At 36.4% G+C, this 51,440-nt stretch overlaps 2 protein-coding genes, 1 non-coding gene and 1 pseudogene across 3 annotated transcripts; 2 read left to right on the top strand and 2 right to left on the bottom strand.

Moving 5' to 3' along the window:
* The first annotated feature begins 13,214 nt into the window (after window positions 1-13,214).
* LOC127901585 (small nucleolar RNA R71) lies at window positions 13,215-13,317 on the top strand. The gene has a single exon (XR_008053829.1). It is a non-coding gene; the product is annotated as a small nucleolar RNA R71 (small nucleolar RNA).
* A 7,038-nt stretch (window positions 13,318-20,355) lies between these two features.
* On the top strand, window positions 20,356-24,640 carry LOC127900903 (putative disease resistance RPP13-like protein 1). The gene is made up of 2 exons (XM_052436257.1): window positions 20,356-24,235; window positions 24,379-24,640. Exon 1 carries the CDS (start codon window positions 20,584-20,586, stop codon window positions 24,202-24,204), a length of 3,621 nt encoding a protein of 1,206 aa, XP_052292217.1. The 5' UTR covers window positions 20,356-20,583; the 3' UTR covers window positions 24,205-24,235; window positions 24,379-24,640.
* A 5,196-nt stretch (window positions 24,641-29,836) lies between these two features.
* Window positions 29,837-31,063, bottom strand: LOC127900814 (uncharacterized). Its single transcript, XM_052436055.1, has one exon. It carries the CDS (start codon window positions 31,061-31,063, stop codon window positions 29,837-29,839), a length of 1,227 nt encoding a protein of 408 aa, XP_052292015.1.
* A 3,961-nt stretch (window positions 31,064-35,024) lies between these two features.
* LOC127900813 (pre-mRNA-splicing factor cwc22-like) lies at window positions 35,025-50,887 on the bottom strand (annotated as a pseudogene).
* Between the last annotated feature and the right edge of the window lie 553 nt (window positions 50,888-51,440).

Genomic DNA, 51,440 nt, shown 5'->3' with positions numbered 1-51,440 from the left:
CTTCGCGATGAATATTGCACTTTAGTTATCACAAAAGACCGCAATGTACTCCTAGATTACTCCCAAATCACCTAACCAACCTTTCAACCAGATAGCTTCCTTTACAGCTTCAGTTGCTGCCATGTATTCTGCTTCTGTAGTGGACAAAGCAATTGTCGATTGTAGAATCGACCTCCAGCTAATCGAACCTCCACCTAATGTGAATACATAGCCTGTTGTTGATCTTCGCTTATCTAGGTCTCCGGCGAAATCAGAATCACAATACCCCATACATTGTTGACCACAACCCTTCTTGAACAATAACCCAACATCAATTGTCCCATACAGATATCGGAGAATCCACTTTACTGCAAGCTAGTGATTTTTACCTAGATTGTGCATGTATCTACTAACTATGCTCACTGCTTAAGATATATCGGGCCTTGTACATACCATAACATACATAAGACTACCCACAGTACTAGCATATGGAACACGAGCCATGTAATCACGATCCTCTTGAGATTTAGGACATGAAAAATAGCTTAATTTGAAATGAGGAGCTAGATGTGTACATACCGGTTTAGTTTTGTCATCCATACCGAATCTTTCTAGCACTTTCTTCAAATAAGACTTTTAAGTCAAAAATACGCTCCCATTTTTCTTATCTTTACGAATCTCTATCCCAAGTATTCTCTGTGCATCACTCAAATCTTTCATCTCGAACTCAGAAGCCAGCTGCTTCTTTAATCTTTCGTTCTCATCTCTATTCTTTGAAGCTATAAGCATATCGTCGACATAGAGTAACAAATAGATGAAATCTCCATCTAGTAGTCTTCTAAAGTAAACACAATGATCGCGTTCACTTCTGGTAAATTTTTATAAATTGATCAAATCTTTTGTACCACTGCCTTGGCGATTGCTTCAGTCCGTACAAAGATTTAATCAACCTACATACATAATTCTCATTTTCAGCAACTTTGCAACTATAAGGCTAATCATATAGATTTTCTCTTCCAAATCTCCATGTAAGAACGCCGCCTTAACATCCAATTGAGCCAACTCTAACTCATATTCTGCAACCAAGGCAAGTAGGATACGAATGGAAGTACGTTTTACAACTGAAGAGAAAACTTCATTGTAGTCAATACCTTCCTTTTGAGCAAAACATTTTGCCATGAGCCTTGCCTTGTATCGAGGAGTTGTTTGATTCAGAGAACCTTGCTTTTTAGTGTAGACCCATTTATTGCTAATAGCCCATTTCCCTTTTGGTAACTTTACAAGTTCCCAAGTCTGGTTTTGGTGGAGAGATTTCATCTCTTCCTCCATGGCTAACTTCCACTGTTGTGTAATGCTTCACCGAAAGTGTTGGGGATGTCATTATCAATAACTGGAAGTGCATAGGCTACCACCATATCTTTAATAAGCCATCTGAGTTTCTTTATCTCTCTTCTTGGCCTCTTTATTGCTATAAAATCATCAACATCAATTGTTTCTTCATTTTGTGGGACATCAGAAGAAACAACCTCTTCTTCAACTCTAGGTGTCACCTTCATAGTTGAACCCTTTTTTGATGTATAACTAACTGGTACATATGGAGTTGCATCAAACTCCACCCGCTGCAATACCTCTTTGGTCTTGTTCTCTACCTGTTGAGAACTTAAAGCTTTTATCATTGAAGCTTCATTAAATGTCACATCTCTACTACACACAAACTTTTGTCTTTGAGATCCCAAAGCTTGAAGCCCTTTACTCCACCTTTGAATCTCACAAAGATAGATTTTCTAGCACGAGGATCCAGTTTACTATATTTGACATGATAATAAGCTGGACACCCGAATATACGAAAGGAATCATAGTCTTATGCATGCTTTCCAGACCACATTTCCACAGGAGTTTTACCTCCAATTGCAGCAGAAGGCAATTGGTTTATTAAGTGACTTGCGTAACTCACAGCTTCAGCCCAAAACTTTTTATCTAAACCAGCATTAGATAACATACATCATACCGTCTCTAGTAAAGTACGATTCATACGCTCAGCCACACCATTATGTTGCGGAGTATGTCTTACCGTGAAATGTCTTTTAATACTCTCGTTCTGGCATACTTGCAAGAATTGATCAAAAGTATATTCACCCCATTATCAGATCGTAATACTTTGATCTTTCTAACAGTTTGAGTCTCCACTAATTTCTTCCATTTCACGAAAATCTCTAAAACCTTATCCTTTGCTCGCATGGTGTACACCCACACACGTATAGAGAAATCATCAACAAATGTAACAAAATAATGGCTTCCACCAATTGATGCAGTCTTGGTTAGTCCTCATACATCACTGTGAATATATACAAGGATCTCACGAGTATCGTGATTAGCTGTACCAAACTTAACCCTTGTTTTCTTGCCTACTACACAATGCTCATAGAAATTTAATTTACAAGTTTTGGTACCTTTAAAGAGTCCATGCCTCATCAGAGTTTGCAAAGACTTCTCTCCAACATGTCCCAGTCATACATGCCGTAGCTTGGTGGTGTCACTGTGTGCCTCAACAACATTTGCTTCATCAGTTGTACCTCTCTTCAAATAGTACAAATATTGACGCCGAACCCCTTGCAGAATCACCATAGCCCCATGTGTAAATTTCATTGTGCCATCTTCAATGGTAACCTTGTAGCCTTTAGATTCCAAAGCACTCATAGAAATTAGATTTTTCTTTAAAGTTGGAACAAATTTAACCTCTTTGAGTTCTCTGATCATTTCATCAAACATTTTGAGCCGAATTGTTCCTATCCCCGTTGTGCGACAATGTTGATCATTCCCCATCATAACTGCACCGGATTCCAGATTATGAAAATTCGTAAACCATTCCTTAATAGGACACAAATGATAGGTTACTCCAGTATCAAGTATCCACTCGCTCGAACTAGCCACGTATGCTGCAGGAGTAATACTTAGTGAATAATCAGAGTCTTCATCTTTCCGTGCCATAGTTACTGCTGCTGGTTTCTTCCCATCTCTCTTTTGAGCATTTGGACAATCGTTCCTCCAATGACCTTTTTCATGACAAAAGGCACACTTGTTGTGCAAATTTTAATGTACTCGCAAGCGCACGAATCTATTGTAGTATAGATCAATGGTGACGAGTGTCGATCCCACGAGGAGGTGGAATTTAATTATGTGTAGAATTAATTTTGTAAATAGGTGGTTGGATTTATGGTGGAAATGGTTTGGAATATGCTAAAACTTAAATTAAAATGGCGAGAATAAATTCTAAAATTGGAATTGCAATGACGAGAATAAATTGAAGATAATTCTATTGAAATGACGTACTTGGGTATCTGGATCCGTATCAACATGCATCATGGGCTAAATAATTCGTATTAATGCCAATTAAATCATGAGGGGGGAATCCACACCTCATGAACCACGCTCTAATCAATATGGTGCTAAGGGCTTATCGTGCCAAATAATAATAATCTTGTACCAGAGGGCCGGTGAAACCAAGACGGTACTAGACAAGATTAGTATTATTTGTCGATGAAAAGTCAAAACATCCACAAAAACTAGAGGGGAGGAGAAAATAAATTTACCAAATAAAGCCCATGACACATGTTGAGACTTCACCTTCAACCCAAGCTTGAAAGAAAATTAGCCACTCATAATTGAACTAGAGGCAAAATGGGAATTTATTAAAATACAAAGAAAATACAAGATGGAGAGGGAATTACAGAAAACAGAGTCCAAAAATGGATTCAGAGATATCAAATTAGGGGGGGGAGGCCCCCTTTTTATAGATACATGGAGTAAATCATGGCCATCGGATTAAAAATAGTTTGGACGCTCAGGATTGCGCCACGTCATCAGTCAACAGTCCACGGTTTGACCACGCGGATGAACAGTAACACGGTTTGACCCGACTTTGAACAGTAACGCGGTTTGACCCGGATGAACAGTAACGCGGTTTGGTTGAAAATAATCCTGTGTGATGCATGCACCGTACGCGAGATTTTTCGTCCACTGATATGCTGCCACGTCACCATCAACAGTACATAAGAATTTTAGTCCAACAGGATCGTGACACCTCATCAGTCAATGCCACATCATCGGTCAATGCCACGTCATCATCCGTCTATGTGAACAGTGTCGTGAACAGTAACGTATACAGTATCGTACACGTGAATAGTACCGTACATGTGAATAGTGCCATTTTTCCTTTTATGCTCCTCCTAAGGTTTTCGACCGTCCTGAGTTCAAAAGTGATGTCCGTTTTGCCGTCTGATCTCTCCTTTATTGTGAAATGACTATAATGCCCCTAAAATACATAAATTACTTAATTAAAATAAAACACACGTAATTAAATCATAAGAATGTTAAATACATAAAAGTAAGGGTTGTTAGTAAGACTTGAAATGTAAAATGACGATTTTCTCCTTTATAAATATGCATTTTCTAACACTCAACACACCCCCCAACCAGCTTATTGCTAGTCCCTAGCAAATAAAGCGAAAACAAAATTCAAATTCAAAATAATTTTTTTTTTATTTTAATAGAAACACTCGTATTTATTCCATCAGATTAATGATAGCAATCAAATAAAAGTATAAGCATTATCTCCAGTCTAAAGCAACATCACACCCACATCAACCATCCACATGAATTAGCCCAGTAGACTTTGTTTTAGCTACTCTCAAGAATGACATGTCAAACCCCAAAATCTCACTGGAAGTAGTGACACTCTCACAAATAAATTAATCCCAATAAAAATAGTCATTCCAATGAATGGTAATTGAGAGAGAAAATAATAAAGAAGTGATATCACATGCTCTCACCAAGATGAAATAAATATGCCCTCAGCTTAGAAATAATACGATCTCAAGTCAAATAAAATGTTAGTCAACCCACTTTATTTATCTTTTTTTTTTTTTAATTATGCATCACTACATCTTTTTAGCCCATATAACTAGCTTCTACTTCAAACTATAGTTCCCTAAAATCAAGAAGGACTTTTATTAGGACGAAACGTAGGCTAGGGACATGGCTAACAAAGAAGGAAAATAAGGAAAACAAAGTGTATGTTTGAGAAAAATGCAGAGAATTTTTTTTTTTTTTTGGAAGTTGCAAGGTGGATTTCACCTATTTTTATTCTTTTGAAACAACAACTTTTGTTTTTGTTTTTGTTTTTTTTTGTTTTTTTTTGCTTTTATTTGGCATAACTTCACTGAACAAAATAATTATTTACATTTTCTCAAACATACATAGGTGATGGAACTTATAAGATATCAGGTAATACTCCAAATCGGAGTGGGTCAAGATGATAAGTTGACAAAGAAAATGTTTTTTTTTTTTTAAAGGCTCAAAAGGGTTAACTATGGATATTAAATAAAAGGGATGGCTTGAAAGGCTCAAACGGATCAAAGATGGCCTCTCCATCGTCTTTTAGGGCTCTAAATAATTTTCCATATCTACTAGTTAGATGGGCCTCCAAATTTAGCAACACACTCTTTTTTTTTCTTTTTTTTTCTTTTTTTTTACCATTTTTTTTAAAGGGTTAACTCAAAAGAAATGTAGAGATCGTGTATAAAATAATAAACTGCTAAGCTGTATAGAGAATGGGCAAAAGGGTTACTCTCCAAGAAAATGATAGGCTCAACAACTCACTTGGCACTTATTTATGACATGTTCATTCCTTCAAGCAATTCATATTTGTCTCCGACATCAACATGTAAAGTAGCAAACATAGCGTAACATCACTTAAGACCAAAGATAATACAAATAATAAAATTTGAAATTAATCATGTCATCCAATGTTAAAACAAATAACACAAATTTTTTTTTTTAACAACATTCTACCCCCCAACCTATTCTAAACATGAAAGAAAAATATGCATGCAGAAATGTGAAAATGATGTATAAAAACTAATTAGAAAAGTTACACGTAAAATGATAGAAAACGAAAATGATTTTTTTTTTTTAAAAGAAGATGCGTTTCTAGAGGAACTACACTCCATATTCAGCCATCTTCGACTCAAAAGTTGGAAAATGTATATTTATAGAGGAGAAATTAAAGAAGAAAAATAAACATAAACACATAATAAAGAAAAAGAAAATGTCTGAATTTTTTTTTTTTTGAATTTTTTTTTTCAAACAATGAAGATGCGTTTCTAGAGTAACTACACTCCATATTCAGCCATCTTCAACACAAAAAGTTAGCAACAGTTAGTTTCTACAACAAAAAATTAGTAAAAACTTAACCAAAATTCCACAATTGTCGACTATTCCCTCCCCCCAACCAGAACGAAACATTGTCCTCAATGTTTGAAATGAAAGAAGTAGAGTTTAGAAGACATCACCTGGGTGGTGCAACACAGAAGAAAATATTTACAGGCGGAGAGTTAAATCTAATTTGTACTTCTTACTGCGGCTACTGTTACCATCATTATTTGGACGCTCCAACACAAAGGTCCAGGGGTCTGGCTCCGGTCGATAAGCTTGTAACATATCAAGTAGCTCATTAGCAGTGTGAGCACAAATAAAGAGTTTTTTCGCATTAGAGGGAATGAAATAGTTTTTTATTGCATGGTTAAGAAATGCGATAAAGCCATCATAAAAGTTATTGACATTTAACAAACCGATGGGTTTCTGGTGGATGTGCAGATGGGCCCAAGATGCTAGTGTCATAAGTGCCTCTAGTGTTGCAAGATCTCCTGGAAGGAAAACAAAAGCATCAGCATGATTAAGCATTTCAGTTATTCTTTCTTGCATACCTGAGACGACTAACTCTTCTCCAGTTGATGAGTCAGACGAACTGCCCAATGGTTTTAGGACTCTTGGGATGATGCCTAACACTTGACTTCCTCTGATAAAAGCTGCTTCGGAGACCATTTTTGATAACCCTCGGTTACCTCCTCCATACACCAAATGTAAATTTCTCGCTGCTATGCTTCGACCAAGATCTATGGCTGCCTCAACGAACTCTTTATGTTTGCCATAGGTAAATCCAGAAAGCACACAAATGTTCTTGAATTGTCTATTGGGAGTAGCTGCCATTGGAATATTTCTCAAAAACAATTTGTGAGTGTTTGACAAAAGAAATCACATTTAAGAGTCTTGGTGATAGTGGGTCACAGCTGTGAATGAGGTAACATGTTAGTGTCAAATAACGCATGAAGCACATGGCTCGCGAGTCAAAAAGAAAACAGTAAAAAGGAAAAAGCAAACAGTAATAAAATTATTAAAGACAATAATGCAAACAATAAAACAACAGTGAAATGAAATAAAATAACAGTAAAGTAAAAGGATATTTACACGTAGTTGCGACTGTGGCTCACATCTTCCTCTGGTTTTACGTCCAGAAACGGCTTGAACGCCCTCTATGGGTCGAGGATAGGCTTCCCATCCAGTTTTCTTATAAACAGGCAAACAGGGTCGTTTATAGTCAGATTCCCGAGACTATATCGTGCATGCTCTTTCTGGAATAATGGCCATAACTGGAGAATCGCTCCTTGCACATATCCACTGGGATGCGTTTCAAGAGACAAAAGGATATCATCCAATGACTCCTTATTCAAGCCATCCCTAATGAATTGAATCTTATCTTCCCTGTTATCAGACATCATTCCTAAAGAACATGGGTTTTTATTGCAACTCATTCTGGCACACTTATGACAAGCAACAGAAATTCTTCGAGCTCGTCGTTTTCTTGCATAATTTCCTTTACCACAACCAGGCATGTATGCAATAAATTTTGGAGGTAACTCACCTGCCGATCGTACTTTAGCCTCGATTAACCAACGGATGTCAGCAGGTATGTTATTTCTCATGAGTAATCGCATGCGTTCGGACCGAGCTTTATAGATCGTAAGGAGGGCATTCTGAGGAAGTGAAGGGAATCGCTTGTGAAGCTTCGTTGGAATCTCGTTTCTGTCCATACCTTCGCCTCAGAATATCAGTTATTATGGGAAACTGAAGTAACCGACTTGATTGTCACGGAGTACCGTTATCCGCCACTTCACCGGGGTAACAAACTAAAGCACACAAACAGAAAAACAAATTAAAACACACAAAGAAAATTAAAATCGTCCTCTTATTGAATTTGCCTCAAGCTCCAACTGGATGTCGTAAACACTTCTCTCAATGTCTCTGAGTTGGCTTTCTAAACCCTCAACATAGGCTACTAACTCTGGTGGTTGTAGAGCCCAAATGCGTTGTGTTTTACAAAATTGAATCTGCCTTTTGAGATGAGTTTTGACACGTTGAAGTGGTTTAAGAATGTTCAGGAGGAACAGCCTAAGTATGAGACTCATGATTAACAATGATAAGAGAAAACTTAATGGTAAAATAAACACACTTATGCAAAAACAATTTCAATTAGCAAAAGAATAATATAAAGAAAGAAAACAAAATCAAATCAACGAAAAGAAAGAAAAAAAAAATCAATTCAAATCTGGTGGGTCACTCAAATTTATTTCGGTGTCTTCTCCACGTGGTTGGTATTCTAGATATGGCTTTAATCTTTGACCATTAACTTTAAACGTGACACCGTTCTTTGGGTCCTTAATTTCAATTGCCCCATGTGGAAAAACAGTATGAACAATAAAGGGACCAGACCAACGAGAGCGTAACTTACCTGGGAATAGGTGCAAGCGAGAATTGAATAAAAGCACTTTCTGACCTGGAGTGAACGATTTTCTCATAACGTGCTTGTCATGGAAGACTTTCATTCGTTGCTTGTAAATCTTGGCATTTTCGTATGCATCATTGCGAATTTCTTCAAGTTCTGCCAGTTGTAATCTTCTTTCTGAGTTGGCTTGCTGCATGTCAAAATTGAATTTCTTGATGGCCCAATACGCACGATGCTCGAGTTCCACAGGTAGGTGGCAAGCTTTTCCATACACTAGCCTGTAGGGTGACATCCCAATCGGGGTCTTGAAAGCCGTTCTATATGCCCATAATGCATCATCAAGTCTTAATGACCAATCTTTCCTGTCTGGCCTCACCGTCTTTTCTAATATGTGCTTTATTTCTCGATTGGAGATCTCAACTTGGCCACTGGTTTGCGGATGATACGGGGTCGCCACTTTGTGTGTGATTGAATACTTTGTCAAAAGTGCTTTGAATGCTTTGTTACAAAAGTGGGCACCACCATCACTGATTATTGCTCGAGGGAATCCAAAGCGTGAAACAATGTTGCTTTTCAAAAATGCTATCACCACCTTGTGATCATTGGTCCTACATGGAATTGCTTCTACCCATTTTGATACGTAGTCAACAGCAACCAATATGTATTGATGGCCAAAAGAAGGGGGAAAGGGTCCCATGAAGTCGATACCCCATACGTCAAAAATCTCAACCACTAAAATTGGATTTAGTGGCATCATGTTCCTTCGTGTAATGCTTCCCATTCGTTGACACCTATCACATGAAGAACAGAAAGTGTAAGCGTCTCGAAATATAGATGGCCAATAGAAACCACATTGTAAAACTTTAGTCGCTGTCTTCTTAGCACTGAAATGGCCTCCACAAGCTTGTTCATGGCAGAATGAAAGGATATTCTGAATTTCACTTTCTGGGACACATCGTCTAACAATTTGATCCGCACAATACTTGAACAAATACGGGTCATCCCAAAAGAAATTCTTTATCTCTGCAAAGAATTTAGCCTTGTCTTGCTTGGTCCAATGCTCTGGAAGTTTACCTGTAACAAGATAATTAACTATATCAGCATACCAAGGTAATACTTCCACACTCATTAATTGTTCATCTGGAAATGACTCATTTAATGGTAATTGTTCTATAATTGTGTCAAAATGGAGACGAGAGAGGTGGTCCGCCACAACATTTTCTGTCCCTTTTTTATCTTTGAATTCCAAGTCAAATTCCTGCAAAAGTAACACCCAACGAATTAGTCTAGCTTTTGCATCTTTCTTTGTGAGAAGATATTTAAGAGCAGCATGATCTGTGAATATAATTATTTTACAACCAATGAGATAAGATCGAAATTTTTCCAATGCAAACACTACTGCTAGCATTTCTTTTTCAGTAGTTGAATAGTTCAACTGTGCATCATTTAATGTCATACTAGCATAGTAAATAACATGGGGAATTCGATCAACTCTTTGTCCTAATACTGCTCCTACTGCATAATTAGATGCATCACACATGAGCTCAAATGGTAAGTTCCAGTTTGGGGCCTGAATGATGGGTGATGATGTCAACAACTGTTTTAATTTTTCAAACGCCATAAGACATGAATCATTAAAGATAAAAGGTACATCCTTAGCAAGTAAATTGCATAAGGGTCTAGAAACTTTGCTAAAATCTTTAATGAAACGTCTATAGAAACCAGCATGCCCAAGGAAAGATCTTACTTCTCTGACTGTTTTGGGTGGAGGAAGATTAGAAATGAGATCCACCTTGGCTTTGTCAACCTCAATACCTTTGCTCGAAATGATGTGACCGAGAACAATACCTTGTTTTACCATAAAATGTCATTTCTCCCAATTTAAGACCAAGTTCTTCTCGATACATCTCTGCAGAACTAGTGTTAGATGATGTAAACATTGATCAAACGAGTCACCAAAGACAGAAAAGTCATCCATAAAGACTTCAAGGAATCGTTCAACCATATCAGAAAAAAATGCTCAACATGCATCGTTGAAATGTAGCAGGTGCATTACATAATCCAAATGGCATTCTCCTAAATGCAAATGTGCCAAAAGGGCAAGTGAAAGTAGTTTTCTCCTGATCTTTTGGTGCTATGGGAATCTGATTATATCCTGAGTAGCCATCTAGAAAGCAATAAAATTCATGGCCTGCTAATCTATCAAGCATTTGATCAATAAATGGTAAAGGAAAATGGTCTTTACGTGTGACAGAATTCAACTTCCTATAATCAATACATACACGCCATCCTGTAGTTACTCTAGTGGGTATCAATTCATTATCAGCATTCGTAACTACTGTGATTCCTGACTTTTTGGGGACAACTTGCACAGGACTGACCCATGAACTATCAGAAATGGGGTAAATGATACCTGCATCTAATAGCTTAAGGACCTCAGTTCTAACAACTTCTTTCATGTTAGGATTTAACCGACGTTGCCTCTCCCTAGTAGTTTTAGCATTTTCATCAAGGTGAATGTAATGCATGCAATCTACTGGGTTTATACCTTTAATATCTGCTATGGTCCATCCTAATGCTTCTTTGTGCTCTTTTAAAACATCCAACAACTTACCTTTTTGTTCGTCATTTAGGGATGATGAGATGATTACCGGCAGAGTACTTTCTTCTCCCAAAAACGCATATTCCAAAGTGTTGGGCAATGGTTTAAGCTCGAGTTTCGGTGGTGATTCTGATGATGGAATGAGTTGCTTCTCTGATGGTGCTAGTTGCTCAACTCTTGACTTCCATTTATTAGTGTCCATAGATGGTGCTGAGTCAAGCAGGGCGTTGACCTCATCAACTGATCTGTCAATATCAAAATCAAAACCAAAGTGAGTTAAATATGTTTGTAAGGGATCATCACTAAGGTTTGAAAGAAAAGTGTCATCAACTAATGCTTCAATTAAATCCACATCAACAATTCCATCATCTGCACTGTGAGGTTGTTTGGCAATGTTGAAGATGTTCAGCTCCATAGTCATGTTGCCGAAGGACAACTGCATATTTCCAGTTCTACATTGAATGTGAGCATCCGCAGTTGCCAAGAAAGGTCGGCCTAGAATAATGGGGATGTGCTTCCTTGAATCCTGTATTGGTTGAGTGTCAATTACAATGAAGTCAACAGGAAAATAAAATTTGTCTACCTGGATAAGCACGTCCTCCACAATACCACGAGGTATTTTTGTGGACCGATCTGCAAGTTGTAACACCACTGGAGTTGGGTGTAATTCTCCCAGTCCAAGTTTCACAAACACTGAATAAGGTAACAGATTTACACTAGCTCCTAAATCCAACAAAGCATTCTCAATTGTGTGGTTCCCTATACTACATGAGATAGTGGGGGAGCCTGGGTCTTTGCATTTTAAAGGAATTTTATGTTGGAGTATAGAACTAACGTTTTCTGTTAAAAATGCCTTCTTTTGGACATGCATATTTCTCTTTTTAGTACAAAGGTCTTTAAGAAACTTGGCATAAGATGGAACTTGTTTAATAGCATCAAGCAAAGGGATGTTAACACTTACCTGTTTGAAGATTTCAAGAATCTCACCTGTGGATTTTCCCTTCTTTCCTTTCGCTAACCTCTGAGGAAATGGAGCTTTCGGAACATATTCTCGTGGGTTGGTTTCTTCTTTTTCCTCCGGTGATGAGTCCTCAACATTCACAGGTACAATTTGATTTTCTTTTGTCACTGGCATCTCCACCTTGTTGTCGACTTCTTTTCCTTTTCGCAAGGTCATTACTGCTTTGACCTCTCCATGCTGTTGTGGTGAACTGGTACTTGCTTCATGTACTCCTTTAGGATTAGGCACTGGTTGACTTGGAAACTTACCTTTCTCAACGGTCATTGCCAAGGTTTGAACTGAAGAAGCAAGTTGTCCCACCATCTTCTCGAGGCTTGAAACCGATTGAGCTTGTGAGTTGAAGCCTGCTCTCAACTCATTTCGTAGTCCATCAATGGTGCGGTTCTGTTGCTCAATCGTGGAGTGAGTAACATTCCTGAAATTCTGAAATGCATCCTCCCATGGTCTAGGTTGAGAGTGGTTCTGGTTCTGATTGTATGGTCTAAATGGTGGCTGAGAGACTTGAGGAATTTGTTGCATTGGTGGAGCTGGAGCTGTTGGTCCATTCTGTTGGAATCCTTGAGACCATGAAAAATTGGGGTGGTCTCTCCATCCAGGGTTATATGTGTTGGAGTATGGGTTGTAATTTGATGGCTTTCTCATTACACCTATGGCATTGGCTTGATCTGAGTATGAGTCATGGTCATGTGGTTCTGTTGATTTAGCAGTCGATAACGATGCTATTTGTCGAGCAAGACCTTCAACCATCTCCTTGACTTCTTTGATTCCCGAAGTTGACTCGCCAATTTGAACCTCATTTACTCCCTTAATTCGTCTAGTATTCCTGAGTGATCGACTCCGTTGTTGGGAATTATCCGCTTGTCGCTGGAAGAATTCCCAAATCTCTGATGCACTTTTTGACATTAGCTCTCCTCCACTCGTTGCCATTAGTCATTCTTGCACATTCGGCAATAATCCCTCCAAAAAGTATTGGCATTGGTGCCATTTCTCGTACCCATGATGTGGACACTTCAAGAGTAGCCCATTGAATCGCTCCCATGTTTCGAAAAATTGCTCGTCATCTTTCTGGGTAAACTCCGAGATTTCCCTACGAATAGCATTGGTTTTATGCACTGGGAAATATTTATTTAAAAATTTTGTAACCATTTGTTCCCATGATGCAATGCTATTAGCAGGCAATGTATTAAGCCATGAACGAGCTCTATCTTTTAAAGAAAATGGGAATAGTCTAAGTTTAACATCATCATCTGAAAAATTCTCATATTTGAATGTTTGACAAATGGCATGAAAATCATTCAAATGATTATATGGATCCTCATTTTCTAGGCCATAAAATGTAGGGAGACAATTTAACACACTAGGTTTTAATTCAAAACTCCTAGCAGCTACATTTGGGTATCTTATGCATGACGTGCTCAAATTAGCTAAGGGACTAAAATAGTCCTTAAATGGCCTCTCCTGTGGTGCTTGTAAATCCATTTTATTTTTAACGTGTTTGTGTGTGCGAAGTGTTTTTTCTAATTCAAGGTCTATAGGTTCAAGATTAGGTAATAATGACCTACGACCATGCATGCAAAATAAATAAAATAAAAATAAAGATGCAAACAAAACAAAAAATAAAGATGGGAACAAAACAAATAAAAATAAAGAAGAGGGAGAAATTACGATACTAACCTTATTGTGCTATTACAACCTTTCTATAAAAATACACAAAAATAAATACGTGAAAGAAATTAACTAAAAATTAAATTAATAAGATAAACAAAAAAAATTACAAAGAAAAATAAATGGAAAATTAAATTACAAAATTTTAAAGAAGAGAAAAAGAAAAGAAATACTAACCTTTAAATGTAGATTCACTTTTTTTTCTTTTTTTTTTAATAATAAAAAAAAAATACAAGAAAACAAATAAAAGAAATTATTCACAAAAATTAATTCTATGAATTAAAATTACTTACCTCCCCGGCAACGGCGCCAAAAACTTGTTGTGCAAATTTTAATGTACTCGCAAGCGCACGAATCTATTGTAGTATAGATCAATGGTGACGAGTGTCGATCCCACGAGGAGGTGGATTTTAATTATGTGTAGAATTAATTTTGTAAATGGGTGGTTGGATTTATGGTGGAAATGGTTTGGAATATGCTAAAACTTAAATTAAAATGGCGAGAATAAATTCTAAAATTGGAATTGCAATGACGAGAATAAATTGAAGATAATTCTATTGAAATGACGTACTTGGGTATCTGGATCCATATCAACATGCATCATGGGCTAAATAATTCGTATTAATGCCAATTAAATCATGAGGGGGGAATCCACACCTCATGAACCACGCTCTAATCAATATGGTGCTAAGGGCTTATCGTGCCAAATAATAATAATCTTGTACCAGAGGGCCGGTGAAACCAAGACGGTACTAGACAAGATTAGTATTATTTGTCGACGAAAAGTCAAAACATCCACAAAAACTAGAGGGGAGGAGAAAATAAATTTACCAAATAAAGCCCATGACACATGTTGAGACTTCACCTTCAACCCAAGCTTGAAAGAAAATTAGCCACTCATAATTGAACTAGAGGCAAAATGGGAATTTATTAAAATACGAAGAAAATACAAGATGGAGAGGGAATTACAGAAAACAGAGTCCAAAAATGGATTCAGAGATATCAAATTAGGGGGGGGAGGCCCCCTTTTTATAGATACATGGAGTAAATCATGGCCATCGGATTAAAAATAGTTTGGACGCTCAGGATTGCGCCACGTCATCAGTCAACAGTCCACGGTTTGACCACGCGGATGAACAGTAACACGGTTTGACCCGACTTTGAACAGTAACGCGGTTTGACCCGGATGAACAGTAACGCGGTTTGGTTGAAAATAATCCTGTGTGATGCATGCACCGTACGCGAGATTTTTCGTCCACTGATATGCTGCCACGTCACCATCAACAGTACATAAGAATTTTAGTCCAACAGGATCGTGACACCTCATCAGTCAATGCCACATCATCGGTCAATGCCACGTCATCATCCGTCTATGTGAACAGTGTCGTGAACAGTAACGTATACAGTATCGTACACGTGAATAGTACCGTACATGTGAATAGTGCCATTTTTCCTTTTATGCTCCTCCTAAGGTTTTCGACCGTCCTGAGTTCAAAAGTGATGTCCGTTTTGCCGTCTGATCTCTCCTTTATTGTGAAATGACTATAATGCCCCTAAAATACATAAATTACTTAATTAAAATAAAACACACGTAATTAAATCATAAGAATGTTAAATACATAAAAGTAAGGGTTGTTAGTAAGACTTGAAATGTAAAATGACGATTTTCTCCTTTATAAATATGCATTTTCTAACACTCAACAACACTCATCTCGATTCAAATCGAGAAGCATAAATATTGGAGGAACGATTGCCCAATCTCTACTCACCAAAGTTTCAGACGATGCTCGTTCTGAATTTTTATCATTATTCCAAATCTCGAAGTTAGTTAAAGTTGTGCAAACATCTTTGAAGATGATCACACTCTTCCCATATATCAAGGTAGTCACAAAATGGTTATATTCCTTTGGCAGTAAGTGTAACATAATCATAGCCTTGACTTCATCCTTAATAACTTCATCAAAATTCTTCAAATCAGCAAGTAATTTTTCAAATCTTGAGACATGATCGTGCATTGACACCCCATGCTTCATTCAAAAGCCATATACTTGACTCATTGTATGAAGACGATTTTCAAGACTTTTCAGCAGGTACTTCTCCTCCAATATACGCCACAAAGTCACCGCACACTCCTCATCTTTTACGAAGTATTTCACCTCCTTGGTCAAACAAGATCTGATCTGACCACAAGATTTCTCGTTCATACGATCCCAAATTTCTTCATCATACAAGTGTCTTTTATTTTTTCAGAATAACATTGAGATCGATTTGAATAAGGGCATCCATAATTTCACGCCTCCACATGCCGAAAATGATTTTCACATCAAACTTTTCAACATCGATCTTCTGGCCTCTTATAACAGGTCTTGAATAGCGATTTGACAAATCTCGCCTCCCACCTGAAGTGTCTCTTGAAATAGTCTCGGTAGATCTCTCCTTAATTCTAAAAGTTTCACCTTCTACCATTTTCTTAACGAACTATTTCCACTTGAAAAATAGCCTCTATGATGTTAATTTCGCGTGAATAAATGCACCAGGAAAGTTTCCAGGAGACTGGATGAGAACTCGGTCCCAATTAAAAACCAGAATCCTTAGACTTTTATCGCTTTGTTAACAGAACTTTTTTAGACATGCAAAAATACACACTACTTACAATAGACCGTCTCCCAAGTACAAATGGTTGTCTCCACCGAATTTGTGAACAGTACCGTATTCGAGAATAATACCGTATACGTGAACAGTACCGTATCCCCCAAGTATGAACCGTCGGCTCTGATACCACTTGTGCGCAGAATGCGGAATCAAGCGCACCAAATAATTATATAAAAATAAATGACACAAAATTTACGTGGTTCGGCAATATGCCTACGTCCACAGGAGCAAGAGAAAAATAATTATATTATTAACAATTATTTGAGTACAAATTTGAGTAAAGAAATCTCACTTTCATAGAACCCAAGTACATCCAGTACTCTCACACACACTCTCCAATTGCTCACACTGTCAGAACTCTCAAAAGCTTAGAAACTTATAAGTTTAACAAATTTTGGGATACAAATTTCTCTCTGAATGAAGCTCTATTTATAGTTGAGCTTCACTGCAAAAAGTTTTCAAGTAGTTGACAAAAGTCCTGCAATTTAGCACCGACTTGAAAAACAAAAGAAATGCATGTGGCTCCTCCATCAACTTGCCAATTAATTATCAAGGGTCGGTACCAACTTTGGCCAATTGTTTCAACACGTTTTGTATTTTCTCCAAAGCTTGCATGCTAGCTGTGTGTTTGTTGAAAAGTTGTCTTTGGTTGCTGACTTTTCAACATGCTTGTCATCGCCTAATATACTTATATGTTTGAAATTTCATCAATTATGTCAAGATGACAAGCCTTAAAATTGTTCAATATTTAGAACTTTGCCAAGTAATTACCTGAGGGACAAGTTTACATAAAATTATTCATTGTATCAATTTTCTTTTTCCTTCACTTCCTGGACCCATTCCTATAATGACAATATGATAATTTTTTTTTAATCCCAGATGGCCGACAAGGTTTAAATATAGTGACAATTTTCATTTTCTTCTGCCGACCACTTGTTTTAAAATTTTTATTAGCAATTTTTTTGAGCAAGTTGGTGGACTGGAAGACCTAATTTGCTTGCACCTACTCTCTCACAGATTTTAAAAAAGAAGCTGATGGAATGGATGACCGAATTTCCTTTCACCTGCTCTCTCACAGGTTTTAAAAAAGAACCTGAAACTACTTTTGAAACGGAATTCCCCAGTGAAAAACAAAATATTCCGATTTCAATCATATAGAGAAACAATATAAAAATGCACCCGGACCTTGTTTCTGTTAAATGGCTTAAATTCACTCCACTCTATTATTTACATTTGATGTAACATATAATCTGCAAATTTCATCCATTAGATTTCAATCAACGCATGAGAAATAATTTATAGAAAATAGGTAACCCCTTTTTCCGATTATATTTTATTTAATACCAAAAAATCCTTTCCTTTTTTTTAATTTTATTTTAAGATAAACCCTTTTTCAAACCTTCTCTCTCTACAAAACTCAAATGCTAACTTTCAAAAAACAAAAATAATCAATTTGAAAAAAGAAAGAAAAAGAAAAACTATTAACATTTTAAGTTTATGTGAATTAATTATATGGATAAGACTAAAAAAATATGACTCAAAGAGAGAGAAGCAAATGTGGTTCAATTGGTTTTGGGTCGCAAGGGAAGTAAGACTTAGCTTTTTATTGGTTTCTTCCTCAGCTTCAACAACTGACCTAACCTGGGTATAGATTTCAGGTTCATCGATTATATAAAAATTTGATCATTGGCAGAAGAGGTTCTAAGTATTGCAAGACTTTGAGTTTTGGTTATACATGCAGATTTCAATTTTTTTTAAAAAAAGATCAAAGAGAGAGAAAAAAATAAGCGGGATTAATTTTATTTAATGTAAATACTTGTTTAGTCCTTATATTTGAAGTTAAAAATGACATTTTAATTCCAATATTTTAAAAAAAAATGCCTCAAGACACTTTTGCTATTAATTGTTTTACACTCATTTCATTACTTTTCTTTCCTTTTACAATAATATCTATACAATAATATTTTTGCGGATATTAACAAAAAGAAAAAAAATTACCAAATATACTTTTAAAGTAAAATAAAAATTAATGTAAATTTGTTGTTATTATTTTTCTTTTAGGATTAATTTCGTAAATTAATTTGTTTATAAATAATTAATTACTAGGATTGTTGTAGGGATATTAAATATTGCTTAAAGTTTATTGGTATTAATTTATTTATAAATAATAATTAGCAAGATTATTGCAATGGCATGGAAAATACTAATTCTTTTATGTTGATATTTCTTTGTTAATTTACTAATAAATAATTAACTTTTTCAATAGGTACGTTAATTACTATCAAGAATATTATAGCAATGGTATTATTATAAGAACAAAGAAAAAGTAAAAGGAAGAGTATGATATATCTAAGGGCAGGAGTGTCTTAAGGTATTTTTTAAAATATAAAGATTAAATGGGCACTTAAATAAAAATGACTAAATGAGTATTTACCATATAGAATGGGGTTTTAACTTTTTAAGAGGATTTTGGAAGAGTGCTAATAATCTCACTCTTGATTGTAAATCGAACTTGCAAAATTGCATATTGAATTGGGCTCGAGCCTAACTTATTATTTTGAATTGATATTAATTTTTAAAAGTAAAATAAATTAAAAAGAAAAATATATTAAATAAAAACAAGAAAACTTAAAGTTTGAAATTTTCTCACATCTTAAAGATAAAATAAAATAAGATAATAAAAACTTATTGCAGTGAAAACAATACTCAAGATATAATTAGAGTTTGTTTTGGCCAATTTTTCAATAGAAGTTAGATAATTTGAAGGGACAAGCAGAGGTTTTTTTTCTTTTTTTTTTTTTGAATTGTTAAAGTTTACTGTTTTATATACGTGTTTGTGTTTGTGTGTGTGTGTGTCGGTATGGCTATAAAATCAATATGTGCTTGTCATCGTCTAATATAGTTATATGTTTGAAATTTCATCAATTATGTCAAGATGACAAGCCTTAAAATTGTTCAATATGTAGAACTTTGCCAAGTGATTACCAGAGGGACAAGTTTACGTAAAATTATTCATTGTATCAATTTTCTTTTTCCTTCACTTCCTGGACCCATTCCTATAATGACAATATGATAATTTTTTTTTAATCCAAGATGGCCGACAAGGTTTAAATATAGTGACAATTTTCATTTTCTTCTGTCGACCACTTGTTTTAAAATTTTTATTAGCAATTTGTTTGAGCAAGTTGGTGGACTGGAAGACCTAATTTGCTTGCACCTACTCTCTCACAGATTTTAAAAAAGAAGCTGATGGAATGGATGACCGAATTTCCTTTCACCTGCTCTCTCACAGGTTTTAAAAAAGAACCTGAAACTACTTTTGAAACGGAATTCCCCAGTGAAAAACAAAATATTCCGATTTCAATCATATAGAGAAACAATATAAAAATGCACCCGGACCTTGTTTCTGTTAAATGGCTTAAATTCACTCCACTCTATTATTTACATTTGATGTAACATATAATCTGCAAATTTCATCCATTAGATTTCAATCAACGCATGAGAAATAATTTATAGAAAATTAGTAACAAGTGGATTAAAAGTCGAATTGCATTACTTTTATCGGTTGTACCAAAGATCCAAAATTAAAATAATAAAATCTCACATTGACTCTTAAAACATAATGGATCCGAGTTCTATTTGAACGAAGTAGCTGTTAAATTATATTAATTCATAAGTAGTTTCTCATGACTCTTTAATTATTTGACTAAATAATTAAATTGCGCCAAATACAAAAAATTATTTATGGGTTGATGTAACTTCTCTATGAATTAGAAAGAAAAAGAGACCGGAAATATATGGAATATTGATTGCTTGACCTTTTCACAACTTCGACTAAACTTGTTCCTAAATTGCAGATTTTCTCTACTTCATCTCCCATAGTCCCTTATCTTTTCCTATACATTTTCTCAACTTCATTTTCATAATCATTTCTTTTCTGATTAAATAAAAGAAAAAAAACCTGTTCCTTTTCTTTGTTCTGCATAATTTTGCTACTTCATTCTGCTGATCAACTCCTTTTGTTTCCTTAAAAAAAAAGTAAAAATGTCTATCGTTGGAGAGGCCTTTCTAGTAGTCACTGTTGAGATGTTGGTTGAAAAGCTGGCTTCGGAGGTGATTCAGCTATTTGCACGCCGAGGGCAAATCGAAGCTGATCTTAAGAAATGGGAGGAGCTATTGCTGACGATCAAGGTGGTCCTGGATGATGCGGAGGAGAAGCAGATAACAAAGCCCTCGGTGAAGACGTGGTTAGGCAAACTCCAAAACTTGGCTTTCGATGCAGAAGACATGTTGGATGAGTTTGCAACTGAAGCTTTCCGGAGGAAGTTGTTGCTGCTTGAACAAGCTGATCGTCGACCCACCGGTACTACAAGTAAGTTCCGGATGCTTATTCCTGCCTGCTGCACCAAATTGAGTCCACCACATGTCAAGTTCGATTCCATGATTGCGACGCAAACAGAGGAGATTACGGCCAGATTTGAAGAAATTGCAGCAGAGAAAGATAAACTGGATTTGAAAGAAATTTCGGGAGGGTTCAGGTACGGCAGAGTCCGGGAAAGGCCACTGTCAACAACCTCTTTGGTCGATGAAGACGAAGTTTACGGCAGAGAAAAAGACAAGGAGGCACTCGTTGGACTGTTGCGGAGGGATGATTTAAATAGTGGCCGGGGATTCTCCGTTATTCCTATAACAGGTATGGGAGGTCTGGGGAAGACCACTCTTGCTCAACTTGTTTTCAATGATGTCAGAGTGGAAGAACATTTTCCTGATTTCAGAGCCTGGGCTTATGTTTCCGAAGATTTTGATGCTGTTGGGATAACAAAAGTGATACTACAAGCAGCTGTTGGAAGTGTTGATGTCAATGATTTAAACTTGCTTCAACTGCAACTGGAGAATCAACTGAAAAACAAGAAATTTTTACTTGTTTTGGATGATATGTGGACCGAGAATTATGATGACTGGACAAACTTATGCAAACCATTTAAAGCTGGCTTACCAGGCAGTAAAATTATCGTTACAACTCGGAATGAAGATGTTTCGTCAATGGTGACCACTCCTAGTGCGGCGTACTCATTAGAAAACTTGTTGCGTGATGATTGCTTGAGTATATTTGTTCGACACTCCTTGGGAAGAACAGATTTTAGTGCTCATCAATACTTGAGCGAAATCGGTGAGAAGATAGTGGACAAGTGCAACGGTTCGCCTCTAGCAGCAAAGACTCTGGGGGGTCTTTTACGAGGCAAATATGACCCCAAAGATTGGGAAGATGTGCTAAATAGCAAAATCTGGGATTTGGATGAAGATAAAAGCGGTATTATGCGTGCTCTAAGGGTTAGCTATTACTATCTTCCTTCACATGTAAAACGATGCTTTGCACATTGTTCGTTGCTACCCAAGGGTTATCCATTTGATGAGAGGCAAATAGTTTTACTATGGATGGCAGAGGGTTTGTTACAACATAAGACTGATGGGATCGAAATGGAAGAATTAGGCCGCAAGTCTTTTCAAGTGCTCCATTCAAGGTCATTTTTCCAACGGTCAAAGATAGATGCGTCATGGTTTCTTATGCACGACCTTATTCATGATCTTGCCTCATGGTCTTCGGGAGAAATATGCTCTAGTACGGAGATTACATGGGATAGACACAATCAAGGGAGATTTTCCAGAAATCTTCGTCATTTATCTTACCTCTGTAGCAGATTTGACGGAATTAAAAGGTTTGAGGGGCTCCACGAAGTTGAATATTTGCGAACTCTCTTAGCACTGCCAGTGAGCACAAGAAAGCAATCTTTCGTGACTAAAAACCTTGTTTTTCATGTCATACCAAGACTACGGCGGCTGAGAGTCTTATCTTTGTGTGGCTATTGGATCCTTCAGCTTCCGAATGACATTGGAGAATTGAAGCATTTACGGTATCTTGAATTTTCCCGCACTGCAATTGAAGTTTTGCCTGAATCGGTCAGTACTCTTTACAATTTACAGACACTCATTTTAGAGCGTTGTTACCGTTTAAAGAAGTTGTTTCCGGACATAGGGAACCTTACCAACTTGCGGCATCTCAAAAATTCTCATTCGAATTTATTTGAAGAGATGCCTTTGAGAATTGGTAAGTTGACGAGTCTCCGAACACTGGCCAAATTTGCTGTGGGTAAAAGCAACTGCTCTGGGTTAAGAGAGTTGAGATCTTTGACGCTTCTTCAAGACAAACTGACTATTTCAGGCTTGGAGAATGTGAATGATGCCGAAGATGCCAAGGAAGCTCAATTAAATGGCAAGGAGAAACTTGAAGCACTATCGCTAAAATGGGGCGACAAAACTACTAATAGCGATTCAAGGGAGGTAGCAGAAATCCAAACTCGTGTTCTTGAGATGCTAAAACCTCATTATGGACTGAAAGAGCTGAAAGTACAGGGTTATGGTGGTGCAAAGCTTCCAACTTGGTTAGGACAGTCCTCATTTAAAAATTTAGTGGTACTAAGGTTTAGAAATTGTAACCAATGTACCTCCTTGCCATCAGTTGGGCATTTGCCCTCGCTTAAGAATCTTGTTATCAAAGGCATGGCCAAAGTAAAGAGTGTTGGTCTGGAGTTTTGTGGAAAGTATTGCTCAGAGCCTTTTCCATCACTAGAGACTCTTTGTTTCGAGGATATGCAAGAATTGGAGGAATGGATTTCTCATGCAGGTACTGCTGGTGGTGACCAAGAAGCTGCTAAAGGGTTTCATAGCTTGCGAGAGCTTTCCATAATAAATTGTTCAAAACTGAAAGGTAGATTGCCCCAGCGTTTTTCTTCACTTGAAAGAGTTGTCATTAGGAGTTGTGAGCAATTGTTGGTGTCATATACGGCGCTCCCCCCACTCTGTGAACTAGCAATTGATGGATTTTGGGAGGTGGCTTGGATAAGTCATGCGGTTGAAGCAGATATTTCTGATTCTTCAAATTCAGGGCCAGAGGAGTCAAGAGCCGAAGTTCTGCCCTGGGAAATTAGTATTCCTGACCAAGAATCACTACCAGATGGTCTGCACAAACTCAGCCATATTACAACGATTTCGATGTACGGTTCTCGTTTGGTTTCTTTTGCTGAGGGAGGGTTGCCCTCAAATCTGTGCAGCCTCACCCTTTTCGGTTGTCGGTATCTAACGGCCCTGCCCAACGGCATATACAATCTCTCTTCTCTTCAACATTTAGAAATACGAGCTTGTCCACGCATAGCATCCATTCCTGAGGAAGTTGGTTTTCCCCCCAATATTACAGAACTACATATTGAAGGCCCGAACATCTGTAAATTATTCTTTGATTTGGGGTTCCACAACCTCACCTCAGTTCGAGATCTCTTCATTAAAGACGGATTGGAAGACGAGGTGTCCTTCCAAAAGCTTCCTAATTCTTTAGTCAAACTGAACATCAGAGAATTTCCTGGACTAGAATCCCTGTCCTTTGTTCGCAACCTTACTTCATTGGAAAGACTTACCCTCTGCGAATGTCCGAATCTCATTTCCTTGCCGAAGAATGGCCTACCTCCCTCACTTGTTTATGTAGATATCTATTCATGTCCTTATCTGGAGGAAAGGTGCAAAGTGAAGGGAGTATATTGGCACCTGGTAGCTGACATACCCTATGTCAGGCTAAATGGCGGTCTTGTCCTTCATCCCCGTGAATGTTCTTGAATTGTGTTTAATTATTTTCATAACCACCCAGGTATGTCAGTTTCAAAACTAAACGTGAATTTCTTTACATTCTTGTTTCAATCTTTCTCTAATCTTGTCAATTTTCTTTTTCTTTCTTTTTTTTTGTCCGAACAATTTTGTCATGTATTTTTTTCGTTCTTCTTTTGGTTGCAGTTGGTGTACATATCATCTTCTTGTTCTTTGTGATTATGTTGTCGATGCACCTCAAAATCGGGCAGAGAGTTTGACAACCTAATGAAGAAAATTCATCGAAATTTTGAATGCTTGTTTCTTACTCTTTTTTTTTTTTTTCCTTATGCTCTGTTATTGCTCCTTTTTTGTATGAATCTGACTACTTGCAATATTTCCGAACCCTTGCAGGGAGAGTTAAGAATTTTACAAGTGCTCTGATTGAGTAGAATTTCTAGAGATATCAAAAATATTAAATTTAATTAGTGCATTTATATTATGTGTAGTTCAATTAAATAAGTATACCAATTGCATAGTTATTTTTAAAATAAATGCACACATAATATATATACATTAATTAGGTGTAATATCTTTAATGTATTTTAAAATCTTCCTATGTGTGAGAGAATGCTTCATTGATGAGCTACCAGATATACATAAGTTAAACAAAACATTTTTTGTTTTCTTTAATGAGCTACAAATTTTCAATTTTTTTTTAATGCTCATACTATTTTATATCAGAAACTCGAGAAGATAGCATTCAAATTTATGGTCTTTGTAGAGTGTAAAATGCAAATTAATCAATTGTAAAATGTCATTTTATTTACATTTTTTTTCATGCCAATTTCTCGGTTGGAGCAGTTGTTGAATTCACATTTTCAATTTTATTTAGATGCAAAGATTAAAATCACGACATCAATATTGTATTCAAACATGAATTATGTAAATGAAACATAAGACACGCAAATTTAATATAAAACTTATAAATCAACATTAAATATAAATTATGTAAACAAAGTATAAGACTTATAAATAAAAAATAAATTAAGTAAATTAACCTAGGAGTGGTACATAATTAGTGTATCAATGATAAATAAAACAAAAGTTATAAATATAACATAAAACTTATAAATCAACGTGTCAAACAAAACGTAAATTAAGTAAACGAAACATAAAACTTATAAATGAAAGATAAAATAATTAATTACCATAGGAATTTTTAATTTGTGTATTATTATAAAATAAAACAAAAACTTACAAACGTAACATAAAACTTGAAAACAAATATAAAGTGCCAAATAAAACACAAATTGTGTAAATAGAATATAGGATTTGTAAATAGAAAGTAAAAAGAGTAAATTAACATACGAGTGGTAAATTGGTATATTCTTGATAAACAAAATAAAAATTTATAAATATAATATAAAACTTGTAATCAGTAATAAGTATAAAATAAAACATTAATTATGTAAATGGAACATAAGATTTGTAAATACAAAGTAAAAGAAGTAAATTAATATAGAACTGGTAAATCGATGTATTATTAGTAAACAAATCAAAAACTTATGAACATAATATAAAACTTTTTTTTTTTTTGAAACTGGAAACTTCATTAAAGGGCAAAGATTACAGAGAAGAAAATAACCAAGGAGGTGGAACATGATTCCACTCCTCAAAGCCTGACAAAGAACCCCCCACCCGAGCAGTAACATGGGCGGCAGTGTTCGCAGACCTTCGAACAAAAGAGAACTCAATATCTCCTATAGACTTAGCTAAAGCTAGACAATCATCAAGAATAAGACCATACCCATTAGGACAAGAATAGCTTGCTGTGAGAGCTTTAAAAACCTGAATGCAGTCCAATTCTACTACAACACAAGACAAATGCCGCTTCTTAATCCAGCTGAGGATCTCACGCACACCAAGCGCTTCAACATCCCTTGCACCAAAACTACCCAGGACAGATGCACAGCAAGCTGCCATAAAAAGCCCATCAGAGTTGCGAATGACCCCTCCATAACTCACTTTTCCCTGAGCTGAAAATGTTGCGGCATCAACATTACACTTAAGCCAACCTAACTGAGGAGGTGTCCAGCAAATTGCCCCATGACAGCCTTGGAAACAAGTAGCATCATGGACCTCAGATTTCTGCCTCGCAGTTTGCCATTGAAACAAATAATTTCCAGTAGAGTTGAGGACATGACGCACACTACAGACTTTGTTATTCCAAACTTTCTCATTCCTCCGGAGCCAGATCCTCCAGCATATCATGGCAACAAGGTTACACATCTCTTTATTACAGCAAGAAAAAACAAGCTCCAACCAATTAAGAAAAGAAGGTTGAGGACCAATTAAACCAAGGGAAGAAGTCAGCCAACAAGTCTGAGCAAAAACACAGTTCACCAAAGCATGCACAACAGTTTCTTTTTGCTGATTGCAAAGGGAACAGATGGGCATTACCTCGACTCGCTTCCAAATAAGATTATCGGAGGTGGGAAGCACATTCTGCGCAGCTCGCCAAAGAAAAACCTTCACCTTACTAGGCACCTCCAAGCTCCAAATTTTCCTTCAAATACCAGAAGTTGGGGCGTTGACATAGTTATTAAGCAATCTATAACAGCTCCGAACAGTATACAACCCATGGGGGTCAGCCATCCAGTACCAAACATCCTTTTCTCTTCGAGAACTCAGCGGGATTTGCAAAATGAGGTTTCGGTCTCGAGTATCAAAGAGATCTGCCACTGCATCATAGTCCCATCTACGCTGCACAGGGACCATCAAACTGCTGACTGGAGCTGAAGCTATACTTTCATTTAAGCTGGTGGAAATAAACCCATTATCTGCATCAGGAAGCCAAGGATCCGACCCGATGAGAGTGTTCTGACCACTGCCAACCTGGATCCTACTACTGCGAACAATAATATCCTTGGCTGCCAACAGAGATCTCCACACAAATTATGACCTAAGACAGCCTCTACAATAGATGTGCGAGGGAAATACCAAGCTTTGAAATTTTGGCCAAGAAGAGATTCCGGATTCGTTAACAGCTTCCAAACCTGTTTCCCCAACATTGCCACATTGAAATCGTGAAGATTTTTTAAGCCAATTCCTCCAGTGGTCTTGGGTTTACACAGCAAATTCCATTTCATCCAGCGAATACCACCTCGCCCTTCACGTCTGCTTCCCCACCAGAATAAGTTCATCATGGTTTCTAATTCTTTGCAAAGGTCTAGGGGCAAAAGATAAACCTGCATAGCATAATTGGGAATAGCTTGAGCCACTGTTTTTAACAGAATTTCCTTACCAGCTCCTGACAAAAAATTCATACTCCAGCTGTGAAGCTTCTGCCACACCCTATCACGAATAGAACTGAAGACTTCCTTTTTATTCCTGCCAACAAAAGAGGGTAAGCCAAGATAAGTGCCATGGTTAGCAGTAGCGTTAACCTCTAAAATATGGCAAAGCTGCTCCTTAACATCTTCTTTAACATTGGAACTAAAGGAAATTGAGGATTTGCTGAAGTTCACCCTCTGGCCTGACCCCTGACCATACACCCCAAGGATGCGCTTAATCACATGAGCTTTACTGTTGTTAGCCTTGAAGAACAAAAAGCAGTCGTCCGCGAAAAATAGATGAGAAACAACAGGAGCTCCTCTAGCTACCTTAACCCCATGGAGCAAACCAGCACGCTCATTCTTGCGGATTAAAGCACTTAACCCCTCCGCACAAAGAATGAATAAGTACGGCGACAAAGGGTCCCCTTGACGAAGCCCTCTACTAGGAACAATAGGACCAATTTCCTTCCCATCCCGGATAACATAATACCGAACCGTAGAAACACATAGCATAATCAAGGTCACCCATTTAGCATCAAAACCCAGCTTAAGCAACATAGCTTCCAAGAAATCCCATTCAATACGGTCATAAGCTTTCGACATGTCGATTTTAAGAGCAGCTGCCCCAACATTTCCTTGACGTTTCCTCTTTAGAAAATGCATGATTTCAGAGGATATAAGGATATTATCGGTGATGGCTCGACCCGGAATAAAAGCACTCTGAGATTCAGATACTACAGAGCCCAGAATAGTTTTCATACGATTTGAGAGCATTTTAGCGACTATTTTATAAAGGACATTGCATAACGCAATAGGCCTCATGTCCGAAAGAGACTCTGGTTTTGATTTCTTAGGGATCAGCACAATAGATGAGTCATTTAAGCCCTTAGGAAAGGAGCAAGTAGCAATGAAATTTAAACATGCCTCCGTCACATCCTCACCAACATGAAGCCAAAATTACTGATAAAAGGCCGGGTTCATACCGTCGGGACCTGGCGATTTGTCCGGGTGCATTTCGAAAAGGGCCCCTTTAACCTCACCGGTTGAAAAAGGCTCGAGAAGCAAATTGTTCTGTTCAGCAAAAACTTTTATCTCGACACAATCTAAGGATTCTACGTTCAGACAACCATCAGAAGTAAATAAATTGGAGAAGTAGTCAGAAATCAAACCATCTATGTCAGCCGAGGTGGTACACCAGTGACCTTGAGCATTGCGGAGAGTCGTAATAGAATTCCTTCGCTTTCTTGCAGTTGCCGTAGCATGGAAGAATCGGGAATTCATATCCCCTTCCTTGAGCCAAAGCAATCTTGATCTCTGCTTCTAGAAAACCTCCTGACTATGGAGAAGCTCATTAAACCGCTTCCTGACCTCCGAAAACTCCTCAAGACCAGCTGAATCACGACGCCCCCTTAAGAGAGTCATCCGCCTCCTACACTCAGAAATATGGTTTCTGAAATCCTGAGCTAAGTGACCTCCCCAACGAAGTAAAGCAGACCCACACTCTGAAATTTTTTGCTGAATTGGATACCCACGCGAAGAAGACCAGCTGGACCGAACCACCTCTGCACAGTTTACCTCTCTCAGCCACATATTTTCAAAACGGAATCTTTTAAGCCTATGGGAATGAGCTAAAGGCTTTGGGTCCATAAAAATAGGTAAATGATCTGAGGTTGAAGACTCCAAACTCCAAACCCGAGCTTTCTTGAACCGACTTATCCACAGCTCAGAGGCTAGAACTCTGTCCAACCTTTCCTCCACCCAATTATCCTTCCCCCGAGACCGTTCCCATGTGAATTGATAACCTTCCATGCCGATGTCAAGTAATCCGCTATCCGACACAGCTTGTTTAAAACCCTGCAGCTTCCAATTGGGATGCTTATGCTTACCTCGCTTCTCGTTTGCAGCTAAAAGGTCGTTAAAATCCCCAATGGACACCCAAGGAAGAGATGACACAGCAGATAAAGTGCGAAGGAGGTTCCAAGAATCACGTCGACGACTGGATTTCGGGAAGCCATAGAAGCCCGTCATCCTCCACTTACCAAGCTCCGGGTACTCTACCTCCACATCTATAAAGTTTCTAGAGAACTTTAGTAATCTCACTTTGCTGCTAGCTTTCCAAAAGAGGGCAATCCCTCCACTACGGCCCAAAGGCTCAACGACAAACAGCCCCTCGTAGCCCAACTTCGGTTTTAATCTTTCTAAAGTATTTCGATTACAAAGAGTTTCAATTAGGAAAATAAAAACTGGATTCTTACGTTTGGCCCATTCCTCCAGCATTTGAACTGTCCGTGGTTGGCCCAGCCCACGGCAGTTCCAGCTTAAGACACTCATTTGTCTCGGTGGGCCTGATTTACAAGGCCCACCGCTGGTCCATTTTTTGATTCAAGAGGTAAAAGCAACACTTGGGAAGATGCCTCTCCTTCAGAGCCCGTTTTGCTGCACAATCCTGCCTGTGACCTTCTCCTTTTGGAATATTTAACAATTAATCCTTCATCCATATCTTCCCCAGAATCCGGATTGATATCAATTTCATTTATTGCCCCCGCAACTTGCTTTCCTTTCACACGAGATAAAGTCTTAGAAGGCACTAAGCTGTCACCTTTCTTATTAACTACCCTGCTTCCCACGTCCTCGTTCCCCTCGAGGTTTTGAGGGATGGTATACCCGGGATTTGCGGCAAGAATTGGGTCAATTGCCATGGTATCTGCAAAGTCTCCGTACCTTCCTTTTTCCTCAGCAGCTTCCTCCGGTGGGATAGATCTCAGCCACCGATTGCCGGAGTTCATCGCATTTCTTCTATTTGGTGCCTTCATCCAGTGACCATAGGCTTTCACCATCTCCCCAGAAGTGCATTCATACAATTGGGGACACTGTTTTTCAGTGTGGCCAAGTAATCCACAAATAAAGCAAAAGATGTTGAGGCGTTCGTATTTAAAATCCACCCAAATCCAGTCTCCGCCAACCTTCTTTAGTTTCATCCTTCGCTTCAGAGGTTTCCTAACATCTATAGCCACTCGGATACGCATATAGTTTAGCCAAACCCCCATTAAGTTATGCTCATCGGACTCCAGAAAAGTGCCTATGTAGTTGCCAATGTCTTTTAGAATTTTCGCAGACATGAATCCTATTGGAAGGTTATAAACCTGGGTCCAAAACGAGGTAAAGTAAAGTGGAACATTCCTAGGCTGTTCGTTCTCCTCCAGCCGCTTAACAAGCAGAATATGTTGATCAAACGTCCAAGGGCCTGAGTCAAGAACCCTTTTCACATCCACTTCATGGAAGAATTGAAATAGAAAAAGCGAGGGAGATAAATCCTTAATGCAGACTCCCTTCCCTGGCCTCCATACCGAAGCCATTGTGTTCTTCATGGCAGGGAAGTTAATAACTTTATCCGTAAGAAATCTGCCCACCAGACAGAACCGAAAATCAATGCTCGCTGGACCACCCTCGTTGCCAGCGTCTCCTTCAACAATGAGCCCCCCGTCCTCCTCCTCAGCCAAATTGATATGAGCATAACCATTATTAATCTCGATCTCCGGGTTTCCTTCAGACATCGCCACTGACGAAAGGAGAGGAAGGCAAGAAAACTAACTAGAAAATTTAAATTCTGTAGAGAAGAAACTTGTCATATAGACAAGACGAGACAAACTTGTACCAAGACAAGACCCATACAAACAGGATATTTTTTCCAGAGAGAAGTTTAGAGTAGCGTGGGAGTGTATCCAACCATGCAGCTATATGTTTTAATTGCAAGAAATGAATATAGCGGTTCAAGCTTCTATAAATGTAAGAACATCCCTCACAAGAATAAAATCAAGTTCAGGGGTGTCACTTATATAATATAAAACTTTTAAATCAATAATAAGTGTAGAATAAAACATCAATTAAGTAAATGAATCATAAGACTTGTAAATGGAAGACAAAATAAATAAACATATGAGTGATAAATTGTAGTATTATTGATAACAAAATAAAAATTTACAAATGTAACATAAAACTTCTGAATTAACATTAGTGTAAAATTAAACATAAATTATGTAAACGAAATATAAGATTTATAAATGGAAAGTAAAGCAAGTAAATTAATATAAGAATGATTGAAAAAAACTTTCAAATGTAAAATAAAAACTCATTATAATAATGATTACCTTATATATATGTTGCTTTTATTTCTATATTGAATGATGATAGTTTTGGTTTTTTGTAATACATGTGATGGTATATGCGAAATATTACTAAGGATAAAACTTATACTCAAAATCAAATTTTGAAAACTATTATTTCCATGTTTTTCAAAGTTATTTATAAGATAAGGTGATTTTGTATTCTTTTAGACCTCCTCGACATCAACTCTAAATGATCTTCAAGTACAGGTAAGAAGAAAAGTTTAAAACTACATGGAGTATGTATAAGACAAAAAATAGATATAATTTTATTGACATATCATATTTGTCTAGTAATATAAGAAAGATTTATTTTGTTTTAGCTTGATCCATATCAAGAAAAATAATTTTGCTTAATTAGTCTCTGTATTAAACAATACTATGATAGAAAATTAAAAAAAAAATTATGAATGTTATAGTTAAACTCAATGGGGGATCCATTAGTGGGCTATACCGAGCTAGAAAACAAAAAAAAAAAAAAGAGTCAAATATGCTAGTTAATTTACAAATATGCCACCAACAATTAATTACAAGAGTGCAATTCAAAGTAAAATACACTTTACCGAATCCACTTTTCTTTCCCTTTTCACTGACAACAATAATAAAGCCAAGAACTAAAAAAGATCGGTGGTCCCCTTCATGATTCATCATCTTCATGATCTTCCAACTTGGTTCGCTTAACACTTTTTTGTACTAGTATGATTTCAGAACCTATATAAATTTCTTTCAGAACTTATAAATTTCTTATTGGCTTTATGACTTTTTGTACTAGTGACTCTTTATTTTGAATTTTTTATTGGCAATATATATATATATATAATTGTATATATTATTGTTGGACCAATTGCAAGAGAGCATTTTAAGTACATACTTATTTTTTCACTTATATTTTTTTTTTAAATTGAAAAGATGAACAAGTTTTAATTGTTTATTTTATTTAAGTATGCTAATTGGGCTTGTAATTATTAATTAATTTATCAATTCTTATATAATTTCATATTATTATAGGTTATAATGTCCCCCCAAATCCCAGCCAAGAAAAACTCTCCTTTCATTCTTTACCAAAGTAGATGGTGATCAATCATCAAATAAGACAAGTTCTCCATGCAATATTGATGCCTCAAGTTCTCCTACGTCTCAAACGCTTGAATTTGAGGAAGTTGATATTCCATCTACTATTGACACCCTTTATTTAGAACATGATCCCGGATTGCGCATTTCAATCAAAACTTATCCCATACATAAAGATGTGCAGAGTTATTGTATATTCTTGCGAGTAAAGTGCGACACAAAATTCAAGAGGAAATTGGGGATGCTAAATTTTATATTTTTGTTGATTAAGCACTTGATGAATCTCATAAAGAGCAAATGGTTATTATTTTAAGATATATTGATTGTGATGAGTTTATTAGAGAGTGTTTCTTTGAAGTTGTGAACATTGATGAAACAAAGGCCTCAACTCTAAAAATGAGATATGTAATGTTCTTGCTCGATACAATCTTTTAATTGAAATTTTAAAGGGTGAAGGGTACGATGGTGCTAGTAATATGGCGGGAGAGTGGAATGGATTACAATCTTTATTTCTTAATGATTATCCATATGTCTATGATGTACATTGCTTTGCTCATTGACTACAACTTGTATTAGTTGCAGTATCTAATACAAGAAGTGCATGAGGTATGCTTATGTTTTTCCAAGTTGAGCTCTATTGTCAACTTTGTTAATGCTTCTTTCAAACGTTATGCTGAATTAAAAGCTACTAAAGAGAAAGAAATTATAGAATTGATAGCTTCAGAAGAGTTTGAGACTGGTACACATGCTAATCAAGTCCGAACTTTACAAAGGGCTGAAGATACTTGTTGGAGCTCACATTTTACTTCAGTTAGTAGACTTATTGAGATGTTTAGTGCAACTCTTGAAGTTCTCAGAAAGATTATTAATGATGGACCTACTCGATATATGTGTGGAGAAGCTAAAGATGCGTATAGAGAGATGACATCCTTCAAGTTTGTATTTATTTTGGTTTTGTTGGATAAAGTTCTTGGAATCTCTGATATTTTTTGCCGAGCACTACAGACAAAATCTTTAGATATCTTGAATGCTTTGAATTATGTCACAAGTACTAAAAGGTTTTTACAAGAATTTCGAGATAATGGTTAGGATGATTTTATTAGAAGTGTGGTATCATTTTGTGGAAAGAATGAAATTACTGTGCATGATATGAGGGTTTGTTATATGGAAGGTACATGATGTTTTTGTCAACAAAAAGATTACGTTACAGTTGAGCATCATTACCACTTTGATATATTTAATGCTATAATAGATTTTTAATTGACAGAGATAAATAGCAGGTTCCTAGAGCAAACTATGGAACTCCTTACTCTAAGCTCAGCTTTAGATCCAATCGGTGAGTTTAAATTATTTGATACAGATCGTATTTGTTGTCTTGCTAAGAAATTTTATTCTCATGATTTCACTGCAAATGAGATTCTTGCTTTGAGACAAGAGTTGGAACATTATAAGTTTGATGTGCTTTCTCATCCACTTTTTCAAAAAGTTACTCACTTTTTGAGTTATGTTGACGATTAATTGAGACAAGAAGCTGCAACACTATTTCTTGATTGATAGACTAATTCATCTAGTGTTGACTCTTCTAGTTTCTGCAGCCACAACGGAGCGTGCATTTTCAGCCATGAGCTTTATCAAGACATCACTTCGTAGTAAGATAGAAAATGAGTTTTTTTTAGATTGTATGGTTGTCTATAGTAAAAGAGAAATTGTAGATACTATTGATTTAGATTCTATAATCGATGAATTCTATTGTTCAAAGTTACGAAAAGTACAACTTTAGTAGTATTTGTTTGAACTAAATTTTTATTTTCAACTTATTAGGTGTTTTTTTTAATTTATGAAATTTTATGTTCACTTTACAATATAATTTTTTTTAAAATTTAGCCCAGAGTACTATAAAGTCCTGGGTCTGCCCCTGGTTAAACCAATTCAATAGAACTTATTCCAACTGTTTTCAATACAATTATTTTGTTTTCAATTGATGAGTGACTTTCGTTTTTGTTTAATTAAATTAAATGAATAAACTATTTTTTACTTAGTGAAATTTTAATATGTATTTATAAGTTTTATACTATTTTTACATGTGTTTGCTTTTTTACAATTTTAATATGCTAATTTACTACTCTTATATTAGTTTACTTTTATACCTCTCATTTACTAGTTTTATGTGCAATTTACAAAATTTACAAATATCACGACATTGATGCTATTATTTTCAATACGGCATTATAGAATTTTCTGGCATACAAATGTCGCAATTTTTAATTTTTATCATTTTCTCTCACATATACTCGCCCAAATTCTCAGTAATACCACCAAGTCTAGTGGATGTGAAGAAGTTGATGGCGAACCCAGTGTTTTTGGGATTGCCCTTTGAAAAAATGGATTTAAATGAGTCTTGCATTTTCAGATCCGTCATGCCAAGATGCTCCGACAGGTTCTGAAAGAGAATCTTCATGAAAATACGGGAAGATAAAGTGGTGTCGTCCTCCGTTCAACAATATAAGCCAAAAAACATGGCAAGGCATAGCATCTGTTCCAGATAATTGTGCAAAAAATTTGGCCACATTACGTGTTCTATTGGTTCCAAGCCGATGAATCATAGAATATTGCTGCACGAAGCATTCCTTAAATTTTTCTTGATAGACTCTGTAATTTATCATGCAAACCGCTGCCCTAATATTCCATAATGCGGAAGGTATGTTCTCTCATGACTGCAATACTCGAGAAGCATAGCACACTACTCCATCTCTTGATCTGCCTCCAGTTTTATTTTCAGTGGTTTGTGTATAGCCTCTTCAAAATCTACACAGGACATAATTGTAAGAAAATTCTTCCTTCGAAGATTTGCAAGGCTTGTTTCTGTTTCATTTTTTTCCTTTTTCTCCTCATCATCTACTTCTTCTTTGGATTCATCCTCAATGAGGACACTGAGGAAGCTTTTATAATAACGTTTTTCATTGTTTAAAAGTTCAGATCGGATTAAAGATATCAATGTTAATATCAGGGTCTATTTCATCTTGAGTCGATACCTCATGTGTCAATTGATCCTCAATTTTGACAAGGTCCACCTCCAAAATAAGAGCAAGGTAGCCTTGGATTTTGGCTTTCCGAACGGCAAGCAGGCCTTCAATCAAAATCTGAACTCGTTTATCTGTCTCTCCTTCACGTAGAGTCCCACAAAACCACTCATAAGCACCATGAAGCCCTTTTGGGGAAAGATCCTGAAGCATTAATCCGCACTCTTTAACAAAGCCAATAGTATACTTCGACACTATCGTTATTCGTTTGTAGGATTCTCCAGCAAAACCACGAGCAGCTCTAAAGCTATAATGTAATGGGTCCCGTGTTTGAAATGTTGTTGATGTGTTTGGCAGATAAGAAAATGATAGAAAAAGAAAGAAAATAACAGAGAAGATACTAGAATCAATGACTTTATATTCAATCAACGTTACCCAAAATGATTACAAGAGCTGGTTTATATAGTAGCTTAAAAGAATCTTTCTAACTGATTAATGAAGCTACTGGAATCTGTTTTACAACTAAACGAGTTTGTTATAAAAGAGGCTAACATGTATAATGAACTTGACACGTCAGCTGCTGAGTTAGAATCACCTGCTCTGTTGTTTATACAGCTAACAGTGCTCTCATCATTTCTACTCACATATGCTAACATCCCCCCTCAAGCTGAACTGTGTAGGAAATATGTTCAGCTTGCTTCTAAGATAATTGAATTGTTCATAAGTCAAAGCTTTTGTGAATATGTCTGTTGTCTGGTCTTCACTAGGAACATAGTTAATTTTGATTTGATTAACTTGTACCTTTTCTTGAATGAAGTGTATATCTAGTTCAATGTGTTTTGTCTTGGCATGATATACTGGATTCACAGCCAAAGATATTGCTCCCTGATTGTCACACCACATGTTAGATGTGTGATCAATTTTGATCTTCAACTCAGCAAGTAACCCTTTTATCCACATAACTTCAGTTGTTGCAAGAGCTAAGGCTCTGTATTCTGACTATGTACTTGACCTGGAAACAACATGTTGCTTCTTTGAAGACCATGATACAGGGTTAGGTCCAAGGAACACAGCATACCCTGCTACTGACTTTCGATCATCTCTGTCACAAGCCCAATCAGAGTCGCTGAAACAGTTTATTTGCATATGCTGACTTCCAGTTGATTGAAGTTGTAAACCATAGTGAATTGTTCCCTTCAAATATCTAAGTATCCTCTTAGATGCTTGCCAATGTTCTTCTATTGGCGCTGAGAGGAATTGACTCAATTTATTAACTGAAAAAGCTAATTTTGGCCTGGTTAAAGTCACATACTGCAAAGCCCCCACAACACTCCTATACTAAGAAGCATTTGAAATAATAGCTCATGAGTTTTTAACAAGTGAATGAGATGTGGTCATGGGAGTTGGTACTGGACTACAAGTGATCATTTCACGCTTGTTTAGTAAATCAATTATGTATTTGCTCTGAGATAATTGAAGGGATGTCTTACTTCTAGTGACCTCTATGCCAAGAAAATAGCTAAGCTCTCCTAAGTCTTTAAAAGCAAAAGTAGCTTGATTATTTGAGATCACTTTCAACACACTATGAGGATTAGAACATGTAATGATAATGTCATCAACATAGACTAAGACCAGTAGAATATCACATGCATCCCATCTGTAAAATAGTAAGGAATATGACTTTGAATGATCAAAATGCCACTGAGATGTCATAGCACTTCCGAACCTGTTAAACCATGCCCTTAGAGCTTGCTTGAGACCATACAGTGCCTTTTTCAATTTGCATACATGATGAGGCTTTGCTGGATCCACAAAACCTTCTAGTTAGGCCATATATACATCTTCAACAAGAATGTCATTGAGAAAGGTATTATTAACATCAACTTGCCTTATCATTCAGTTGTTCCACTGCTAAACTCAATACCACTCTCACTATTGAAGCCTTAACTACTAGGCTGAAAGTTTCACTATAATCTATCCCAAATGTTTGATGAAACTCATTTGCAACAAGTCTTGCCTTATACCTTGAGATTGACCCATCTGAATTGTATTTAATTCTGAAAATCCATTTATTTCCTACTACTTTGACAAGAGCTATAGGAACAACTAGATCCCAAGTTTGATTGGCCTGAAGAGCCTTAAACTCTTCCTGCATAGCACTTAACTATTTTGGATCTTGCAGTGCTTGAGCTACTGAGTTAGGTTTAGATGGATGTGCTAAAAGTGCAGTGATGTATGTTTTGGGTTTGAAAATTCCAGCTTTAGACCTTGTAATCATATGATGACCAAGTAGCTGAAAATTAGGTAACTGATGGGCAGGAGCAAAAGGTACTGGAAGGTTTGAGTGGGATGAATTTTTTGACTGTTGATAGGAAAAATTTGGTGAATTGTGATATGATGAAAAGGAAGATAAATGATGTTGAGATAAAGGTGAATTATAAGATGTGGAGTTGCCAGAAACTTATTGTGATAAATGTGGAGATAAAGCAGGAACTTCTGTTGTTAAAGGAGGTACTAAGAGAACTTGTATAAAGGGAGTGGACTCTATATTGTTTGAACTTGAAGAACAAGACATTGAAATAGAAGAAAAATCAACACCTGGCTTGTATGGAAAAGAGTTTTCATTAAAGGCTACATGATTGGATATATATACCCTTCCTGAAGAGTGTAAACATTGATAGCCCTTATAGTTTGGACTGTATCCTATGAAGATGCATCTACCAGTCCTAAATTCAAGCTTATGTTTTTTATAAGGTCTAAGATAAGGGTAACAAGCACAACCAAAAACTCTGAGAAATGAGTAATCTGGAGTTTGATGAAAGAGTTTGAAATAGGGTGAGACATTACTCAAAACTGGAGTTGGTAAGTTGTTTATGAGAAATACAGCAATATGAAAGGCATTCCACCAAAAGGTGAGTGGCAAATTTGATTGAGCTAATAAGGTGAGACCAATGTCAACAATGTGCCTTGTTTTCTCTCTATTTTACCATTTTGATGGTGAATGTGAGGACATGGGTGTCTGAAATATATACCAGAGGTTGTTAATAATGAAGAGAATGATCTGAATTCCCCTCCCCAGTCTGTTTGGACAGTCTTAATGCTTTTCTCAAGATGTTTCTCAATAAAGTTTTTGAAATCAGTGAAAACTTGTAATTAATCAGACTTGACTTTTAAAGGGAAAATCCAAGTAAACCTACTGTAATCATCTAAATTGACAAGTAATAATTGTAGCCTTGAGTAGAAGTGATGTGTGAAGGACTCTAGATATCAGCATATAACAATTGCAGAGGTGCTGTTGTTTTGGTACTGACAAAATCAAAATGTTTAAGATGATTCTTGCCAAACTGACAGGCATCACATAAGGTAATTTTTGGAGTTTTATTAATTCCAGCAAACAAATTACAAGTCTTAATGACAGTTTGAAGTGTATGTGAGGCTAGATGTCCTAGTCTCTTGTGAAGTAAAACATCAACTGATGATACAGACATTGTTAAAGCTGCTGGATTACATGATTAAAAAGGAAATAGACTAGATTTGACTAAGCTAGAGAGAGTAGCAAACATTGTCACATGTTTATTTATTTGACTATGACACCAAGAAACTTGACAGATTTTGTATCTGATACAAGCCTTCAGTAGCTACTCCCTTAAGCAGCAGAGTTCATGTTGTCTTGACCTTAATGAAATAAAAGGTTCTAAAAAATTCAACAATAACATTGTTATCAGCTAAAAGTTGAGAAACGCTTAATAAATTCTTGGTGATGTTTGGAACATGCAAGATATTATTCAGAAGTAAAGGTTCAGTTGTCAGTGTATCAAGCACTGCAGATCTAATATGTTTAATTTTTAATGCATTTCCACTTCCAACAAGAAGTGATTCTGCGCCACAATAAGGTTGTATATTAAAGAGTTTACCTGAGTCAATTGTGATGTGAGTAGAGGCTCCATTATCTATGTACCAAGATGGATCTTCCACAGTCTCAGGGGAAGGAGCCATATGAAAATTTGTTGATGACTGGAACTGAGAAGCATTATTTGTTCCATTGAAGCAATTAAAAGCTACTGGATGATCAGGACCAGAGTTGTGAGAGTCATAGGAGGAGGATTGAGAGTTTGCAACAGCAATGTCAGAATTTTGATAAGTAACGTGACCTTGAAAGCCACTTTAAAAACCATAACCCCTTGGTGATCTAGCACATTAACCATTATTATTTCTTCCAAAGCCATTAAAAGGTCTTGGAGCAAAATTATTTGGAACGAAGCCTCTGCAATAATTTCCAAATCCATGCCTGAAATTACCTTTACCGAAATTCCTTTGAAGTACAAATGCAAGATTGAATCTGTTTTTGCATTTTACAGCACCATGACCTGGTATGAAACAAATTTGGCACACTATATTTGACTCATGATTGACATTATTTCCTCATTGATTAAAATTACCAAAACCTCCATTTCTTCTCAGAAAACCAGAGTTGCCATATCCACCTCTTGGAGGATTTTGATTATTTTAAGCAATGTTAACAGAGAGATTATGAATCACATCAGCACTGATCTTCCATTTCTTTTGCTCAATCCTCATTTCATGACTTAATAGCAGTGAGTACAATTCATCAAGACTCAGTGCATCACTTCTAGCAAGCAAAATAGTAACAAGTGACTCATAATCCTGAAAGTCTAAGCCAGTTATAATCCTGAAAGTCTAAGCCAGTTAAAATATATGTAATCAGATCATTGTGTTCAACAGGCCTTCCAGCAATAGCTAAACTATCAGCAAGACGTTTCATCTTAGAAAAATAAGCATTCATTGACATAGATCCTTTCTCAGAGGTTTGTAATTGCATTTTTAGTGGCACAATTCTTGCCTGAGTCTGAGAGATAAACATGCGTGTGAGAGTTTCCCAAAGTTCTTGAGAGGAAACACATTGAATCACTGAGGTAAGTAGATTTTCTTGAATAGATGAGAACATCCAGCTCAAAAGTAATTGATCAATTCTAATATACACAGCAAATGCAGGGTTTTCAGTTCTAGATCTAGAATCACCTTGTGCTGAGCTTGAAGCTTCACTGAATTGATCGAGATACTGACTAGTACGTGGATTAGTTCTATTGATGAAACTTTCCAAACCGTTCCCTTTAATTGAAGCCAGAATTTGATTCCTCCATACCATGAAGTTGTTGTGATCCAAGTTGATCGGAGTAACAAAATTATAGGAATGTGAACTTTGATTTGAGTTAGCCATGGGCTCTGATACCATGTTTGAAATGTTGTTGATGTGTTTGGCAGATAAGAAAATGATAGAAAGAGAAAGAAAATAACAAAGAAGATATTAGAATCAATGACTTTATATTCAATCAATGTTACCTAAAATGATTACAAGAGCTGGTTTATATAGTAGCTTAAAGGAATCATTCTAACTTATTAATGAAGCTACTGGAATCTGTTTTACAACTAAATGAGTTTGTTACAAAAGAGGCCAACATGTATAATGAACTTGACACGTCAGCTGCTGCGCTAGAATCACCTGCTCTGTTGTTTATATAGCTAACAATGCTCTTATAATTTCTACTCACATATGCTAACACCCTGTGTTGGTTCATTAGATGTGCTATAAATTTAATTGTGCCTACCAATTGTGTTATTACAATAAGCTCGTTTCTTAAGACGAAAAAATAGTCTTTTCAATAAAAGTTCACCCACTACATGGAATTTCGTGCTTAAAACAGACACCAAATCGGCAAACACAGAATAGGCCTCTTCTTCGAATCAAAATGTTCAGGAAATATATTCTTGACGTTAGAATCACTTACCTTGTTAACAAGCCCGTTGATACTCTTACGGATGATGCATCAGTATTCGTGGCATGACCTTCTTTCCTCTTACTTTTACCGGCCATTACCAATTCCGAAACCCTGTTCTAGTTCAACTCCCACGAGAGTTAACAGAGTGGGACTATTAACACCCATGTAATTTTCTTTTCAAACCCCTTTTATGTCAAAAGTAGAATTTCTAAAATATTCTTTTCCATCTTTTCCACTTCTTTCTTATTCAAAATGAAAAAAAAACAATTTCTTAAAAACAACTCCAATCATGGATTTTTCTTTTTATAAATTTTTGAATTATTAAATCATATATTTAATAATTAGAAAGATGAAAATGCAGAAGTATTTATGAGAAAACAAAAAATGTAAAAGATTAGTTGCACAGTGTAAAGAGTTAGAAAGAAAAATTTATTGATATATAATTAGATTTATTTTATCCTTTAATATAATTGTAATAGGAGAGGGATTTTATAAGAATTATCGACGGGTGCCGATAGTTAAACTTGAATTAATATTATCAATTCGAATGCAAATAATTTGAGGGAAAAAAATTATAAATATGTGGATGTCTGAACGAAAATAAAATGTTGACACAACTAAAAGGGAAAAAAATGAATTCCAATACATTATTTTTTATCTTTTAATATAATGACAATTTTCATTTTCGTCTACCGACCACTTGTTTTAAAATTTTTATTAGCAATTTCTTTCAGCAAGATGGTTAAAATCTAATGGATGAAATTGGCATATTAAGAGTTACATCAAATGTAAATAATAGAGTGGAGTGAATGTAAGCCATTTAAAAGAAACAAGGACCCCGACATCTTTATATTGTTTCTCTATATGATTGAAATCAGAATATTTATTTTTCACTGGGGAATATGCCGCTTCAAAAGTAGTTTCAGGTTCTTTTTTAAAATCTGTGAGAGAGCAGTAGATTGATGTAACTCTTAATTTATACAAAATGAGTAACAAGTGGATCATAAGTTGAATTGTATTACTATTATGGGTTGTCGCAAGATCCAAAATTAAAATAATAAAATTTCACATTGACACTTAAAACATAACAACATCGGAATTCTATTTCAACTATGCGGCAGCTAAATTACATTAAATGTAACTTACATTAATTCATAAGTAGCTTCTTATGACTTTAATTGTTTAGTTGAAAGCAATTTAGCCATGCACCAAAAAAAAAAAAGATTACTTATGGGTTGATGTAACTTTATGAATTAGAAACGAAAACGAGACGGGAAATATATGCAAGATTAATTGCTTGACCCTTTCACAACTTCAATTGAACTTGCTCCTAGCTTTTAGAATTTCTCTATTTTATCTCCCATGTTAGGAAATTGATGGGTGAAGAAGACAAGCAGCTAAAATGAAATTGGAAGAAAAATAAAGAACAAGCACAAAAAAAAAGGACACCAGGAAATTACGTGGTTCGGCTTTTAGCCTACGTCCACGGGCAAAAATAGAAGGAAAAAATTTTACTAGTGAAAATGAGTTACAAGTATTGTAGTATTTTAGCTCACTTCTCAAAACCCCAATACACCCAAACTCTCAAAACACTAAAACAAGAGCCTTATTATTTAAGCTCTACAAAATTCTCTACTCTCTTAAACGCAGGAATTGCTTCTCACAAAAACTGAATGAATTTGCTCCTTCTCTTCGTTTCTATTTATAGAGAAAATCTGGGTACTATTTATCAATTATATATTATTTTTATTATTTTATTAATTTTTTCTTTTTGCCCTTTTTCGGCCCAGCACCCATTTTGTCCTTCTTTCTCCATTTTTTTTCTCCTAGTCAAAGACGGAAGTAATGCTTTCATCTTCAAAATGGACGGGCCCACCTTCTAGAAGGGTGGTGCCCACATGCCATTTTTGTCATTCTCCCACTTGGAGATTTGATTGCGAGCCAATCATATCTCCACATCATACTTTCTACTTCGCTATTGTCATGTTGCCTACGTTTCTACTAGGCCACAAGAGAATCTACTCTATACAAACTTATCAGTAGTTATCGGCATAGTCAAAACATCTGCTAGGTTCTCTTTCGTATGAATTTTCTGTAAATCCACACTTCTGTCTTCCACTACTTCTCGAACGAAGTGATATTGTACCCCTATGTGCTTTGTCCTGGAATGAAATATTGGATTCCTTGCAATATGCAAGGCACTCTGACTGTCACAATACACAGAAATTTTCTCTTATTTGTGCCTGAGCTCCTCCAATAACCTTTTGTATCTAGATAGTTTCCTTACAAACTTGTGTAGCGACCATGTATTCTGGTTCTGTTGTAAATAAAGCCACAACGGTCTGCATTTTCAAAACTCAGCTTACAGCTTACAGCTGCTCCCGCAAGTGTAAACACAGAGCCAGTATTGTATTTTCTCTTATCAAGGTCTCCTGCAAAATCTGAATCCACATAGCCCCTGACAGTAAACTCTGATCCTCCATAACATAATGCAACATCAGAGATTCCTCTGATATATCTCATAATCCTCTTTACAGCTATCTAATGCTCTCCACCAGGATTCGCCATGTATCGACTGACTGCTCCCACTGCTTGTGCAATATCTAGTATAGTACATATCATAATGAACATCAAACTTCCCACTACTGATGCATACGATACTCAAGACATCTCATTCCTCTCTGCTTCATTGCTAGGATACATACTTGAGGATAATTTGAAATTAACAGGAAGTGGGGTAGAAATTGGCTTACAATCGTGCATGTTGAAGCGTTGCAAGATTTTCTTTAAGTAGTTCTTCTGAGAAAGCCAAATCTTCTTGTTATTTCTGTCTCGGTGAATTTGCATCCCTAGAATCTTGTTTACTAGTCCCAAGTCCTTCATTTCAAACTCTCTAGCCAATTGTGCCTTCAATTCTTAGACTCGATCTTTGTCAGGGCCTGCTACCAACATGTTATCCACATATAACAGTAAAATAATGAAATCATTATCTTCAAACTTCTTGTAATATGCACAATGGTCTGAACTGAGTCTGTTGTATCCAAGGCTCATGATGAAGGAATCAAATCTCTTAAACCAATACCTCAGCGCCTGTTTGAGACCGTATAGAGATTTGTTCAACCTATAAACCAAGTTTTCCTTTCCCTTTTCGGTAAAATCTTCTGGTTGGAGCATATAAATTTTTTCTTCAAGTTCTCCATGAAGAAATACAGTTTTCACATCTAACTGCTCTAGATGTAGGTCAAATGTAGCACACATTGTCAAGACTACTCTGACTGTTGTGGGTCGAACCACCGGAGAAAATATTTCGTTAAAGTCAATACCTTCTTTCTGAGCATATCCTTTCACCACCAATCTTGCACGATACCGCTCCACTTGATCATTGCCATCACGTTTGATCTTGTAGACCTATTTGTTTCCAATGGCTTTTCTTCCATGTGGTAGTGGTACAAGTTCTTATGTCTTATTCTTGTGTAGAGCTTCAATTTCTTCATGCATTGCTGTCATCCATAAAGCAATATCTGGACTGTTTAAAACTTCATAAAAAGTTGATGGCTCTTCATCTTATGTTAGAAGACAGTATGCAATATTAATCTCTGTAACATACTCTGAGTGCCACGCCGGCGGTCGTCTCTCACGAGTTGATCGATGAACTTCTGGAACCTCAGACTCGACTGATTCTTGTTGCTCGTGCTCTGGTTCTGCTTCAGAAGAATCTGAATCTTCTCCCCCCAAATTATTTTTTATATATACCGGTACAGTCTCTGACTTTTCTTTTACAATGTTATCATCCACATCTCTCTTTTGCAGTTGATCTTCTACAAATATAACATCTTTGCTGATGACGATCTTGTGGACAGTGGGGTCCTATAGACGATACCCCTTTACTCCATCAGTATATCCTAAGAAGATATATTTTCTAGATTTTGGATCCAACTTTGCTCTTTCTTGGACATTGTACATCACGTACATAGGACATCCAAATGCATATAGGTATGAGTAATCAATTGGTTTTCCAGTCCACATCCTCATCGCTGTCTTCAGCCCAATTGCTGTAGATGGCGATCGATTTACTATATAACATATAGTTTTGGCTGCTTCTGCCCAAAATGAATTGGGTAGACCAGCAGTCCTCAACATAGCTTTTATTCTTTATGTAAGAGTTCTGTTCATCCGCTCTGTCACTCCGCTTTGTTGAAGAGTGTATGCTACCGTGAACTGCCTCTGAATACCTTCTTGCTTACAGAAAGTAAAAAACTCGCCGTCTGTATACTATCCACCATTATCCGTCCTCAAGCACTTGATCTTTTTGCCGAATTCAAGTTCCACCTGCGCTTTGTATTCTTTAAACACTGGAAATACATTTGACTTTTTCTTAATTGGATACACCCAACATCTCCTGGAATAATCGTCAATTAAAGTCACCATGTACTTTGCACCTCCCATGGACATATCCGGTGATTCCCAAACATCATAATGAATCAAGTCTAGAATGCATTTACTTCTAGCAATAGATCTACTGAACTTTAATCTATGCTACTTATTTGTAACACAATGCTCGCAAAATGGTAAACTTACTGATTTGAGCCCCGGAAGTAATTTTCGCTCAGAGGGAATCTTCAAACCTTGTTCCGATATGTGGCCAAGTTTGAGGTGCCATATCATCGTTGATTATTCTCCATTTGACGCGACACACGTATCATCCTCCTGTAGTGTTTCTCCTTTAAGCATGAATAGATTAACACCGATCTTTTCTACCTTCATCAATACAAGTGCGCATTTAACAATCTTTATAATTACATTCTCCACATGAGTTTTGTACCAATGACTATCCATTTGTCCTAAAGATAATAGATTTTTCTTCAGGCCGTTGACATGTCGTACCTCCCCAATTGTGCGAATTGTACCATCAAACATTTTTATTTTGATAGTACCAATACCATCGATCTTTAAGGCATGATCATTACCCATATATACAAATCCTCATGAGATAGGTTCATATGTGTAGAACAACTCTCTCCGAGAGGTCATGTGCCAGGTAGCTCCTGAGTCTATAAGTCAGACATCAAATAGTCATTTTCTGCCTTCTGAAACAGTTGTTGCCTCATTGTAGAGAATTTCGCCATCATCTGAGGTACTTCCTACACACCCCTGAGCATTTGATGACTCAGGTTCTTTGCCCCTTTTTTCTTCTAGTTACTCCAACATTCTTTCTTGACGTACTATTTGCCACAGTTGTAGCATTTAATATTCTTCTTACTTCTGGATTTTTATCTACCATGATTGTGACTCCCACTGGGGCCACGTTCCGTTGATCTCCCTCTCGTCACTGATAGAGCCTCTGCTTGCTGCGAACTTACTTGTCTGTTTTCCTTATTTTTCTGCCTGCTCTCTTCATTTAATACGGAGGCTGCAACATCATCGAAAACCAAACTGTCCGCTGGATTGTTGTTTTTTAGGTTGATGATAAGTTGATTATACGAATCTGGTAGACTTTGAAGTAGAAGCTCTGCACGTTCATTTTCCTCTATATTATAACCCAACGTTGTAAGTTATGAAAATAAAGTTTTTAAGGTGTTGATGTGATCAGTCATCGTTGTAGATTCTGCCATTCGAAGAGTATAGAGTTTCATCTTCAAGAAAATTTTGTTGTGTAGTAACTTAGCCTCATACAATTTTGTGAGAGAATCTCATATTTCCTTCGCTGTATTTTTCTCTGCCATACTGGATAATACTCTATCCGCAAGTGCCAAATGTAGATAAAAAATGGCATTGCCATCTATCTCGTTCTACTTGTCATCAGTTATCTCCATGGGCCTTTCTCCAATTGCTGCCAAGCAATTATTTTTCCTCAATACAACTTTCATCTTCATTTTCCACAATGAAAAATTATTCTCGTTGAACTTCTCAATTTCATACTTTGTCGCTATTTTGTTGATAAATATTGTACACAAACTAGTGTATCACCTCGAATAGTTGTGAGTATGTATGAGAATGCACACCAGGAAAGTTCCCATGAAAGACTGGAGGGTCACAATGGTCTCACTTAAAACCCATACTCCTTAAGCTTTTATCATCTTTGTGACAGAAACTTTCTAGACATGTACAAAACCACACAGTTGCTTTACTCACACCACTATTCCCTGCTTTGCATCGCCAATACTAGGATCGCTCCCACCGTTTCACGTGAATAGTGCCGTATACGTGAACAGTACCCGACTCCAACAAATACAACCAACATCTCTGATACCATTGTTAGGAAATTGTTGGGTGAAGAAGACACGCATCTAAAATGAAATTGGAAGAAAAATAAAGAACAAGCACAAAAAAAAGAGGACACCAGGAAATTACGTGGTTCGGCTTTTAGCCTACGTCCACAGGCGAAACCAGAAGGAAAATATTTTACTAGTGAAAAGGAGTTACAAGTATTGTAGTATTTTAGCTCACTTCCCAAAACCTCAATGCACCCAAACTCTCAAAACACTAAAACAAGTGCTTTATTATTTAAGCTCTACAAAATTCTTTGCTCTCTTAAATGCAAGGAATTGCTTCTCACAGAAACTGAATGAATTTGCTCATTCTCTTCGTTTCTATTTATAAAGAAAATCTGAGTACTATTCATCAATTACATATTATTTTTATTATTTCATTAATTTTTTTCTTTGCCCTTTTCGGCCTGGCACCTATTTTGTCCTTCTTTCTCCATTTTTTCTTTTCTCCCAGTCAAATATGGAAGTAATGCTTTCATCTTCAAAATGGGCGGGCCCACCTTCTAGAAGGGTGGTGCCCACATGCCATTTTTGTCATCCCATAGTTCCTTATCTTTTTCTATACATTTTCTCAACTTCATTTTTATATTCATTTTTTCTGATTAAATAAAAAAAAGGCCATTCCTTTTCTTTGTTCTGCATAATTTTTCTACTTCATTCTGCTAATCAACTCCTTTTGTTTCCTATAAAAAAAAGGTAAAATGTTTATCATTGGAGAGGCCATTCTAAGAGTCACCGTCGAGATGTTGGTTGAAAAGTTGGCTTCGGAGGTGATTCAACTATTTGCACGCCAAGAATAGATTGAAGTTAGTCTTAAGAAATGGGAGGAGCTATTGGTGATGATCAAGGTGGTCCTGGATGATGCCGAGGAGAAGCAGATAACAAAGCCATTGGTGAAGATGTAGTTTTGCAAACTCCAAAACTTGGCTTATAATGCAGAAGACATGTTGGATGAGTTTGTAACTGAAGCTTTCCGAAGGAAGTTGTTGTTGCGGAAGCGCGGGTTGAATACTTACTAATATTCTGGCGACTGTGAGTTTTGAAAAAATATAAATGTGACAAATAAATGCAAAGAAAGTAGGACACAATAATTTACGTGGTTCAGCGTAATGCCTACGTTCACGGGCAAAGACTAAACGATAATTTTACTAACAAATTAGCATTTACAAAAGAGGAAAAAACACTCAAAACCTATAACCCCAACACACTCAATTGAATCCTCACTAAAATACTCAGGAGGAAGCTCTCTCAACTCTCTTAAATTGGTTCACTTGCAATTACTCTCAACTCTCTCAATTGGGATGGTTTTAAAGCTCTTTCTCTCTTCTCTATTTATAGGCAAGTAATGCTTACCTACCGCTTTCTAATTTGGCTACAAATTGCCAAATTGCCAAATTGAATTTAGAATGAAAAATCAACTTTGGTGGCCACCAAAAACTTCATGCAAGCATGGCTTCATCTTGTCAAATATTTGTGCCACTAGCCTCCAATTTGGCAAGCCAAATTCTCCACCTCGGCGAAATTTTTTTAAATTTAAGATAACTATCAGCAAACCATCCGCTACTCTCTACCTTCTCCGACTACTTTCAAACTTACAGGATATTGATCAAGTTTAGACAATGCTCAAATTTTAGCTCGCTGTCACCACCTTGGTCAACATATCTAAGGGATTCTCTGCAACCATGATTTTGTAAAGAACAACCTTTCCCTCATCAATAATTTCTTGCATAAAGTGAATAGCACTTTGACTGTCGCAATACACATTAATGTGCTCTTGTACCAATCCCAATTTTTCAAGCAAGCCTTATAACCAAATAGCCTCTTTAACAGCCTCTGTAATTTCCATGTACTCAGCCTCTGTGGTCGACAATGCAACTGTCAACTATGGCGTAGACTTCCAATTGATTAGCCCTCCAACAAAAGTAAATACATATTCGGTGGTTGACCATCGTTTGTCTAAATTACCAGCATAATCAGAATCGACATACCCAATCAAACCATGACCAAGTGTATCATCTCGCTCAAACAGTAAACCAATACCACAGTCTTCTGAATGTACCGTAGAATTCATTTCACAGCTTACCAATGTCTTTTACCAAGATTATACATATACATGTTCACTACACCAACTGCAAGTGAAATGTCAGGCATTGTACACACCATTGCATATATCAAGCTACCCACTGCATTTGAATATGGAACTTATAACATGTAGTCTTGTTCTATATCTGTTGAAGGAGATAATTGTGCAAAATGCTTGAAATGAGAAGCCAACGGGGTACTCACAGATTTTGTCTGTTTAGCCATGTCAAACTGTTGTCGTACCTTCTTCAAATATTCTTTCTCAGATAAGCTGACTTTGTCACGAGCTCTATCTCTGCATATCTCCATGCTAAGAATTTTCTTAACTTCACCCAAATCTTTCTTCTCAAATTCTTGATTGAGTTGAGTATTTAACTTCTCAATCTCATCTTTACTTTTAGATACTATTAGCATATCATCAACATGCAAAAGCAAATAAATGAAGGATCCCTTTTGTAGCTTGAAAAATACACACAATGATCAAATTTATTTATTGTGTACTTTTGTATTTTCATAAACCGATCAAATTGCTTATACCACTGCCTCGGAGATTGTTTCAATCTATAAAGAAACTTTGTCAATTTACAAGCGTAATTTTCTTTTTGAGCAACCTTGAATTCATCTGGCTAAGTCATGTAGATTCCCTCTTCCAAATCACCATATAAAAAAATAGTTTTTACATCAAGCTGAACTAATTCAAGATCAAATTATGCAACCATGGCTAGCAAAATTCGAATAGACGAGTGTTTAACAACTGAAGAAAATAACTCATAGTTGTTTATTGCTTCCTTCTGAGTGTAACCCTTTGCTACCAATCTAACATTGTATCGAATTTCATTTTTACGAAGAAATCCTTTTTTTTTCTTTGTATATACACATGTGCACCCATTTGTACCCAATTACTTTCTTTTCCTTGAGCAATGTAACTAAATCACAAGTTCCATTTTTATGAAGAGACTGCATTTCTTCATCCATTGCTAGGGTTGTGCAAATTTTATTGAACTCGCAAGTGCACGAATCTATTGTAGAATAGATTAATGGTGACGAGTGCCGATCCCACGAGGAGGTGGATTTTAATTATATGTAAAATTAATTTTGTATGAGGGTGGTTGGATTTGTGGTGAAAGTGGCTTAGATTATCCTAAAATTGGAATTGAAATGGCGAGAATAAATTGAAGAGTAAACTATTATGATGGAAGCACTTGGGTATCTGGATCCGTATCAACATGCACAATGGGTTAAATATTCCTTATTAGTGCCAATTAAATCATGAGAGGGGAATCCACACCTCATGAACCACGCTCTAATCAATATGGTGCTAAGGGCTTATCGTGCGAAATAATAATAACCTTATACTAGGGAGTCGGTGAAACCAGGGCGGTATCTAGATAAGATTATTATTATTTGTTGACGAGAAGTCAAAACATCCACCAAAACTAGAGGGGAAAAGAAAATAAATTTACCAAATAAATCCCATGACACATGTTGAGACTTCACCTTCAACCCAAGCTTGAAAGAAAATTAGCTA

This window comes from Citrus sinensis, chromosome 3 (genome assembly GCF_022201045.2).
Source record: "Citrus sinensis cultivar Valencia sweet orange chromosome 3, DVS_A1.0, whole genome shotgun sequence".
NCBI lineage: Eukaryota > Viridiplantae > Streptophyta > Magnoliopsida > Sapindales > Rutaceae > Citrus > Citrus sinensis.
Note: the sequence above shows the minus strand (reverse complement) of the source record. Positions and strands in the feature narration are given on the sequence as shown.

What these genes read in the sequence shown, in the direction of transcription:
- LOC127900814 (XM_052436055.1), bottom strand. Translation starts at nt 31,063, where the DNA reads ATGTCTGAAGGAAACCCGGAGATCGAGATTAATAATGGTTATGCTCAT.
- LOC127900903 (XM_052436257.1), top strand. Translation starts at nt 20,584, where the DNA reads ATGTCTATCGTTGGAGAGGCCTTTCTAGTAGTCACTGTTGAGATGTTG.